The following is a 71,733-nucleotide window of genomic DNA, read 5'->3' as shown; positions in this document are numbered from 1 at the left end:
CTCACCTACTGCTATGACCGTATGATCTTTCTTCTTTAATCTGTTGGTGCGATGGAGTACACTAATTGATTTTCAGGTATTAAATGAGCCCTGCATACCTGGGATAAATCCCAGTTGGTCGTGCTGTATCATTCTTTTTATATATTGCTAGATTCAGTTTGCTGGCATTTTGCTGAGGAGTTTTGCATCCATGTTCACGAAAGATACTAGCTTGTAGTTTTCTTATAATGTATCTGGTTTTGGTGGTAGGATACTGCTGGCCTCATAGAATGAGCTAGGATGCATCCTCTCTGCTTCTATCTTCTGGAAGAGATTGAAGAGAATTTGGTATAATTTCATTTAGTGTTTGGTAGAACTCACTAGTGAACCAGTGTGGGCCCAGTGCTTCCTGTTTTGGAAGGTTATTTGATTCTATTTCTTTAACAGCCACAGAGCTGTTCAGATTTTCTATTCCTTTCGTGTGAGTTTCAACAGATTGTACAATCTCTTTCAAGAAACTGGTTCATTCCACCTAGGTTATCAAGTCTGGAGGCAGAAAGCTGTTAATATTCCTCTACTATCCCTTTAATGTCCATGGGAAGTGTAGCGATACCTTCTCTTTCATTTCTGATATCAGTAATTCCTGTCCTCTTTTTTTCTTAGCCTTGCAAAATGGCACATAAAATTGGTATTTTATTTATCTTTCCCAAAACCAGCTTTTGGTTTTGTTGATTCTGGTTTCCTGCTTTCAATTTCTTTGGTTTCCGGTCTAATTTCTTTTCTTGTGCTTTGCTTTTTCTAGTTTCTTAAGGTAGAGTCTTATTGATTTCAGATCTTTCTTCTTTTCTAATACATGCATTCAATGCCATAAATTTTCCTGTAAACACAGCTTTTGCTGAATCCCACAAATTTTGGTGAGTTGTACCTTTTTTTCATTTAGTTCAAAATATTTTTTAACTTCTCTAAAATTTCTTCTTTAATTTGTGTGTTATTTAGGAGCGTGTTGTTTAATTTCCAAGTCATTTTAGACTTTCCTGTGATCTTTCTATTATTGATTTCCAATTTAATTCAATTAGAATCTCCAAACATACACAGTAGGATTTCTATTTCTTGCCATGTATTTTATATTTGAAATAAAACCTGTTCCCTATTGATTATTAGTGAGGTTTGAAAAGCCGGAATTGGGGAAGGGTTAGCTCATCTCTCTAATTGTTCAATAGCTGTGTGATCTTAGGGAAGTTCGTTGACCTCTCTGGACTCATTTACTTATTGGCAAAATAAAGGGGTTGGGAATTACTGATGAAGTCTTCTGGCTCTTTATTGTATTCAAGTGGAGGACAGCGGGACCAGAAAAGAACCAAGTATACACGAGAACTATCGCACGATAAAAACAGCATCACATACAGCTGGAGAAAGGTAGATTATTCAATAAGTGGACAAAACATATGCTCATGGAAAAATGGCACATAAATAGGTTTCCATCAAACTAAGAGAAGCTCACCCTCAGACATAAAGAAACCCAAAATAAAGCTACCAAGTGTGTTTCTTCACCAGTCACACATACACCTGCCACATGACTCAGCCACTCCACTGGGAGGTATTTACTCAAGAGAAAAGAAAGCACATGTCCTGGTAGAGACCTGGACACGAATATTCAGGGGAGCTTTGTTTGTAAAGCTCAAAACTGGGGGGGCGGTGCAGACAAATACCCATCAGTGGGTGAATGGAGAACCACATTGGCGTACATCCATACAACGGAAGACTGCTCCACCATAGACAGAAACAGACTGTTGGTGCCCACAGTGACATGGATGAGCCTCAAGATGTTTGTTCTGAAAGAGGCAGGGCAGAAAAGCATATTCTGCACATCTCCATTTATGTAAAAGTCTAGAAACTAAAAATTCTAGAAAGCAGATCCGCGGTTGCTTAGGTACAAAATAGAGAATCTACATTACAAAGGGGAATAAGGAAACTTTCTCAGCGTGTTCTTTATCTTGATTGTGGTGATGGTTTCACAAGCACAAATACGTCAAATGTATCACATTGTATTCTTTAAATAGATAAATATATGTGGTTTGCTGTTTCTCAATTTCCCTCAACAGAACTGTTTTTTTTTTTAACTTACCATGTGATATATCCTGTTCGTCTACCAGATTGACATAGATAAAAACCTCGTGAGAAAACAGTCTTCTGGCTATACATACACTTATGGTGAGGCAAACATTCACACAAGCTCTGCAGAGAAAATTTAGCAGTGGAGAAAATTTACTGTGCACTTAACCTTGTGACCCATTTCTAGAAGAGATGCCACTTTTAGGATTTGCCTACATTGGTTTTCTATGGCTGTCATGACACATTACCATGAGCTGAGCCGCTTAAAACAACACTCATTTATTATCTCACATTTCTGGAGGGCAGGCCAGTGCAGCAGGACCCAGCTGGGTCCTCTGCCCCGGGGCCTCACAGGCTGAGATCAGGCTGCTACTGGTTCCTGGGAGATCCCTCCAGAGAGTTCTACCCAATAACAAAAAATGTATGTATTCTCTCTCGTCCTCTTGTCTATTCTTTTAACATGTCTCACAACATTCTAGATCCCCTTTTCTTCACTTAATAATCTGCGTATCTGGCCTGTCCTTCTCCAGCTGCACATGATGCCACTGTGTGGCTATGTGGGTCCTTTACGTAGCCCGCCAAGGCTGCGTTTCTTTCTGGAGGCTCTGAGAAGGAATCTGCTTCCAAGCTCATTCAAGTTGTTGGCTGAACTCAGTTCCTGGTGAGTGTAGAAATGAGGCCCCTGTTTCCAGCTGGGAACTTGGCTCTGTCCCTAGAGGCTGCCCATGTTCTTCCTTACCCTTTCCTCCCGGCCCCTCTTAGGCTTCAAATATTTCCTCTTGTCTTGTCTCTCTGCCTCCAGCCAGTGAAAGTTCTCTGCTTAAAGGGCTCACGTAATAGATTGGGAGTATTCATTTCCTGTTGATGCTGTTGCAAATTACCTCAAACTTTGTGACTTAAAATGACACAGATTGGCTGCTGTGACTCAATGGATTGACCACCAGCCTGCAAACCAAAGTGTCACTGGTTGGATTCCCAGTCAGGGCACACACCTGGGTTGCAGGCCAGGTTCCCGGTTGGGGGTGCATGAGAGAATCTGATGTTTCTCTTCTTCTGTCTCTCCCTCCCTTCCCTTCTCGCTAAATAAAGTCCCGGATAAAATCCAGGTGTTGGGAGAGCTGACTCCTTCTAGAGGTTCTGGGTGGAGAGAATCTGTTTCTCACCCTTCTGGTTTCTACAGGCTCCCTGCTCTCATTGGCTAGTGGTCCCTTCCTCCACCTTAATGTCAATTGCTCTGATCTCTGCTTCTGTCCTCACATCACCTTCTCCTCTGGTTTGGACTCTGCCTCCTTCTCGTACGAACCGCTGTGATGGCACTGGCTCCACCTGGACAACCCAAGGGGCTCTCTCCATCTAGGGTCCTTACTTATCACACCTGCTAAGTCCCTTTTACCAGGTAAGGAAACAGTCACAGGTTCTGGGAAGGAGCATGAATGTTTGCAGGGGAGTGCATTACTCAGCTCACCATATTGGGTTTACCACCCAATTAATCCAGGATAATCTGCCTATTTTAAGGTCCATATACTTAGTCACATCTGCAACATTCCTCTGGCATTGTGTCATAAGACAGTCAGAGGTTCCAGGGACGAGTGTGTAGGTGTTTTCAGGGACCATTCTGCCCACCACATCATCCTACAGTTACACTTGTAGGTTGTGTATGAAGCACTGAACCCACAGGATTACTCACGTCATTGCCTGTAACAGCCAAGGACTGGAGACCACCATCATGTCCTTCAACACAAGGGCTGGTGGGTCACGTAAAGGACACACAGACTCACACAGTGAAGTAGTGCACAGCTGCAGAAAGACATAAGTCGGATCTGTGCTATCTTAAACGAAAAAAGGAAGCTGCAGAGTGCTGCATGTTTTACACCAACATTGTATTAAAAGACAGCAGCAAGAGAGAAAATACATGTATTTGCTTGTTAATAAAGAACCTTGTGGAAAGACCTACCAGGAAGTGGTAGGAGCAGTTTTGTCTGGGGCTGGGGGTGGGCGGCGGGGGGGCAGCAGAGGTATGAGGGAGAGTCCACTTTCACTGTAGCATTTGGGGCATGTGATGCTTATTCGAAGGTACAGTGTTCATAAGAGAAAGGGCCGAGAACTCTGGCTGTCATAGTAGCAGCTAGAGAAGGGTGAGGACACAGCGCTCTCAGGGAAAAGAAACGTACACAGGTGTCTGGACATTTTGCAGGGGAGGATGGAAGGCAGATAAAGGCTCTGGACATGAGACTCTTGACAAGAGAAAGTGTGACATCATCAGCGGCAAAGGCCCCCCCACCTTCCTACATTCCCCATCACAGGGCCAACTGTGATGCCGAAAGGACTGTCTGGGGTCGTGGCCCAGGCATTTTACAGGACGACCACCCTGCTCACACCCAGAGTCTGCGCAGTCAGGGAAGAACCTGAGCTCCCAATGCCCAACTCACTTTGCCCAGAGGACCTTTAACCACAACCACGTGGAGTTGAACCTGAGGAAAGGTAGTGACCTCTGCCCCAACCACCTTATAGGTAACATAACACAATATGTAATCGCTCCCCTGCTGTCTTCTCCTTGCTGGTGACCTGGGATGGTAGCTGCCCTTCTCCCAACTCATTGTGCCCTGTACCACACCCCCACTTCTCCAAGTATTGTATGTTGTGGCTTTGCTTCTTCTTCATGAGTGTATTGAAACTGTACTTTCAAGCAAAACAGTGAAATGGATGTAATATTTTATACCAACTATAATTTTTTTTACAAAAATGACCTGGGGTTTTCACTGCCCTAACATGGGAGCTCAGATGCTGAGGGAGTGACCCTCAGACCCTGTGTGTGGGGGGGCCTGAGCCTCTTCATTTAGCAGGTCATAATCTGCAGATTCTTTATCTTTTTAAATTATTTTTTATTTTTGAATTACAGTCGACATACATGTTATCAGTCTCAGGTGTACAATGCAGTGACTAGACACTTACATAACCTATAAAGTGACCACCCAGTAAGTCCAGTGCTCGCCCGACACTGTATGTAGAACATATTTTTAGTTGAATGCCTCAGCTACAGGCCCCCAACACAGACCCATTTCACAACCAAAGCTGTTGTCAGGGGCTCCGCTTCCCCAGCTGGGAGAGCAGGGGCTGAGCTGCTAGGTAAGAGCAGCTGAGGAAAGCAACAAGGACAGGGTGGCGGTGGGCGGGGACAGCTTTCTCACTGTTGAGGCAACCCGGAAACAAAAGGCTCTGGCAGCTGTATGGATTCTAAGCGAAAGGTGATGAGGGTAGGAAAAGCTCTGAGTTCTCAGTGGGAAGAGTGTCTTCAAGGTTCCCCCTGTCCCCATCCCCCATAAGGAGGCCTCAGCAGATGCCCCTGAAGGCCGCCTCCCCCACCCAAGGCCTCAGACAGAGAGACCTGGGCATATAGGTCTGCAAGAGCGAGGAGGGGCGGGGGTGGGGGAGTGTTGAGCCCTTGACTGCAATGCACTTGGCTGTCACCGATCCTGCTGGGAGAGACCAGCTTTTGCCCAGGGGGCTGCTAAGCAGCACCTTGCCTTTGTAGGCCTAGGGTTCAGGCCTGAAAAATCACACCCAGTTTTTCACTAGGAGCTGGACTTCTCAGCTCTCCTACCCAGGGCCTGCTGGGACCAGACAGTTCATTGATCTCACCTGGCCCAGATGTGGGGCATCCACACCTCGGGTCTGCCCAGGACAGCCACGCTTCCTGTCTGGTGTCATCCTAAATGGCAGCCCCTTTCATTCTCAAAAGTTCCTACCTTTGTTTGCAAATAAAAGATTTTAGATGACTACAGAAGAAAAGGAGCAATATTTTTAACGAAATGGCACACAACTCATTCTTTTCTGAATAGTCAACACAATGAGTAGCTTTTTTAGAACCATAAATTTCTTAGAAAAAGGTTGCCATTCACGGATGAATGGATAAACAAATTGTGGTCTTTCTGCACAATGGATAGACTCTCTGACCATAAAAACGAATGAACTCTCTACAACAAGGATGAACCTTGAAAATATTATACTAAGTGAAGAAAACCAGACATGAAAAACCACATACAATATGATTCTATTTATATGAAAGGACCAGAGCAGCAAATCCAGAGACACAGAAAGTAGATCAGTGGTGGCTGGGGGGGGGGGGGGGGGGGGTGGTAGGGCCGGTGGAGAAGACTGGGGAAGGCCTAAAGGTATAGGGTTTCTCTTTGGATTGTTGAAACTTGTCATTTTGATTGTGGTGATAGTCACAAGATTCTGTGAATATGCTAAAAAAACATTGTTACACACTTCAAACAAGTGGATGTCTAGTATGTTAATTGTATCTAAATAAAGCCATTACAAAAACGGCAACAACAATTCTTACCTAAAAGTCCTTAGTCTGTGGCTGTTTTCTGAGGAGATTCTGTGTGGAGTCTGAATACATCTTGCGTAGTCGGAGGCCTGCCTGTTCTGGCACGTTCTCCCCAGTATCTTTGCTACGCAGAGACCCAGCAGCCACCTCCCTGCCCTCAGCTCTATAACTAACACCTGCTTCCAACTCCACCTCCTCCAAACCGAAATACACCTGTCTGACATTCCATTCACACCACAGGGAATGAGCTCACGTGAGGACGACAACCCGGGCCTGAGCAGTTAGCTGCACCTGCTTTCAGCGAATGGCGCGTTCATCGTGACCCAGGGAGGAACTTCCTCTGCCTAGGTCAGCAAACGCAAGAATCGCTCTGTTGGTGGCATCCCCAGGCCAGGCAGGGAGGCAGGCGGCACCCTGTGGCCCACCTGTGAAAGGAATGTGGAGGCTTCCAAATGGCCTGATGAGAGACTTGCTCTTAGGTGCCAAGCCTGCCTCTTGAGAGGTTTCCTAGCTCACACAGGAGCTTGCCTCTAGAAGTTCAAGAGCCAGCCCCTGAATGTTCCAGCTTGTTTCAGAGCCTTCCCCTGCATCTGCCCATTTCCCAGCACAGACTCTTGTGGGGGGTACTCCTCACCCAAGGACATGCTTATTGATTTGAGAGAGGGCAAGGGAGGGAGGGAGGGAGAGAGGGAGAGAGGGAGAGAGAGAGAGAGAGAGAGAAACATCGATCAGTTGCCTCCCATACCCTTCCTCACTGGGGACCAAACCCACAACCTAGGCTTAGTGCCATGACCTGGAATCGAACCTCCAACCTTTCAGTTCACAAGATGAAACTCCAACCAACTGAGCCACACAGGCCAAGACCCAGCACAGACTTTTAGAACCGGAAGGATCAGCCCGCCTCTTTTGAGAGAGATGAGGCACTCAGCCCAGGAAGTTTCAATGACTCATCAGAGCCACACAACAGGTCTCAGGTGGCTCAAGTCACCATTCTCCGAGGAACTGCTTTCAGGTCTTTCCCCTCTCAATCCAACAGCACAACTGCACACTTGCTTAAACCCAGCACCGTACTAGTTCCAGAACAGCAGCACTGAGGTCCAGTTCACAAACTCTACCCCTGATTTTAAAATAGTGTCTAATTAGATGTTACATTCTTTTTTAAAGTGTATTTTATTGATTATGCGTTTACAGTTGCCCCATTTTCCCTTTATTCCCCTCTGCCCTGCACACCCACCCCCACCCAGCATTTCACCCCCTTAGTTCACATCTATGGGTCGTACATGTAAGTTCTTTGGCTTCTCCATTTCCTATACTGTTCTTAATCTCTCCCCAACTATTTTGTACCTACCAGTTATGCTTCTTATTCCCTGTACTCTCCCCCCATTCTTCCCCTGCCCCCTCCCCACTGATAACCCTCCATGTGATCTCCATTTCTGTGATTCTGTTCTTGTTCTAGTTGTTTGCTTAGTCTGTTTTTGTTTTTGGTATTTTTAGGTTGGGTTGTTAATAGCTGTGAGTTTGTTGCCATTTTACTGTTCATATATTTTATCATCTTCTTTTTCTTAGCTAAGTCCCTTTAACATTTCATATAATAAAGGCTTGGTGATGATGAACTCCTTGAATATGACCTTATCTGAGAAGCACTTTATCTGTCCTTCCATTCTAAATGAAAACTTTGCTGGATAGAGCAGTCTTGGATGTAGGTCTTTGGATTTCCTGACTTGGAATACTTCTTTCCAGCCCCTTCTTGTCTGTAAGGTCTCTTTTGAGGAATCAATCAGCTGACAGTCTTATGGAAACTCCTTTGTAGGTAACTGTCTCCTTATCTCTTGCTTTTTAAAAAGATTCTCTCCTTATCTTTAATCTCAGGTGATGTAATTATGATGTGCCTTGGTGTGTTTCTCTTTGGGTCCAACTTCTCTGGGCGTCTCTGAGCTCCCTGGACTTGTATGTTTATTTCCTTTGCCATATTGTGGAAGCTTTCCTTCATTATTTTTTCAAATAAGTTTTCAATGTGTTATTCTTCCTCTTCTCCTTCTGGCACCCCTATAAGTTGGTTGTTGGAATGTTTAAAGTTGTCCCAGACATTCCTTAGCCTCTCTTCATTTTTTAGAATTCTTGTTTCTTCTTTCTGTTCTGGTCGAATGTTTATTTCTTCCTTCTGCTCTAAACCATTGATTTGAGTCCCTGTTTCCTTCCCTTCACTGGTGGTCCCCTCTCTATTTTGCTTTATTTCACTTTCCATAGCCTTCACTTCTTTCTTTATTTTATGGTTGTGCTCAGTCATTTCTGTGAGCCTCCTGACTACCAGTGTTTTGAAGTCTGCACCTGATAGGCTATATCCTCATTGTTTAGTTCTTTTTCTGGAGTTTTGATCTGTTCTTTCTTTTGGGCCATATTCTTTTGTTTCAGTGCACCTGTTACCTTGTAAGGGGTGGAGCCTTAGGTATCTGCCAGCATGGGGCAACCCAGGTCTCCGAGTCATGGTGCTGTATGTGGTGCTGTATGTGGGGGAGAGGTCCAAAAGGGAACAATGCCACTTGCTGGGCTCTTAACCCACTTTCAGTCACTTTCCTGCTACCCACAAGTCAATTGTGCCTTTCTAGTGCTGATTCCAAGGTGGGTGTGTTTGTGTACATTTTAGAACCCCATGGGCTCTGCTGTGAGAATGGTAGTTTCTCCCACCACCGTGACCCCCACAGGTTTTTACAGCCAGATTATTTGAGGATTTGTTTCCCCACACTGGAACTCTGAGTTGCACAGTCTGCCTTGCTCCCCAGTTGTTCCTCCTGGTTTATCTGCATGCAAATGCGGGACCACCCCGGCTGCCCATCTCCACCCCTCCTACCAGTCTGGATGAGTGTTTCTTCTTTAACTTCTCAGTTGTTGAACTTCCATACAGTTTGATTTTCTAGCAGTGTTGGTTGTTTTTTGTTTTTGTTTTTAAATTGGTTGTTATCCTTCTTTTGGTTCTGTGAGGAAGTGAAGCGTATCTACCTATGCCTCCATCTTGGCCGGATAGATGTTACATTTGTATTGTGCTTGTTAATGGTTATAACCTTGACTGAATATCCACTCAGATGTACACTGCATGCACAATTTAGTCTGCCTCCACTTTACTATCACAGTATAAATCATAGAAATTGGCACATATTCGTATTGAGGTGAAACTCGCCTGAAACATAAAAATTAACCATTTCAAAGTACACTATTCAGCAGCATTTAGTACATCCACAGTGTTGTGTGACCTCCTTCGCCTAGATCTGAAACATTTTAATCTCCCCCAAAAGAGGCGCCGTGCGGAGTAAGCAATCACTCCCTATTCCCTCCTCCCCCCAGCACCTGGCTACCACCAATCTGCTTTCTGTCTCTGTGGAGTTATCTATTCTGGATAAATGGAATCTTACAACATGTAGCCTTTGTGTCGGGCTCCCTCACTTAGCACCATGCTTTCAAGGTTCATCCACGCTGCAGTATAAATATCAGTGCTTCATTCCTTTTCACAGAAAGTAGCATATTTTACATTTTAACCACATGAGAAATGTTTGCTTCAACCCATGTATTTAGCCCAGGGGTTCTCAGACATGGTGACCTTGACCCCTGAGCATATTTAGCAATGTCTGAAGACATTTTTCATTGTCACAGCTGAGGCGTGTGTTTATGGCATCTGGTGAGTAGAGGCCAAGGACGCCGCTCAGCAGTGCACAGCACAGCCCTCAGCACAGCAGCGACCTGGCCCAGGTGCCACTAGTGCGAGGTCGGAGTTCCACTCGGCCCAGCCCCACCTCCCTTCACTGCAGCTGCTCTAGCCCAGACCACGAGGAGCAGCGTTTCTTAGCCTCGCCTTCCCCTAGGAATCACCTGGGTGCTTTCAAAAACAAACAAACAAAAGCGTATTTCTGGGTTCCCTCTCAGGCCTTCTGAATGTGAATCTCTGTGAGGGGAATGCCCTAAATCTGTATTGTAATGAGCCCCAGGTGTATTTTAGAACCAAAAGGAGTCATTCTGCTATGGACTGCTCAGTAGGCCCAGGCAAACCACACTTACTCGGTGTCTCTGTGACTTCATCTATAAAGTGGTGATGTTTTTCTTCTCCATCTGGAAAAGTTCTTGGCAGGATTGGTGAAGACAGTACTCAAGGAAGTGTTTTTTCACAAGATAACCTTATCATAACATGCAAAGCAATCCTAAATTGATAAAGTTCTTGCTCACATTTCCCAAGAGCAAAGGGCCTAATTCTATCTGCTGCTCTGTCCCCAGAACATGTTACACACCCAAAAAAGCAATTACTGAATGCATAGAGGCATGATTGATTCTATTGCCTCAACAGAGCCCAGCAACTAAAACCAGACACCAGGGTCTGCAGTCTGGGGACAAGCTGGAGCCACATGCTGACGTCCCTGGGTGACCCCCTCCACAAAAACGTTTTCAAAAGTGTATTTTAAGACCACATTGGTAGAAAGAAGAATGTACTCCAGATTGAATTTATTATTATAAGTTCATTATTATTTTACACAGGCTTTCCCCTTCTGATCAAAAAGTGAAATAAAAGCATTTCCCTGGGCCCCTAAGAGTATCATGGGCTCGAGGCACTTTGCCAGCTGTGCCCAACAGAGAGGCCGCCCAGGGCAGATGGTTCCCTAGGCAATTCTGACTCATTGCTCTGAGGTGTGGCCCAGCCCGATGTTCCTAAATGCTCCCCCAGGGGATTCTGAGCTCGGCTCAGGCTGAGAGCAATCACCTGCCCCAGTCCTACTGCGGGGAGTTCAACTAGAACTGGAATTTCCCGACTGAAATCACCTGCCTGAAGCCTACCACAGGTAGTAATTGACACGGTGGTGAGGCCAAGCATGTCTTCATCCAAACCCCCCAAGGGAACTCCAAACAGCTTGAGTACTGGGACTGTGAGGAGCAATCACTTGTGTCCTTCAGTCCCCTAGATCAGCCAGGTGACAGTCATTCCCCTGCTGGCATGGTTGGCTTGACAGTCCTTGCAGGGTTCCCAAGCCAGAGGTTTGAAGGTACATTTAGTGGGCTGGGGGGGAGTGTGTGGGGGATGGCACCCCCCAGACACACAAAGATGCAGAGCCCGATGCTCATGACGGCTAAGACACCCAGAGCTCCCCCAACACCCAGACCCCTGCCCCCTCACAGGTGCACACCCTCACACATGCATGCACACAGGCAAGGCAGTCACTGATAAAGGCTGAGTCCATCTAAGATGGCAAGACAGAGGGTGGCTGAAGATAAAACAAGGAGGGAATTAGAAAAACAACAAGGCAGCCCTGACCTGTGTCGCTCAGTTGGTTGGGTGTCACCCAAATGTCAAAGGTCGCTGGTTCGATTGCTGTTCAGGGCACAAGCCTGGGTTGCAGGTTAGGTCTAAAGACTGGGCGAGAGACAACTTATCTAATTGTGCCTCTCTCAAATTGTTGTCTCTCTCCCTCTCTTCCCCTCTTTCTAAAAATAAACAAAATCTTTTAAAAGAAAAACGACACGACAGGGCAAGTTAACTGATACAACACAGAGAAAAGCTCTCGGCAAAGATGCCAGCTGGTGGAATACTAACGGAGGACCCGTGAACAGAGGACCCCTGGCAGCTGGGAGCACTACTGTGCTAAGATTTCAGGTTTGAGCACGTGGACAGGGCTGGGCCCCCACCCCCCGACCTCCCCACCAGCCTCATAATAAGCATTTTTTCTACCACTTTCATTTCAGACATGACAAGAAATGCAAATTACAGCTTAGAAAACTCTCCTAAAGGACTGTCTGTGCTCTTGCCATATGCTCCCTTCCTGCTCTGACAGCCTAGGACTCCTGAGAACATAGTGGGAACCAACCCACTGGGAGTGGAGAGTGATTGTCACGTGTTTCCCACTTTTGCCCAGGCCGGGTGGCTCACCTGGTCGGAGCATGATCAGTACACCAAAAGGCTGCCTGTTCCATGCCTGGTTGGGGTGTGTGCGGGAGGCAGCCGATCAATGTGTCTCTTTCACAGCCATGTTTCTCTCTCTCCCCCTCCCTTCCTCTCTCTCTCAAGTCAGTAACTACATATATTCTATAAGACGTTTCCCACTTTCCCTTTTTCCACTTTCCTTCCTGAGGATGGCAAGATCTCTCAGGTGAGCCGTTTCGAGAGGAGCTCCCATGCTCAGGGGCAGGCATGCAGTCACACCCTGCAGAAATCCCCTGCTTACTGGAAGCCAGCCTGGCCCTCCCTGCTTATTAAGAGGAAATCAGAAGGCCTCAAGCCAGAGAAAAGGACTGTTTCAAGCGCTGCCACTCCTCCCAAGAAAATGGGACTTGCGTGATTCCCCCTAGGGAGGGAGAAACTGCCAACGAAATCACATGATGAACAGAACAGAAACGAACTTCCCACATACGTCCTTCAGACCCGTCTGGCACTGAATCCTAAGAGCTGCCTCCTCTGCAGGAGCAAAGGGCAGAATGATGATAATTTTAAAGGACGAGGGTACCTCATCCAATCTGTACAATATGCTGTTTTCCTGTACATTGCCTCCCTGGTTTGCACCAGTTTATGTTAGATTTTCTTACTGAATGTCTCCCACTCCCCCCTGCCACCAATTCCATAGTGGGATACAGCGTCCCCTCTTTGTTCTCTATCCCAAGCGGGGTGTACAAGTCAACAGGGCTGGTGGTCAGAAACCTGAGAACTCTATTTTCGAGCTCATAGCATTTTCTCAAAAAAGGGTCCACACACAGAAGCTGAGATGCAGCAACCACCCTCCTGGTTTTTCAGGCTCAGTGGGAGCCCCAGGAGGACTGAACAGGGGTCAGATGAGTTGAGGCATCAAGGCAGGCCAACCCGAGGGGCAGGTCGTGCTCTGAGTCCGGCTTTGTTACCACCAGGCTGCTCCAAATGTTTCTCGCAGTAGAAGACGAAACATTTCTATATAGCAGGGCAGCTCCAAGTGGGTAGCCCTTGCTGGACATGGATTTGCAGTAGGAAATGTTTAGGAGCCACCAGGTGGTTCCTCAAGAAGTGAAACTAAATTACCACATGACTCAGCAATTCCATCCACGCCCCCCCACCCCAAGAATGAAAACACACATTCACAAAAAAAGAAAACAAGAAGTGGTAAGACCATGGTCACAGCAGCATTTTTTGCAGAAGCCAAAAGGTGAAAGCAACGTCAACACTCACCAGTGCGGCCGTAAACAAAACGTGGTGTAGACATACGATGGAACACTATTCCACCACAAAGAGAAATCAAGTGCTGACACCCGCCATGTGGATGGGCCCAGAAACACGATACTCAGTGAAAGACGCCAGAACAAAAGGTCACGTATCACACAATTCCTTTATGTGAAATATCCAGAATAGGCAAATCCAAAGAAACACGGCAGATTGGTGGCTGCCAGGTGCTGGGGGGCAGGGAAGGGGTGTGACTATATAATGGGTATGGGGTTTTAGGTGGGCTGAGGAAAATGTTTTGGAATTTGAAATAGGTGATGGTTGCACAACACTGTGAATGTACTAAATGTTATTGAATCACACACTTTAACATGAGGCAAATTTTAGCTTAAAAAGGAAAAAAAAACAGAAGCCACCAGAAATGTTGGCAGGGCGGGGCTGAGATTGGCGCCCTCACTCTCCCCAGGCTGGGCTGGGATTGGCGCCCAGGCTGCAGACACCTCAGACTCAGCCGGAGCCAGTCAATGAGCAGCAACGTGAAAACCACAGCTGGCTGGTGCGCCAGACCAGATGTTGCCCTCGGCGCCCTCTCTGCACTGTGACCCCCAACACATGCACAACTAGAAAACTACAGGTTTCAAAACTCTACTGTGCGCTGTCTGTGATGACCCCAGAGGACTGGACACACACGCTGACTTGATTTTGCCTATTTGTATGAGATCACGTGAGACAACATGGTGCTATGAGCTTTGCAAGTCCTCAAACGTGTTTATCCAGACAATGGAATATCATTCAGCACTAAAAAGAAATGCGTTATCAAGCCATGAGGAGACCTAAGTGTATATGGCTAGGTGAAACAAGGCAGTCTGAAAGGCTCCGTACTGTAGGATCCCCAGGGCACGACACTCTGGAAAAGGTCAGAGGTTGCGGCTCGGGGGGAGGGGGGATGAGTAGACGCAGCAGACACCTTTGAGGGCTGGGAAACTGCTCTGAACGACACTATCATGGTGGACACACGTCATTATACGCTTGTCCAAGCCCACAGAGTATCCGACACCAAGAGTGAGCCCCAATGGGAACTATGGACTCTGGGTGACGATGGCACACCAGTGTCGGCTCCTCAACGGTGCCCACTCTGGGCACACAAATGAGTCACTCTGGGAGGATGCTGATAATGGGATATCTGGGCCTGGGGGAGTATATGGGAACTTTCTTCTCAATTTTGCTGTAAACCTAAAACTGCTCTAAAAACATTCATTCTTAGAGAAAAAAAGGATACTTAAGTGTGTGAACATTTTCCTCATACTACAGAGAACAATCACAAGACAGGTAAATGCACCAGACTGTATACTTGGCCATGAAGTGTCTTGTTTTTTAAAATATTTCTGAGGCTGAGAATCTTGTTTCTTTAAAATTCCTAGACTAAAAATATCCCGTCTCTTTCCTCACTCTCACTGGGCCTACTGGAAATTTACTCTTGCGCCTAGGAAAAACAGACGACTCATTGTAAACATGTGAGTCATAAATGCAGGGGATAACTTTAATAGATAACTCCAAAATGCAAACTGGAATTTGTAAGTAAAATTCCAATGTCCACACTTAACTCCTAACAGAGATCTTTGGGCCCAGGAAGTCACAGAAGGACTTGAACACCCCAAACACAGAGGCTGTCACTGCGGAGAAGCCCAAGGCCAGACTGTGTGTGTGCTCGTCTGCAGCCACACTGATAGGGTTTAGCGCCTGTTGGAGTTGGTCTCGATAGCCACCGGGAAGCTAGTGGTCCCAGAGAAAACATTTTCACAGGTAGTGTTGGGTCAGCCAGGAACCAGTCATGTGCTTAAAGCTGGCTTAACAGATACAATAATGGAATAGTTTTTGTTAACAAGACACAAACCAACACTTGCATATAAGGTTACCTCACCTAGATGGACTAACAACGTATAAGAAACACAGACATTTGTGGTTTGAAATTGGTGGAAATCTTCTCTGAGGTCCGAGCAGACATAAGGTACTTTCATTAATTGAACGTGATTCAGTGTTTGCAACAAACCAACTCTAAAACCCCCGACAGACAGTGCGAGAACAAAAGAGCCTTTAATTCATACAAACCTGTACGGAAGCCTGTACTTGGAACAATAAAATTAAATGTCCAATAAATGCTCAGGTGAGCCCAGGTTCAGTGGGGTCTCCAGGCATCTGACATTATCATTTCCACAGCATACTCGACGGTCCTGGAAACAGAGCTCATTTTGAAGACTCTGCACAGGTAATTACTAACAACCTGAGAACCCTTGCATACCGCCATCTGAACAAAACTGCTGCCTGTGCATGGCCTTCGGTTTTGTCAAATGAAAGAAAAACACGTGGTCGAAACGGAGGAGAAATTTCTCAAGCCTGCAAGACAGGGCTTACATGACAACGTGAGCCAGAGCAAGACGTTATTCTCCCGCGCTTTCCCAAATGAAGTTTTATCACCAGGTAGCAAAGGGGAGGATGACACTCATATTCCTGGTGGGGTTACAACGCTCTCCTTCGAGCATCTCACAACCACCCTGATCAATTAACAAAGCGTGTTTTGTTTGGAGAATGAATGGGGACGGCTTTCCTCTGTTCGTTTTATTAAAACCTGAAAGCTATGGCTGGCTGCCATCGATGACGCCTGTTGAGCTCCCATGGCCTCATGTTCCAATCTGACTCACCAGCAACCTACCTGACTCAACGTCGGTCAGCTTGACATTGGGGGACATTCAGTAAGTGACGTTTTTATCAGGAAGGATTTCCTACTGTTATGGAGCAAATAAAAGTCCTTTGTAACGACGGCTAGAAACACATGAAGCTTTTCTTCACACTGTAAGAACTGATAAGTAGTTCACCAAATGAACCAAAGACTTTATTTTTTAAAAGCAGATAAACACCAAAGTGCGATGTAGTATCCATATTTGTTGCAAAAAATAATTACTGAAACTTTCAAAATATCAAGTGAATAAGCTGAATCAACGGTTATGACTCTAACTTTCAGCCAATATACAGATTTTTGTTCAAGGCCTAGGCTTGACTTCTACATAATATTATTCACATGCATTCCCTGTGCCTATTTATCATCAAAGTGGGGACTCCCAGGAGGCGAGTCCAGCTATGTCTTGATTTCAAAGATGACACAGCGGCAACCCAAGAACTCAGGCTTGCTGCTTGAGTCCTAGAAATCATGTCTTCCGATGTCGTACAACAAAAGAGATTTCTGAGAAATGAAGTCAGGCTTCAGGTTCCTTTGACACAGTTCCGGTCCCCACGCTTTTCAGCACCATGGTGCCCGGAAGTGCTCGCTCCCACATGCCCTGCAGTGTCTTTCCACACAAGCCACCAGGAGCCCAAAGGGGCCCCATGTCCCCAGTTCCGTCATGAAGGTTTTCCAGAGCCACAGTAACCCGAGTAAAGGCTCTGGGTGCAACTGCCTATGACTGTTTTTGTTAACGGGAATATATATATTTATGAGAGTGCCCTGGCAAATGGGGAAATGATACCAATTACAAGGTTTCAGAAAACAGTTCTATAAATCCCTTCTTTCAAAATTGTGTTCAACGGTGTTTAAGACCAAAAGGCCATAAAAACTGTTAATACAAATAATTTCTCCACAAGAAAAAGCCCTTCATGGAAATTGGCTGAAGGCCTGGTACAGAAGCCGGGGGCACACGGAGCAGTGATGTGATCCAGCCCCGTGTTTCTAGAATCGTTCATGACACTATGGATACATGTCTGGGGGGTGTGAGTAGTCCCTCCATGTACGTAAAAATGAGTTAAAAAATTGAAGTGAATGTTTATGCTAGTGAAAAGCCTGCAGTTACAGAACCTGAGGGCCAAGGCCTAAGGCAAGTCTTTTGTCATCAGACGTGAGGACAGACGGACACAATGGTAACCCTAAAGGCTGGCTTGGCCACATTCAGGCCAGAACAGTCTTGAACATAAGGCAACCTGTGGCTTCTCATTTGGAGCCCACCACCGGAAAGGCCCACTGAGGCAAGAAAAGAAGCTGGCAAGGCAAATCACTGGAAGATACTCACACAGGGCAACAGTCACAGTTAGACGGGACGGCCTGGGGTGGCAGGCAGGTGGGACACCCTTGACCCAGCACTCAAGGTAAATGTCTCTGCATGTCCTGTGCACGACTCCAAGCAGCAATTTCTGGGGTTTGGAAGTGTGTTACTTTTGCAATATTTCCCCCCAAAAGAAGACACAAAGGTGGAACCCCTGGAGAGAAGAGACCACCAAGGTGGAACCCCCAGCAGGGGTGGGGCTGGCTGAGGGCCGAAGCGGACACCCTGCCACACGCGGCTCCCATCAGGCCTGGTCAAGTCCTACAAGCGCTTGTAGGTACCCAGGAGAGCTTTGCAGTTAGGACAGTAATGGTCCACGTCCTGCAGGGCATCCACACAGAAAGGGATGAAGCAGCAGCCTGCTATGCACCTGAGAACAAAAACAGCCACATGAAGACTATGTTAGTGATTGGAGTAGTCTGGATGGCGGTCACCCAAAGGATACATCAGGTGTCCCAACCCCCCAGAACCTGCAAAAGAGACCTTATTTGGAGAAAGGGTCTTTGCAGATATAATTAAGGATCTCAAGATGGGGTCCTGCTGGATTAGGCAGGTGGGCTCCCCAAACCCAATGACTGGTATCCTTATAAGAAGAGGGGAGGACACACAGAAACACAGGGGGATGAAAGCCATGTGAAGACAGAAGCAGTGATGTGGCCACAGGCTAAGAACATCTGGACAACCGGAAGGTAGAGGAGGCACAGAGGGTTCTCCCATTAGAGCCTTCAGAGGGACTGTGGCACCTGGGTTTTGGAATGCTTGGCTTCAGAACTGTGAGAACACTTCTCACAATTTGCTTAAAAAGCAAGTTCTATTGCTTTTAACCAACAGGTTTGTGGTCATTTGTTATGGCAGCCAATGGAAACGAATACGCCAACCAATGCCAAGCTTGCTCTCACAGATGGACCATACCAAGTACATTCCCAAATCTTGGGCTATATGGGCACCTTTCAAAGCCTTAGACTGAGGTTAGTGAACTTCTTTTATAAAGGGCCGGACAGTACACAGTTCAGCTGCCACTGTAGTGTGTGAGCAGACAACGGAGTGATGTGTTCTGGTAACACTTCAGTGGGCTAGATCTGGCCCTTGGGCTGTAGTTTGGTGACCTGCCTCAGACTGATCACTCTTGCATATGGAGAGGTTGCTTCTTACAGCAACAACCAAATAAAGTTCCCCCAAATAGTGTCCCTTAACCTATGTAATCAGCAAATACAGGAAGGACCTTCACAAGGCCTGTGGCATAATAAGAAATAGCCAGTTGTACAAGAGGCAAGGGACCCTGAAAAGAAATGCACAAACATCATTTCCTTCGAGGAAGAAAACAGGGTCCCATGGTTTTCTACAATTCCCACGGCCAGGAATAAGGTGGCTGGCTGCCTTTATCTGTTTGGGAAAAAAATTTAAACTGTGTTTCTTCAAATTTCTCCCAGAACAGAAAGTTATTATCTCTTTCAACATAATACCCTTGGCACAGACATAAATATTTACACAATCCCCTTGTGCATGCAATGGGAAAAATACTTGGGCTCATAAAAGGACAAGAAGTTCTGAACAGATGACTATCAAGTATTTTAATGTACGGATCATTTAAAGCTTCCCTCAGAGTGAGGCAAACAGGTATTTAGATCATGAAATTCTGTGAGAAAAAGAAATCCCTAGGGTATCACCCTACACTGATGCAAGTGGCCACTGCGCTTGTCCCTACACACAGGGCGTAGTTTGAGCAGATGAGCAAGAAGAACTGACGGCACAGCAGCTCCTGGGCCTTGATATGCCTAAGAGCAGTGCTGCTCCACAAGAGACGATTCCTCGTTATTACGATGGGGAGAGCAGCTACTGGTGTAGAGTGGGCAGAGGCTGGGGGTGCCGCTCCACATCCCACGCGCACACGACGGCACCCCACAAGGCAGAAGTATGTGCTACAGGTGAGAAAGCCTGTGAGAGGAATGCGGGAGAGCCGGGGGGTCTGAGTGGACCCCAGACTTACCCGAGCAGGCACAGGCTCCCACAGGAGAGCCAGGTGAGGGCTCCAGCATTATAGGACAGCTGGGTCACAATCATCTTGTTGCAGGAAGGGCAACACATCTGGACTGGGCGATCGAAGAAGGAGACGGGCTGCTGCACGTAGACTGTCTGCACGGCAACTGATGGAAGGGAAAAAGACAGAGCCCGATTGGTAACAAGGAAAATGTTTGGTAGGTGACAGAAAGGTACCAGCAGGGTCTTGACAGTGATTGGCACACCCATGTTCACAGCAGCACATTCACAAGAGCTAAATGTCCGTCAGTGGATGAATGGAGCAGCACAATGTGGTCCATCCATACAGTGGAAAAATCATTCAGCCTTTAAAAGAAATGCAGCCCTGATGCATACGACATGGGTGACATCATGCTAAGTGAATTAAGCCAGCCAAGCACTGTATGATTCCTGTCTATCAGCACCTAGAGTAGTTCAATTCATAGAGACAGAGAGTAGGTGGTGGTTGCCAGGGGCTGCAGGGAGGGGGCCGGGAGGTGTTTAATGGAGACAGAGTTTCAGTTTTGCAGGATGGAAAAGTTCTGGAAATGGGTGGTGGTGGTGGTGGTTGCACGACAATGTAAGTGTAATTGATGCCACTGAACTTACACTTGGAAATGCTTAAGACACTGTTATTTAAAACACGGATGTAACAGAGTTGTTTTCAGGATTAAACAAGAGAATGCTGGTAAAGAAAGAACCTCACACCATGCCTGGTACAGAGTGGCCCCTCGATAAAACAATTCCCTCTTTCCACAAAGAGGCTCCTTTATGAGGTCCAGTGCCCAGTGCAAAGGCTGGAGCACGCCGAGCCAGGGAACGCTGGGCCAGCTCTTTGGGCCGAGGCGGGGAGCTGTGCCGACAACGGAAGGAGCACACGACATCGCGCTGAGAGAGAGTCGGTGGCAGGCGGGCACAGACACTCACAATCATCACAAGAGCAGCTAGGGTCACGTCAGTCCCGAAGCCCTTTGAGTTTTACATGGTCTTTTTGGTATTTGGTAAAGTTGTTTAAGCTTGTATTTCTGTCAAAGTGACTTCCTCCAGTTCCTTTCTAGGCTGCCGGAATGCNCCGACAACGGAAGGAGCACACGACATCGCGCTGAGAGAGAGACTCGGTGGCAGGCGGGCACAGACACTCACAATCATCACAAGAGCAGCTAGGGTCACGTCAGTCCCGAAGCCCTTTGAGTTTTACATGGTCTTTTTGGTATTTGGTAAAGTTGTTTAAGCTTGTATTTCTGTCAAAGTGACTTCCTCCAGTTCCTTTCTAGGCTGCCGGAATGCCATTGCTGACACCTGCGTAGTAGAGGCAAGAAACGACTTCCCACACTATCTGAGCCTAGCACTCCTCCCAGAAAACACCACTGAAGAAGCCTACTCTAGTACTCATGTGTAAACTTTATTGACTTTTTTTTGGTACAAGAATGAGTTATTTATTGAGCAGAGAGCGAACTAAAAGTCAAAAGTCATCTTGTCCTCTCCCTTCTCCAGGGGTCAAAGTTAACTTGAGCACTTTTATCAAATGATTACTGATTAAACTTGATTTCATTTTAATTTTGACAACTCACTGATGTAGGTACTTGATTAGCCCTAATTCACAGATGGGAAAACTGGGGCACACGGGGGTTAGGGGAGCCCAGGCAGACTCACAAGGCCACTCTCTCTCTCTTTTTTTTGCAAGGCCACTCTCTGACCTGGCATTTCCTCCTGAGCTGCTGGTGACACTGAATCAGCTGGTGACACAGAAGCAGCAGGAAGTACTCAAGGGCAAGGCTGTGAGGAAGCCACTGGAGGAGGGATGTGATACATGAGAGGGGCCTGGGGGGCTGCTGCGGCTGCAGAGCTGCGGGAAGAGGGCCACGAGCCACGAAGCTGGGAAAGGCAAGGACATGGAGCCTAAAGAAAGGAAGGCAGCCCTGCCGAGACCTTGAGTTAGCCCCATGAGATCTGTCAGGCTTCTAATCTATAGAGTGGAATAACAAAAGGAGGAGGAAAGACTTTTTATAAAGGAGGAAGACAGGAAGAGAAGAAAGCAAAAAGGAGGAAGATACAGGAATATCACATCTGTGGATGTTGGGCAGTTTCTGAACCATGCCAACAGGCCAGCATATTGCTCATTCCCAGCCCAAGCATTTAACAGCAAAACTCGATGAAGTCTGGGAAACTGCAGCCAATGCTGGAGATAGAGACCACCTTCAACTCCTTCTCCTTTATTTCTAGAAGGTTGAATACTTGGGGTAAAATCTAGCTCTTCCCCTTTGGTCCTTCAAGGACCACTATGAAAACAAATGCATGAANAGGAATATCACATCTGTGGATGTTGTGCAGTTTCTGAGCCATGCCAACAGGCCAGCATATTGCTCATTCCCAGCCCAAGCATTTAACAGCAAAACTCGATGAAGTCTGGGAAACTGCAGCCAATGCTGGAGATAGAGACCACCTTCAACTCCTTCTCCTTTATTTCTAGAAGGTTGAATACTTGGGGTAAAATCTAGCTCTTCCCCTTTGGTCCTTCAAGGACCACTATGAAAACAAATGCATGAAGAAGCACTCTGGCTTCTAGGAGAAAGGGGTGTAGGACAGGGCAACCACACACATCCATGGGAGCCAGCTTTACCTCGTTCCAGCAGAAAGGGGAGTTACTATGGGGAAATGCGAATGGGCTTCAACAAATGAAAAGATGGAAAACTTCCCTCATTATAAGATAAATGAAATTTAAAACTGCACTCGGATAAAATTGTTTACCAGTTACACTGGCCAAATATCAAAAGCTGGACAATATACTCTCTTGGTAAAGGGGAAATAGGCACTCTCAGACATTATGTGAAATAATAAACCTCTATGGAGGGCAATTTGGCAATATTTATCAAAATTACAGCCCTGCCTGGTGTGGCTCAGTGGACTGAATGCTGGCCTGTGAACCAGGAGGTCACTGGTTCCATCCCCTGTCAGGGCACATGCCTGGGTTGCAGGCCAGGTCCCCAGATAGGGGCATACAAGAGACAACCTATCAATGTATCTTTCCTACATTGATGTTTCTATCCCCTCTCCTTCTCCCTCCCTTCCCCTCTCTCTAAAAAGTAAAATAAATAAAATCTTCAAAGGAATTATAAATGCACTTCTTATCCTTTGACCCAGTAATTCTGTTTCTGGGGACATACGTAAGAAATGACATACACAGTGCTGTTTACAAGCAAAAAACTGGGAACAGGCCAAATAAACATTAATAGATACTGGTTAAAATAAAGGGAGGCACAACCACATGGGACACATCTATGCTGTTGTAAGAGAATGAGAAAGCTGTCAAGGTACCCACATGGGTACTTGGTTAAATAGGGAAAAAAAGAAGGTGAAAAGAATGCACATATCCACACACACCATGGGCCTAGAATGCTACCATTTCTGTAAGAAAAGGGACAACATTTATTTGTGTTCATTATGTCTGCAAAAAGAAATGCCGAAAGGATACGTAAGCCTTAAGAGTGGCCGCCTAAAAGTCGTGAGGGTCCGTGGGGCCCGATGGGAAAGGGAGTGAAACTTCTTTGTGCATACCCAATTGTATCGCTTCAAATTTAGAATAATGCAAGTGAATTTAGAACATTAAATAAAAAGCTGCTGCGATTTCCTAGAGAGCCTGGATAACCAGGCTTGGCGGCCACTCATGGAAACATTAGGCCAAATCGCTCTGCCTGTTCTGTGAATAAGCCTCGCACAGTGCATTCTGAGAAGGCAGCAGCGGCAGCCACGGGGCTTCCAGTTTCCAGGGGCGTGGAGGCATGGTTCCCAGGAGGCACGGCAGCCTCCTGTGTCCAGTGATCAGGGTCAGGGACAGCACACGCCATGTGTCTGCATGGTGTCCACACCGCTGTCTTCACCGTGCTGCACTAACGAACGACAGAGTGCCGAGATACCGAGCACCGCAGCATTCAGTGCTACGGATGGCAACGGGGCAGGGGCCCTAAGCTTGTTGCCTGCAGCAGCAAACAGCCTCCACGGTGCACCCTACTGTGCACTACACATGGTATGCTTTTTTATGGAGGCTTGCTTTTGAATACATTTGGGAAGCAATGGATTAGAGAACAAGCTTTAAAAGAAAGGGCCCCCCATTCTGACGATTGTGAGCTGATTATTTCACTGTGGTTTTAATTTGCATTTCTCTGATGATTAGTGATGTTGAGCATCTTTTCATACGTCAATTGGCCATCTGCATGTCCTCTTTGGAGAACTGTCTATTCAGGTGCTCTGCCCATTTCTTAATTAGATTGTTTATCTTTTTGGTGTTAAGTTGTATGAGTTCTCTATATATTTTAGATAATAAACCCTTATTGGATGTTAAAAAAAAGTTGCTGGAAGGCAGGGGAGCAACGTTTGCAAATGGTGCCGCTGGGCTGGGGCAGCTTTCCGCTCACCCTTTCCTCACTCAGGGCTGTTTCTTGCCCCTCTCCTGCTCCAGCCCTCAACTCGGGGTGCAGGGCTTCTATCAAACCTCAGCAGGAAGGCTGGGGGCCCTGAAAAGTAAACTGTAATAGCCAAATTTCTCTGGCATGGTTGGTTGTGCCTCTGTGTAAGGGCCAAAGGATCGATTTATGGCAGACTAGGGAAAGCTCATAAACTTTACTTTACTATGGAAAAGCCACGAGACTCACCGATGCAGAGCCTAATGGACTGTATGCAACATTTCACACAAATGAAACCTGGACCAACTGGCACTTGGCTTAGGCTTAGAGTCACTTGGGTGGCTCTCTTGATTCCCACAGAGCCCCCAAGGCCAGGGCGGTAAGGGGCCCAGGGAGGCCCCACGTACTTGCGTTGGCGTTGGGGACGGGCACTGGCTGGGTGTAGTATGCAGGAGGGTTCATGCCCTTCCCGTCAGGGCCGGTCACGAGCCCCGTGGTCAGCCCGGGCATGGGCGCGGGAGGCGTGGGGAAGTAATTGTTAATGGCCACCGTCTCTTCATAGGATGGAGGTGCGGTGGGCACCGACGAAGGCCCGGCAGTCGCCTGGTACAATCCCGGAGCAGACATTTCACCTACAGTGAAAACAAGATACCAGATCAGAAAGTCAACTGACACCTCTTCCTCCTCTCCACCCTCATCTTGAATTTTCTACCTGACAAAAAAAAAATCTGAGGAAATGACTCATGTCCAAGAATCCTCCCCTTAGCAAGGATTCCCTAAATAAAGACAAAATATAAGTAATGACAACGGAAAACTGCCCAAACCTGTAAAAATCCCCAAAACCTAGAAAACCCCACGGGCAAACATCAACCAAATTTAAGTAGAAGGTTCTTCACACTTCACACCACCAATCTTTCACATCTAGAGTTTTCTTCTTTTTAACTGCTGTGGTTTTTTACAAATAGTTTCAGGTGCCAGAAAAGATAATGGCATCCAAAAACCAACCACAAGCTATCACAACTAGAGTGCCGGGCAAAAGAAGCCAGATGCCGAAAATGCATGTAGAAATGTACGTGAAGTTCGGAAATGGGCAGAATGAATCATGTGGCTAGAAGTCGGGAAAGCGGTGACTCTGGGGAGGCAGCGAAGAGTGTGGAGGTGCGGGAGGGAGGCCATTCTGGAGGGCTGGTCATGCTCTCTCTCTTCCTCTGGGGCTGGTTACATGGCTACATCAGCTTTGTGAAAACTCAAGTTGTGCACTTTTCTGTATGTATGTCATAGTTTTTCAAAGTGAACACACACACACCCACACACACACACACACACAGTTCCCATTTTGAAAAATGAGTATCAGCACAGCCAGGCACATATTTCCTTTTATGAGGGCAAAGAAAGGACTTTTTTCTCCTAGAGCCAATGTCTGCCTAGAATTACATGGCCTATGCCCAGGGCGTGTCCCTGTCTGAAGGCCCACACTCACAGCCCTGGGCCACCATGGCACGCACACAGTGCCGTCCTTTGTGTGGCTCTGTTTTCCAACAGGGCAGGGCCCGGGCTGCTGTGTGTTAGGAGATCCATTCAAACCTGTCTCAGGAGAAATGGGGATATGAGCTCCCGGGACAGCAAGCCACGGTCTGGGAGCTCCGATGGGCCTGTAGCCCCTTCCCACACATTCTGCTTCATCTTCTGGAACTAGTGGGAAGCAGAGGTAGCAATTAATTCTGCTGCAGGGAGAAGGGGAGAACCCTTCGAGGAAGTTCTGCCATTAAGCCAGCATGAAAAGAGAGACTTCTCTGGGGGAAGAGAAGAAAGGGCTTACATTTCACAATGGAAAGTGAACATGGGCAAAACAAAGTCAATAAATAAAGCTAGAGAGGTTGGAAGTGGGTTCTAGAAAATTTTGAAAGTCCTTTTGAGGTGTTCGGACTTTATAAGACTGTGTTGTCCAGTGGAACTTTCTGGAAGGATGGAAATGTTCTCTATTGGGGCTGTCTAATCCAGTCGCCACCAGCCACAGGAGGCTGTGAACACTTGAAATGGCCACTAGTGTGACTGAGGAACTCAATCTTAAATCGCATTTAAATATATGCAATTTAAATTTAAAATAAAATACAGTATTCAGTTACCAGAAAACTTTTTGTAAGTCTGGAACACCTCAGGTATATGAATCTACTTTAGCAACAGCTTATTTAATAAACTGTAGTATCCAATTTGGGATATGTCAATGTGAAATACATCCTGAGTTTCAAAAACTTAAAAATGTGAATGTAAAATATCTCGTTCATAATTTTTTGATATGATCTGTATGTTAAAACGATACTATGTCAGACAGATGGAGTAAAATGTGTTGCTAAAATTCATTTCACCTACTTCTTTTAAACTTTTTAAAATGTGGCTTCTAAACGATGTAAAATTGCCCATGTGGCTCATTTCCTGGTTCTATGGGACAGCAATGCTACGGCGCAATGGGAGCCATGGAAGTTTATAGAGAAGAGGAAGGTCCAATCCCAGAAAGGGTAGATGACACAGAAGCAAGAAGAAAACTGCAAAAGGCCTCCATGTGGATGGAGAGGACAGGAGGGCAGAGGGGGTTAACAAGATCACCAGATATCTTTGTGAAAACAGGCTCAGGGTCAAACATGAGAACACTGTGAAAAGTGCGTAAGGACTGTTGCCAGGTTCCTCTGACACTCAGACACAAAAATGCAGAGGGACAAGACCACAAAGATCAACCCCAGAACACACATCTACCAAGCTCACCTCCTAAGTCCGCTGACGTTCCCTCAGGCTGGCCCCAGGATCTCCCCCAGCTGCTTCTCCCAGGGACTGGGCTCCCCGAGTCTTCAGCTGGGGGAATGGGCCAGGGTGCTCTGTAGTAACTTACGTCCCCATTCTGCATCAAGGACATGCTGTCCCTTCCTGTCTCAGGAAAGGCAGACCCTAGCTGTCTACGTGATTTATTATGAAAACTGAGTCATATTTAAAAAAAAAAAACACAGAGCAAAAAACACGATGCATACAGCAAGCCTAAAATAGCCCTGTTTGCTGTGGTTGCAATCGGAGTGCTTTGGGAGGGAAAAATAAGCTGTGGGGTGCCCTAAATTGTGCAAATAGTTTGGGTCAAACCACTGGAAATCTGTGCCTCAACTCAGAAGCAGGATTCCTCTATTTCAAAACCACTGCCTCTCTCCTCCGCAAGTAAGGAAATTGCCAAGACACAACATACAAGTGTCAGGAGGTGGGAGCCTTCAGTCCACGAACAGTAAAGACTCACTGTTCTGGAAATTAAGGCCAGGGTCCCCTATTCATTGACCAGGCAGCATCTTCCTTGTAATCACATTCTATTTTCTGGAATTTCAGGAAGATGTGTGTTGGGAATGTTGCTTTTCATCGTTGAGCCACAGAAACATGCTTATAATTTTGAAAGGAACAAGAGCAACAAACTAGAATAGTAAAAAATAAAAATAACGAAAAGAAAGAGAAAGAAAAGCAACAGCCTATAACTAGCTGGTTTAAAAGCTTTTAAATAAATTCCAGAGCATTCCTTCTCCAGGCCTCAGGCCAGGAAATGCCTCTTCACTCAGTCCCAATTCTCTCCCCTCCCCATTTCTTTTCATTTGGCTTCCCCAAGGGCAGGAAGCCCACCCAGCCACCCACCTACTCACCCTTCCAGAAAGGATTTGCTCCACCGGCCTCCACCGCCCCCTCCCTCTAACTCCAACGAGATGACACTCTTAAGAGTAGCAGTCTCTCACCACACACACACACACACACACACACACATGCACACACATGCACATCACACATACCCACACTCCACTGTCACCAGAGAACACTGTCACTCCAATCAGGATGCCTGTGTGATGTGGCACTAGCACAATCACATCTAATACTTGTGTCTCTTTTTCTGGAAGAAACTGCAAACCCTAGAAAAGCATCTCTGAGTTTAACAGAACTCAAAGCCATGGTTTTTGCACATAAAAACACAGCCTTCCGAATCCTGGGTGATTGGGGCAGCCCTGCAGAGCCCTGGTTACCATAGTTACAGGGAGCTGGGGGGAATAAAAGAAAAAACAAGGGGGTCTCCTTCTTCCCTTCTGTTGTTTAACTTTGTTTTTAAGCTCCCCAGAGAGTGGCTTTTCTCCATTGTCAATTTAAGAGAACACATTGAAGATAGGTCTCCATTCACCTTCCACCAGCCCCCATTTGAAATAAGAAAACGCTAAAGGCTGGAGATTTCTGTTTTCACCATTTCAGAATGACTGTTTTATTAGCTACGTCCAAATCTAGGGATACATTCCAAACCCATATTTTAAATATGGAAAATGTGGCCAGGCCGGCCTGCCGGGCGGTGTCCCGCACTGCCCCACGGGGCCTTTGCTGGGAAACACAAAGCCACCATCCTGAAGTTCCGACTCCACTGAAGGAGGCCGCGGGCTCCACTGCGCCACTCTGGGCCCAGGTTGGTCCCCCATGTGACTGCCAGTCACAGGAAAGGAACTTCCGATCCACGGAGCTTCATTTCTCACGTGGGAAGCACTGGGCTTGGCCTTGGAAATTGGCTCGTGACCAGCTGCATGATCCTGGCCCCACTCTCTCATCTGTATAAATATGCCACTTGGAATTTTGGGGTCCCTCACTGAAAATTTCCCTTGTTCCAAGTCTCAACGGTTTGCCTAGCAAGTGACATTCTCTTACACGGGGAGCGAGGGGACACTCCTGGACCCAGAGCATGTCTGGGGCAGCTCTGTCACCCACCAGGGCAGAGGACAGGCGTTCTCGACCTGTTTTCATCACAGCTGCTTCCCCCCCTACCCTCCTGCCCCGGCCCCAAGGAGACAAATTAAATTACCTCTAAATTCAATTAATTAATTTAAAGATAATTTAATTTCTGCCTAACCAGAGAAATTAAATACTAAGAATTAAGATTTTGTTCAGTAGGGTTGTGTTTTGGAGGGCCACACACAACTATAATATCTAAGACATTTTTCACCTCTCCTCCCCACCGAAGAACCAGTTTTCGCTCCCCTGGGTCACCACCGAGAATCCACTGTGCGGTCCCAACAAATTTTCCAAATCACCAACATCCATTGGTCTGATATTTCTAAAACATGCCTCCTTTTTCTTGCTGTCATCAATGCAATCATTCAACCACATTTTAACCTTTTACTGACCAAGTCCTAATGTCCCTTACATCTGTACATTCTTTTTTTAAACTAAGATTTGATTTTTTATGGTAAAATACCTTTTTGTTATTTTAAAAAATTAATTACATTTTATTGATTATGCTATACAGTTGTCCTGGCTTTTCCCCCTTTGCCCTCCTCCAGCCAGCACCCCCACTCCCTCAGGCAGTCCTCACGCCATGATCCTGTCCATGGTCATGAGTAAGTTCTTCGGCTGCTCCACTTCCTGTACTGTCATTTACATCCCCATGGCTGTTCTGTAACTACCTATTTGTACTTCTTAATCCCCATTCATCTCTTCACCCAGCCCCCACAACCCCCTCCCATCTGGCAACCATCAAAATGCTCTCTGTATTCATGAATCTTTGTTCTTCTTCTTTGTTTAGTTTATTTTTTAGATTCAATTGTTGATAGATGTGTATTTACAGTTCACAGTTTTGATCTTTTTTAACTTTTTAAAAAGATATTATTTATTTTAGAGAGACAGGAAGGAGGGGAGAGAAACACCCATGTGTGAGAGATATATGGATTGGTTGCCTCTCACATGCCCCCAACAGGCATGTGCCCTGACCAGGAAACCAAACTGGGGTTTCGGTCCACAGGCTGGCACTCAATCCACTTGGGACACACCAGCCAGGGCTTCTTCTTTTTCTTAAGTAAGTCCCTTTAACATTTCATAAAATAATGGTTTGGTGATGATGATCTCGTTTAGGTTTTTCTTGTCTGAGAAGCTCTTTATCTGCCCTTCAATTCTAAATGATAGTTTTGCTGGGTAGAGCAGTCTTAGCTGTAGGTCCCTGCTTCTCATCACTTTCAGTATTTTTTGTCAGTCCCTTCTCGTCTGCAAAGTTTCTTTTGAAAAATCAGCTGACAGTCTTATGGGAACTCCCCTGTAGGTAACTAACTTCTTTTCTCTTGCTGCTTTTAAGATTCTCTCTCTATCTTTAAACTTTGGCATTTTAACTATGATGGGTCTTAGAGTGGGCCTCTTTGTATCCATCTTGCATGGGATTCTCTGTGCTTCCTGGACTTGCATGTCTATTTCCTTCACCAAATTAGAGAAGTTACATTATTTTTTCAAAGAGATTTCCAATTTCTTGTTCTTTCTCTTCTCCTCCTGGTACCCGTATGAGTTGAATGTTGGACCTCTTGAACCCGCCCCAATGGTTGCTTGTAGTATCCTCTTTCTTTTGGACTCTTTTTTCTTCTTGTTGTTCTTTTTTTTTTTAAATATAGTTTATTGATTATACCATTACAGTTGTTCTATTCCCCCCCTTCATTCCCCTCCACCCGCACACTCCCTCCCCCACCATTCTCCCCCCTTAGTTTATAACCACGTGTCTCAAGTTCTTTAGATTCTATATTTCCCCCACTATTCTCGCCCTCCCCCCTATCTATTTTCTACCTACCATCTATGCTATTTTCTGTGCCTTCTCCCCCCTTCTCTTCCTCCCACCCCCCTGTTTCTAACCCTCCATGTGTTATTCATTTCTATGGTTCCACTCCTGATCTAGCTGTCCTCTTGGTTTGCTTTTGTTTTAGGTGTGGTTGTTAATAATTGTGTGTTTGCTGTCCTTTCACTGTTCATATTTTTCATCATCTCTTTCTTATATAAGTCCCTTTAGCATTTCATATAATAAGGGCTTGTTGATGATGAACTCCTTGAACTTGACCTTGTCTGAGAAGCACTTTATCTGTCCTTCCATTCTAAATGAAAGTTTTGCTGGATAAAGCAATCTTGGCTGTAGGTCTTTGGATTTCATGACTTGGAATACTTCTTTCCAGCCCCTTCTTGCCTGTAAGGTCTCTTTTGAGAAATCCGCTGACAGTCTGATGGGTACTCCTTTGTAGGTGACTGTCCCCTTATCCCTTGCTGCTTCTAGGATTCTCTCCTTCATTTTAGTCTTGGCTAATGTAATTATGATGTGCCTTGGTGTGTTCCTTCTTGGGTCCAACTTCTTTGGGACTCTCTGAGCTTCCTGGATTTCCTGGAAGTCTATTTCCTTTGCCAGACTGGGGAAGTTCTCCTTTATTATTTGTTCAAATAAGTTTTCCACTCGTGGCTGTTTCTTTCCCCCTTCTGGTACCCCTATAATCCAGATGTTGGAACGTTTAAAGATGTCCTGGAGGTTTCTAAGCCTCTCCTCATTTTTTTGAATTCTTGTTTCTTTACTATTTTCTGGTTGGATGTTTCATTCTTCCTTCTGGTCCACTCCCTTGATTTGAGTCCCATTTTCCTTTCCATCGCTATTGGTTTCCTGGACATCTCCCTTCATTTCAATTAGTTTAGCCTTCATATGTTCCTTTAATTTGTGACTAAGTTCCTCTAATTTGTACTCTACCAATTCTGTGAGCATCCTGATAAATAGTGTTTTAAATTGGGCTTCTGAGAGGCTGGCAATCTGTTGGTCGCTTAGAGTTATTGGCTCTGGGACTTTGAGTTCTTGCACCATCTTTTGGGCTGTTCGTGCCTGTTAAGTAGCAGGAACAGAGCCCTAGGTTTTCACCAGAGCAGAGCAACTCAGTCGCTGGGTTGTGACGTTGTATGTGGGGGCGGGGTCAAAGAGGGACAATGGTTTCCCTCTGCCGCCCACCTCCTCGACCCCCACCAGCACCGCAGCCACCATCGTCACCAGGACCACTCGCCCCGCGCCACTGCACACGAGTGTTCCACCGCTGTCAGCCCTCCACCACTGGGTTGGCCCCCTGGGGCCTGCGTGGTCCATCTCACTGCGCGCGAATGTGCAACCTTGGTCAGTCTGCCCCGCACCCCAACTAGGTCCGGGCTGCCTGCACTCCTAGGTCTGTCCTTCCCGACCCTGCTCCGCTGCTGGCCTACCTCTCTTACCATCCCCGTTGAATGGTTCGTAGCTGTCGGACTTCTGTATAATTCGGTTTTCTGGTCTCTGGGTGTGTCTTAGTTCTCCAAAACTTTTGTTGTATCCAAACTTGGTTGTGGGAGAAGGCACAGTGTTTCCACCTATGCCTCTATCTTGGCGGAAGTCCTCTCTTCTTGTTGTTCTGATTGGTTGGTTTTTGCTTCCTTAGGTTCCAAATCATTGATTTGAATCTCATCTTCATCCACTCTACTGTTGTTTCCCTGTAAATTGTTCTTTATGTCAGTTCGGTGTACCCTTCATTTCTGACTGGATCTTTTTATGCTATGGAGGTTCTCACTAAGTTCCCTCCCTGAGCATCCTCCTAACCAGTGTTTGGAACTCTGCACCTGATAGATTGCTTACCTCCATTTCATATAGCTCTTTTTCTGGAATTTTGATCTGTTCTTTCATTTGGGCCATGTTTCTTTGTCTCTTCATTTTGGCAGCCTCCCTGTGGTTATTTCTGTGTATTAGGTAGAGCTGCTTTACCCCATGTCTTGGTAGCGTGGCCTAATGTAGTAGGCCCTGTAGGGTCCAGTGGCACAGCCTACCCATAACTCAAATTGGGTACTTGAGGTGCACCCTTCTTGTAGGCTGAGTACACCCTCCTCTTGTAGTTGAGCTTTGATCGCTGTTGGCAGACCAATGGGAGGGATTTGCCCAGGCCAGTGAGCTGCAGGGATTGGCTGTGACCACTTAATCACCAACCTCTGCCCTCTGTGGAGGATCAGTTGTGTGGGGGCAGGGTGGTGGTGCCCCAACATGGTCTACAGCTGTCCACTGGGCATGCTGACCCTGGGGTTTCCCAGGTGGTGCAGACCAAAATCAGTCCCCACCTGATTTTGTCCGGGGCCGCCCTGCCTGAGCTCTAAAGCAATCTGAGATTGCTTGTAGATTCTCAGGCTTGTAGATTCTCAGGCTTGTAGATTCTCAGGCTTGTAGATTCTCAGGCAAAGCCAAGCTGTGAAGCCAGGCTGGCTACTGCTAGTGCAGTCCTGGGGCTCACTGAGGCCAGCTGTTGCTTGTTTGAGAAAATTTGGGAAGTTGGGAAGCATGCGCCAAGACCAGCCATTCATATGGAAAAGCAGCTTGGCTGGGCCTGTTAGGTGGGTGGGGCAGAGTCTCTGGGGATCTCCAAGGTAGGTCAGACAGTGTTAGTCAAGTTGGTGGAGTCTCAAATATGGCTCCAGTTTGCTGGCTCTGTTTGGGGAGGGTTTAGAAAAGGGACAATGGCCTCTGCTCACCTTGATACCAGACACTTCAGTTTCTCCCTGGATACCACTGGTGCCTTTCAAGCTGCTAGCCCAGTGCCGGAGCTCAGTCGGAATGAGTCTGAGTAGGTGAGTCTGTGGTTTGTGGGTTCTTTAACCAAGAAACTGCTTGGAGCTCCAGAATTTTCTTCCACTGACTGAATCCCTGCTGGGGTTTTGCAGCCATGAGTTGTGGGGACTTATCTTCCTGGCACTGGAACCCTGGGCTCGGAGGAGTGATATGGAGCTGGGACTCCTCGCTTCCAAGATGTCCCTCCCAAACTTTTATCCATCACATGTGGGTGAGAGGCCAACCTGTTCTGCATCTGAGTCCCTCTTACCAGTCTGGATGAATGCGGTTTCTTTTAATTCTTTAGTTGTCAGACTTCCACTTAACTTGATTTCTGATGGTTCTAAGTGATGGTGTACATTTTAGTTGTAATTTTGATGTGCTTGTGCGAAGAGGCAAGCCATGTCTGCCTATGCCACCATCTTGACCAGAAGTCTCACATCCACACACTCTTTTGCAGGTATGTCCAGCCTCCTTGCACCTTAATCTCATTAGCCACAACTCAGGGAGGTGGGCAGGACAGGGTGACCAGCCTGGGGATATTCCCCTTTGCTGCACTGGGACCAAGCAGGGCTGGGCTGTCTGGGCTGACCAACTCCTCCTGTCCCTAGTCACTTGTCTGTCTGGGTCTTGAATCTGCTGAGTCCTCATCCCTCAACAAAACTGAAGACTGCTAAGTGGTACCAAATAAGGAGGCTATTAAAACTTTACTTTGGCATCTTTGAGTCTAGATATTCTGGCCTAAGCAAAATCTACTGCTCTTCACACACCACCTCCCCACCCCCCGCCACCACCAGATTCACAACTGTGTTAACAGGAAAAGCATATCAGGCTCTTACTTTATTGTAATGGGCCCTGTAATTCATGCCCTTACATGTGCCATCCCATGAAGTTCTCACCACTGAGTCAGGAATTACTATGACCATCATCAACCAAACAAAAAAACTGGGGCCTAGGGCAGTTAAGGTGTTTGTGCAAAGTCACACAGATGGAGTGGCAGGCCTGGTGTTTGAACCCATGCCCATCAGGCTCCGGAGTTCCTTACCTCATCAAAACACATCCCAGGCTCAGAGATCCAGACGCAATCAGCAGCCTGGTTTTGCATACTTTGCCTCCAAGGGAAACAAATCGAAAATGAATTCTTCCCTAGCCCAGGTAAAAAGGTGCATTTCCTACAGACTTTCATACCACACAACGGAGACAAAAGAAAAAAGACTTGTCTGTCATGGATTCAAGTAATTTTGTCACTGCAGACTCTGCAATTCAAAACAATCCACTTATTTAGTAATGATGGGGCCAGGATCTCAATGATCAACTAACAGTAGATGTCCACAAAGTGTCCCTTCCTCATTCTGGGGAGACAAACAATAAAGGGGGGATTTCAATTTCTAAGATGCAACTTTTGTGCAAAGCTGACTACTTAAAGTGTTGGTGTAGGCTGGGATATCTCAGCCACGTGCAGCAACACCAGGGGAGAAAAAGGCAAAAGCTTCCAGCCAACTGCATCTCAGAGCAGCTCAGTCCCAGCTTCCTAACGTCACTCCGCTGAAAGAGAAGGGACAGGCCCTGGAAGTCCTAGCAAGAAGCCACACCTCTGGGCCCAGTGATCTTCACACCCTGAGCTGATACTGATGAACTGATCCTGACACCCTGGAAAGTGGGAATAAACTCACAAGGAACCTCACTTTTATCAATCTATCTGCTCAGCAACTTGGCCTAAACAGCTTTAGTGTTCCCTAAAACACACCAGGGGGATCTGCTGTTTCAGGCGCTCACCTAGAGCTTGAAAGTCATCTCACACACCCGTGCCTGCGCCACATTCTTCGATGTTTTGGGAGCCAAGACTGGCAGCAGTCTGCCTAGAATCCCAAATCCTAAGGGGAGAATCTCAGTTCCAGGTAGCCTAGAGATGGCTGGTGAGCAGCTTTATCGCTGCCAACTCAGCTCAAAGGCACCACCGGAATCAGCCTTGAAAACATGAGGCTAAGTGACAGAAGCCAGACACAAAAGCCCCCATCTTGTATGATTCCATTTCTATGAAAGGTCCACAACAGGTAAATCCACAGTGACAGAAAGCAAATTAGTGGCGGCCAGGGGCTGGGGGAAGGGGGTTAGGAGGAAATGGGGAATGAGTGTTAATGGGTACGGTTTCTTCCTGGAGAGATGAAAATGTTCTAGAACTAGACAGAGGTGATGTCTGCATAACACTGTGAATGTACTAAATGTCACTGAACTGTACACTTCACAATGGTGTATTTTATGTCCTGTGAACTTTACCTCAATAGAAAGATAAAACAAGGCATTGCCAGAACTATCTGGTCTCCATGTCAGAAGCCAAGGCCTGCAACCTGAGCCTCCAAATTCACTACTTGTCTGAGTTCAGCCCATACACTGACTCCTGTTTACCTAAAACCAAGACCACTGGACTCTTTCTGACCCCCGCAACATGCCCCACCACAGTGACCAAAGGTCCTGGGATGCTCAGGATGGAGGGGGTTCCCAGGACTCAGTGGACCCCTTCTTCCCACCTCTCTCTCACTTCACTCCCTCCCATCACTGCAAGTGCCGATCTTTCATGAATCTTCAGCCTTGCTTACACATTTCCTACATGCCAGGCCCGCTCTTTCCTGTCTATCCTCCTTTTCCTTCCTTCCTTCCTTCTTTCCTTCCTTGCTTCCTTCCTTCCTTCCTTCCGTGCCTACAAATCCCTCTAACCTATCATATCCCAGCATGCATGTCACTCCCTCCAAAAAACAACCTCTGGCATTCCCAGGGTAAAATTCCTCCCCAAACCTCTCTCTACACAGTGCAGAAATCAAGGCTGCAGGGTCTGGAGCCAAACCGCCTATGGTCACATCCAGGTTCCCTCACACCCCACAGCATGATGCTGGTGCCTCAGTTCTCCCACCTGTAGAATGGGCACAATGGTAGTGTCTTAAGGTTCTTAGGATGAAATGAATCCTTATGAAAGGCACCCAGAACAGACGGGACAGCTAAGGACTCAGTGTGCGCTAGCTGTTGTGCAGTGAGCGTTCCTCTGCCGTTCTCGTCAGAGCACTTTCACTTGTCTGTCTTCTTGACCAGTCTGTGGGCCCTATAAAAGCAAGGATTCAAATTTATTCAAATCTGCAACTCCAGCTCCCAGAACTAGGCTCCAAACATGGCAGGTGCTTCGTAGGATGGCCCACCATTCCAGTTTGCCCAGGAGTTTCCCGGATAAGGGACTTTTGGTGCGAAAGCTGGGAAAGTCCCAGGCAAACCAGGACAAGTTGGTCTCATTGATGTGTCAACAAATGTTTGTAAAAAATACCTGGATAAAAAAAGGACACCAGGTGCCACCTTGGACGGCTTCAAGATCTGGAAGCTGACACAAATGAGAAGGTCTTACCCTGAATAGCCTCAACTTGGAATCTGAGAAAACAGCTTTTAAAGGAAAGCGTTCAGTGGCAACAGCCTCCATCCTGGATGGTCTCACAGTTCGGCTCAAGGCAACATGAGGGTGTGGCCAAAGCCTCGTCAAACACGCCCCAGAACTAGGATCACTTAAAGGGGACTGGAATCCTTTATTTCCTCCAGGATTCCTGGGGGAGCGGTATTTCTCATCAGAGCACCCTGGGGTGTGAAGGAGGGGGTCAAGTCCAGATGTGGGTGGAGAGAACTTGAAAGGGGAAGTGTGGAGGCCTGCAAACACCCACAAGATAAGCTCAGAAAGAAAAAAAAAGCCCCAGGCTCCGAACCTCACTTTTATCCCCTGACGAAAGTTGGTGACATTGCTAGCCTAGCATCCTGGCTCTGCAGAGGCACCTGGTTTCTGAGACAACCATTCCCACTTTTGGTTGGGGTTACGACAGTGGCGCTTCCTGGCACTGGCTGTATCAGACATTTGGGGTCTGGACTCGAGATCACTGCCACCACCTTCAGCTCAGAAAGACCTGCCACCACATGTTCATTGTCTGGTCCTGGGCGTGGCTCCAGAGCCATGGACTTGACATGGATGATGTGTCACCCATTCTCCAGAAATAACCACCTGCCAAGAAAATCTGGAGACTCTAAGTTGCTTGAACCCTGAGATGCTATAACGTCAGCAACCCTCATGGACTTGTGTGGACAGGAAGGGAAAACGAGGTTCACACCTTTGCAACTACCTCCATCCTCAGTGCTTGTAGGCACCTGGTGAGGACTGAAGGCACACCAGTGGTAGATTAGGGAGCAACAAGATTCTGGGTCATTTTTCCTTCCCAATACCATCCCTTTCTGGTGAAATGACCAACAGGCAGTCAGGGCCCAAAAGCAAAGGAGGAAGAGGGCAGAGAGATAATGTCCACCAATGAGGATTTTCCTTGGCTGCTCTTGCTGACGTAGCTCAGTGGATTGAGCATGGGCCTGCAAACCAAAGTGTTGCCAGTTTGATTCCCAGTCAAGGCTCATGTCTGGGTTGCAGGCCAGGTCCCCAGGGTGGGGGCGTGTGAGAGGCAACCACACATTGATGTTTCACTCCCTTTCTTTCTCCCTCCCTTCCCCTCTCTCTAAAAAAAAAAAAAAAAGAGCAGACGGGTACCATCTACTAAATACCCAACAGTCACTCTGAGAACACAGAAGAAATATGAGCAGACAAGAGTATGGAAAGGGGAATGAAAAATGCTGAATGTTTAGGAGCAGACTGGCACCAAGCTCCCTCAGTTCAAATTGCAGCACTGCCAACTTAGTGAGTTGCTTCATTTCTTTGTGCCTCGGTTCCACCATCTGGAAAATGGACTGAAAAAGTATCTACACCTCAGAGGGCAGCTGTACAAACGAAGTTAGCGGATGTACTCAGAACACCGGGCAGTCGGGTTACTAGAAACACGTTAGTTCTAACTATTTACAGGGAAGCTGAGTGAAGCCTCGAGAGGAGATCGCTTGCCCACAGTGACACAGAGATTTCACAGCGAGGAGTTGGGAAGACCCAGATACAGATACAGACCCCATCACACCGTGTGCATCCCATTCTCTCTGACAGTGCAAATTCGGCTCCCTGCCTCTCTCCTACATCCATGGATTCACCTCCCACCACCGGCCTCCTTCCTCCCTCAGCCTCAACCCACACAAGCCCAATGTTTCCTGTCCTTCTCCCCTGAAGCTGCCAGGCCCCTCCTCTGCGGACTTCCTCATTTGGCTTGGCCTTGAACCTTGTTCTCTCTCAGGGGCTGCTCCTTCCCCATCAGCCCTTCTGTAACCAGGCCCCAGGGACTCAGGGGTCTGCATACAGTACTTATGGTCTCCCCATTCCTCAATCCCTCACCCATCTAGCTGACCATGACCCATGCCTGGATAACTTCATCTTCACACACAAAAAAATGCTCCTTTCTCTCTAAAGCAAGGAGGTGCAGTCAAGACAACACAGAGACAGAGGCTGAGGCTTAACACCATCAGTGAGAAGTCGTGTGGACATCACATGCCTGCACGTCAGCAATGAGGTCTTCCTCCCACAAACCCCTGACCCCAGGCTCATCATGAGAAAATACCAGACAAACCCCAGACTGGACAACTTTTTACAAGAGACCAGGCCAGTACTCCTCACAACTGCCAAGGTCAAAGAAAACAAAGAAAGCCTGGGAAACTGCCACAAACCGGAGTTGGAGACATGACAACTACATACAACGTAGGACCTGGGAACAGAATCCAGAAGTGAAGTCTGGAGTTTGGTTAATCGCAGGTAAGGCAGCCACATCAGGTTCTCAGTTGTGCCAAACGTGCCTGGTGATGTTAACAATGGGGGGAGCCAGATGGAGAATAAGGACCTTCTATGCTAATTGTTCTGCAAATCTAAAACTACTCTAAAACAAAATGTTTGTGTTTTTAAAAAACTCACAGTTGATAACAGGACATTGTCCACCCAACATTACATGTCATTTTCATCCTGGCAAAGAGCAAAATGTTTGGTTACATATGGAGATGGCCTGGTTGTAGATGTCACTCACACAGGACTGGTGGGAAGGTAAACTGAGGCTCACACACTGGAAGCATCTACCAAAACTTAACATGCACGAGTCCTTTGACCCAGCAAGTCCCCCTCTAGGAATACACATTAGCAATAACCCCATGCGTGGGTGAAGTGAAGTGACAAAACAACGAGGACACGGAGGTATTCGCTGCAATGCTGCTAGAAACCACCTACTTGTGCATCGGCAGGAAGCCGGGCAGGTTGCTGGTGGTCCACCCACCCCAGGCGATGGTAAGCAACCACCACAACAGAACGAGGAAGTTTTAGATGCAGAAACACAGCAATCCCCAAGATAAACCAGTGCATGAAAAAAGCCCAAACAGCACTTACAGCAAGCCACCACTTGTGTATGAGAAGGACATACGTATTTCTTTATATACTATGCATGAAACACCACCAAAAGGCTACACAAGAAACTGTAGCAGTGGCTGCCTGTACGCAGTGGCTGCCTGTCCAGCAGGCAGGATGGACGCTCTTCACATTTACACCCTTATTGGTCTTCTGTATGGTGAACCAGAGCAATACTACACAATCAAAATTTAATTAAGGAAAATTTGCCCTGGCTGGTGTAGCTCAGTGGGTTGAGCGCGGGCCTGAGAATCACACGGTCGCGGTTCGATTCCCAGTCAGGGCACATGCCTGGGTTGCAGGCCAGCTCCCGGCCCCTGGCAGGGGACACACAAGAGGCAACCATACATTGATATTTCTCTCTCTCTCTCTCTCTCCTTCCCTTCCACCCTAAGATAAATAAATAAAATCTTTAAAAAATTAAAAAAAAAAACATCCTTCCATATACAAAATTTAAAAAAAAATTTAATTAAGGAAAATTAAATAAATTACATCTATTTATTAAGTATAACTCAGTGTATTTAAAATTTATTGATATAACTGAATATATTTATAACTAAATAAAATAAATTCGTTTTAAAATGGGGGGAAAAGCCTCCTTTGTAAACCCTCATCTGCCTCCCCCAAGCCGGCCTCCTATATACCCCCGCTCTGGGTGAAATGACATCACCACAGCCCTCAGTCCCAAGAACTGTATCTAATGTCCGTGCCCCGCACCTCGCCCCTTGGCCCCACCCTGAGTGTTTGTGGCGTGACTAAGGCTTCTGATCACTTCTGTTTCGTGAGAAGATGTGCACTCTACCATCTCTACTATATAATTCCCAAGTCTGTACTACCTACATCCTCTTTACCAAAATAAAGTTCTTCTCTTTGCATTTTGTGCTATTGTCCATTTTTTGTGCAGGAGGCGCCGCAGGCAAATGGCAGACGAGGGACTGGGGAAACATGGACCCTCCCTCAACAGCCCTAAGGAGCCCACCTGGGGAGGCAGAGTTAACCCACACGGGAGGCATGGGGCAGACACAAAGGGAAAACTGAGTCCAGGTTCTCCAGCAAGGAGCGGGTCTGGCGGGCAGTGTGGCGGAGCACGCAGAAGCAGGCACACCTGCGTCCAGGGAGGAGGCCAGGAGGGTGGGGTTGGGCGATGGGAACACTCACACCGTCGGGAGCCTGGCCTGGATGAGGTGGGCACCAGGCTAGACCTTCCAGGAGATGCTTCACACAACGGTTCTGTTTCATTAACCAGTAGCTCAAGAGCAATTTCAACACCCCCCCCCCCAGAAGTAGTCAACTCCTGACAAAGAGAGTTCAGATTCTAAAAATAAGCCTCAAAACCTGTAATAGTGGAAGAAACCAACCACAGCAGCAGCCACCCAACACCCCCACCCCCATCATTTCACAAACTTCAAAGGCCCCTCGGCCCACAGCCAACAGGGTCCTCCCTCCAGATGATGTCTACACGCAACGAAAGCGCCAATCTCATAACTTCTGGTGTTGCTTCACTCTGACTGACAGCCTCTTTCAACATCCCTCCCCAGCAAGAATCTTAACCATGTTCTAAAATCAATCCCATATTTCCCTCTGCTTTCTTAGAATGCACAAACATGAACAAATAAGAAAAGGCTTGTGTTGGCTGTGCTACCCCAGGCTGCCCATCGTCCAGCCTGGGCAGATGGTCGCCCCCAGCCTACCGCTCCACCTGCTGACTCAAAGGCTCCAAGGACGAGGCAGCCAGACCCCAGGGGTGTAAGGACTCCAGGTAAGTAAGTTACTGGTTTGCTTGGGTGCCTCCTACAAGTAAGGAAAACAACCTTGAGCATCTGGTTCAATGCAAACATCTGCGATACCAGGGAGTCTTACATTTGCTTTAAAAAAGCAAATATTGGCTCAATTTTGGTTCTCTTCCAGATGACAGCAAGTATTGTAACTGTCATATCTTTGAAAACTATGGAAAACAATGGTCTCGCCTTTAGCAAGACTTTGGAATCAAGTGAGACAGGGTGGTAAACGTTAACCTTTGCACTGTTTCCAAGTCATCCCACTTCCCCTAACCGAGCCCACACCATCCAGCCCTCAATGACCCATGCCTTCCTCATGCATCTTAATTACTTCCTGTCCGCAAGTCAGACTCTGAGTCCAAACTGGACCACATTACACTCCTCCAGGGCAAGCACGGGCTCTGTTCTATGTTTCTCTGGATTCTCCACAGGGCTTTGGGAAAGCAGCACACAGCCCACCTCCTTGCAGAGCTGAGATTTTGTGAGCACGGGTCTGACCTACATACCCCACAGACTATGGGTATTTACAGCAAGAGCCAGGTCTTTTGAAGTGTGTATTTTTTAAAAGAAGAAGAAACGAAAAATCTCCCTTAAAGAAGAATTCCAAATAATATTGTGTAGGTACCCGCCCCTCCAGGAAATTAATCTCTACTGGGTGTGAGCTGGACGTAGTATCTTGACTTTAAAGAATAATAAATGAAAAGAGAAAGAGTAACTTGCAGTGGAGAAAGCTGGCAAAGCCCCCCTTCACCTAGAGATGAAGGCTAATGTTATTAGCAATGTCACATGGCTGTCACAGGCCTCCTGAGGTGACATGTGGCGACATGATGGGAAGGGCCCTCACCTCCGTGGCACTCTTCCATCGACCATAACCCTGTGTAATCAGGAGAAAAACATCAGACAAATCCAACTGGAGGCAAGTTCTACAAAATCCCTGCCTGGTACCTCTCAACAACAGTCGTGAAAAAACAAGGAGAGACTGAGAAGCTGTAACAGACCAGAGGAGACTGGGAGAAGAGGGTTAAATGCAAGGCAGAACCCTGGGTGGGAGCTGGGCAGGAAAATGAACAGCAGCGAACAGCTGGTGAACTCCGATAAGGTCTGGGGTTCGGTGGCTAGTGAGGCACCAACGTCAGCGTCTTCGTTCGACACTTGTACTGTGGCGATGATGTAAGATGCCAACTACAGGGGAACTGGGTGAGGGTTATATGGAACCCCCACGTCAACTGCAACTTTCCTGCAAATCTAAAATTAAACTATAAGGTGAACTGAGGCGGGCAGGCCTCACCCAAAGGCATTCGTGTTCAATTTTTAAAATATATGTATTAAAAAGGTTTTTAAAGTATTTTTAAGTGTATTTTGATTAGGCATGAAAGATTAAGTGGAGGCAGGGTATCTAATATTTCTAATTGGGGAGGTTTAAAAAGAAAGAAAAACATATCCTCAAATTTAAGTGAATGATCAGGCCTTAATGTTAAAAAATCTCCAAAACTCCTCCTAGCTGAATGCACACTGATACTCCACAAAGCTGTACCCTCTTTCTTAAAATGTATACTTCAAAACTCTAAAAAAGTTGTCTTAACCACATGTGAGTAATAAACTTCTAAAAATACATCTCCGTGCTGTGTATAGGACGGTTTTCCAGATTCAGGGATGGACTGGTACACCAAAGGGCAAGGCCTTCGGAGGGGAGAGAAAGCAGTGTTTTCAACACCGACTTAATCCTCCAAAATCAGTTGTTTCAGGAAGAAAAAAGGAAGATTATTCAATTCCATTCACCGCCTCCCCCCTCCAACCCCAGAAAAGAAACCAAGGAGACATCCTGGAATACGCACATAACAGAAATGACCCCAGAAGACCCCAGGAAAAAAAAGGGATTCCTTCAGCGAAAGGGCACACATGCGGATTGTCAGGTCTCTGGAAAAAAACAGCCTCGTTTGTACACAAGGTGGAGGACCAGCTGGGAATGGCCCAAAATGTCTGGTCTTCTACAGTCTCTGGAGAAAAATGTTCTTCACAGTAACACGAGCATAAGTGAAACCTGATTACAAAAGCCCTAAGGAAGTCTTTGACTCATACATTTATTATATCGAACGTAGCTCAAAGTTCTTCAAGGAAGGGCCATTGGCCAGCCGTCTTTAAAACACAAGGATGGGCAGTGCTGCTTTTGCCGTGATGGAATTTAACCTGCATGGAGCTCCAGAAAATGCCCAGCATAAATGGCATTTCTTAAACTCTAAGTTAGTAAGGAAGAAGAATTCAGACAAATGAGGAAACCGGAGTCTCCAGTTATCTTGGGGAAGGAAGTGAGAAACTGCCGCACAGTTGTTAGGCTCCTTGACCCCCCAACAAATTCAAATTCAGTATACTTCCATACAAATACAGAGGCCAGCAATGAAATGTTTCAGAGAAACGCTGTCAAATTCCACCTTCTGAATTCCGTCTGTTTCTGCAGGGCGATATATTCCACAAGTCAAAGATAAAGTTTCCACAATCTGAAAGCCAGGTTCAAACATGGCACAAGTACAAATTACTGTGAATTGTGGAGTGGAAAATGCTCCGACTGGGGAACTGGGCCTCTCCCCCAAAATCAGAGAGGGCAATTTCCCTGTGGATTCCTGGGGAAACCACATCCCCAGTTTCCACGGGAATGATGGTTTTTGAAGAAACGGTGCAATGAGAACATTAATGGGACAGTGTCAAGAGACAAAACTGTGTGTGCTCTGATTGCAGCTTCATAAAAAAACAGGCACCATGACAAAAGACAAAACCGCTGAACTAAAAACATATATGCTAACTGTTCATTCACACAGTTGAGATTATGCCTCCTTTTCTTCTTTATCGTCCACATTTTCTGTAATAGTTATTCTTTATATAACTTTAAAAAAGAAATATCAATGCACCATCTATGAATAACCTCCCTGGACTCAGAGTTCAGGCAAGTCAATGCTAAGCTCTTAAATTTTCCCCAGGAACAGTCAATTCTACAGCTCCCTATGAACTAAGTGGCTTAAATTCTCCACCACTATGTTGTCTGAAGTGAACAATACCATTAAAGAAAGTGATAGAGAACAAAGTGCCTCAGGCTTTCAGGATCATGGTGAATTAATTTCTGCCTACTAGGAGGGGGCAGGAAATCACTACAGACACCTCTGATTCTGTCCAAGCCTTAAACCTATGAATACACACAGTTCTTCCACTGAAATAAGTTGAAGGGACAACTTCATTAGCTGCTGAAGTGTTCTCACGGCTGCCCAGAATGCCAAGGCAGATTCAAACAGGATGAAATTTCGAGGACTCGGGAAAGTACCACTTTAAGCTCAAATAACAACTTTGTGTAAGTAAACACCAATCAAGTCCAGAACAGGCCATGGGCAGCCAAAGAAGCAGCAAAGACATCACAAACACGTCTGTGCTAAAGAAAGACAGAGTTAAGGAGGTCTATTTGCCGGATGAGATGGATTACCTCGCCCACAGGGCTATTTTCATGGCAGCAAAACCAAAAACAAAAGACAAGTCGTAGTACCAAGACTCCAGGATTACCTCATGTGTACCTCCTTTTTTTCTACTGTCACCCCTGCTTTGGGGAGAGTCATTTTGGGTGGAAGAATTTTAAGTCCTGACAGGCACCAGCCTATTCTCAGAATGGCCTCACATACACCTCTGGTCAGTGGGGATACTCAACGGCAGAAGTGCACCCACTGTTTATGTCCTTGAAAATCAACTTAAGCTGGAAATACCTCTGGCTCCCTTTCTCAGCGGTCCCCCTTTCACTGTCCTCAACCCTGGGGATGTCTGTGCCTCCTCCAAAGCTCTGCTGAGACTCTTCTGTAAACAGTGGAATGCTGCCCACCATGTCCACATGTCCCTCTGCCGAATGTGCCCAGGCCTCAGGTTGGCTACTAAACTTCCCTTGGTTACCCTGGAGCCCCGTGCTCATAGCAACCTCCCTTTCATTCCTCCCAACCCCCTGCCAGGCCTTGGAGAGTGATGGCTCTTTCCTCCGTGTGTGTGTTTTCACTTTCCACCCACTGCATCAACCCCTCAGGACCAGGAGCCATTTCTTCTGTGTCCTTCCCAGGGGGAGGGTATAGCACTTGATTTCCCCACAGCCAGCCTATAAAAGGGACTAAAGGAACAGAGGGAAACTTACTCACCAAGGAGAGTGAATTACTTCAGTCTAGTATTTTAGAGACTTAACAAATTGATCCTCCATTTCAGATCAACCACCATGTCACTTAATCCACAGAAACATTACACAAGGATACTTTTTCAAATGTGAATAAAAGCATCTATTATTAATGCCTTAAAGTAACAGGAAAGAGGGAAGACGGGCATCTCTCGTAGTTTCTCCCATAGGAGAAACACTCTCCTAAGTGTTTCTTAGTCTGGTAACATTAGATCCCAAAGCAAGGGCTGGCTGAGAGGAGCGCTGAGTGCAACGTAGGTGTTATTCTAGGCCTTGTGGAGCCAGATTCAGAACCAACTATGATAAAAACCAAACACAGTGGGAGAATCCCAGATACTAGCTCTCTTTACAGGTACCCAGGTTAGCCTTATTTTAAAAGAGCCACCTCCCCAGAAGGCTCAAGGTGGGGGGAAGGAAAGTGAGGCACAATTTCATGCAAACCATAAGTTTTCCTTAAAAGCCTCCCACCCCATCCCCAGAACTGCAGGGCCAACCTTCCTTCCAGGCAGCCCCTGAACCAGCACCACGGCTAGGGGAGGGATTTATCTCCCAAGGGAAGAATGGTAGGCGAGTCTAACCCGATGAGTTACACAGGAAGGGCCTGTAACTTCCAGAAACTGGATTTCCCAATAACCAAAAAATAATCCAACAGTGAATGACATCAGCCCACTATCCCAAAGCACAAAAGCGACCAGAAAACTAACCAAGGTCCAACTGGCCTGATCCCTGGATATTACCCTTCCAAGATTCACCATTTCCCCAACACCTCCCCTTCCTAACCTGATCAGGAGCTCCTGGTATAACACCCAACCCAATGCTCAGACCCACGCTGACTGGAAAGCTGAAGGGAGGTCACGTGCCAGCTTGGCAGGAGGGGCATTGTCCACCCCTGCCACAGGTTCCCCTGCCTGTGACACCAGCCCCGAGCCGGCACCGGCAGCTGGATAGACTCCTGTGCTCATCGGGTGCCAACCTTCCCCGGGCTCCGGAGGTTGGGACCTAGCCCGGACAAGGCTCCCTCCCATTTGTGTCCCGATTTTCATCTTCGAGTGCTCTCCCCCAGGCCCTGAAGTGTCCATATAGGCGCCCACTGAGGGTGGTCCTCAATTCTGCGTGGATTCCCCTGGGGCAGAGGCAAAAACACAGATGCTCTGGACCCGACAAGCTGAATTTTGGGACTTACGTCCGAAAATTCGTTGGGTTTGTTGTTTGCTTTGGTTTTGTTTCTGAACTCCCGGGTGATCGTTCTGGAAAACTCAACTTTTAGATCGCAGTAACCACAGGGAATCGCAACATTCCTGAAAAAGCTCGGGACGTCCTTTCCAGGAAGGGGACAACGCGGACCCGCGGGGGAGGGGGGGCCCTTTCAGATAGGGGGGGTTGGCCCTTTCAGATTGGGGCCGGGAGACCCATTCCCGCGCGACCCGCGGACGACCAGCTCGCTCAGGGGCGCAGGATCGGAACTCAGCCTGTCCCACGGCCTAGACAAGCGCTGGGAGGCTGGAAACCGGCCTGCGCCGGCCCCACGAGAAAGTTCTCGGCCAGACCCCAGCCCCCTCCACCCCGTGTTGAACGCCGGGACCCGCCAGGGTCATCGGCCGCCACCACCGGCGCGATGCCCCGGGTCTCCCGGCCTCGGCTGCTCCCGAGCCCCAGGCAGGTGCCCTCGCCGCAAAGTCCCGGCTCGCGGCCCAGGACACCCCTCGGGTTGCACCCTCGCCACCGCGCCCCCCGCTAGTGCCCCGGCTGCCTCCACGCAGCACTCACCGCCGCCGCTTGCGCCGCCACTCCAGCCGGTAGGTCTGAGCCGGCAGCGCAGGCGGGCGGGACCGCTCCGGGGGCGGGGATGGGGGCGGCACCCACACGGGCGGAGCATGCGGCCCCGGCTTCCGGCTTCTCCCCGCCTCCGCGGGCTGCCGGGACTCGCGTCTGGGCACCTATGGTGCCACCACCTCCGGCCTACGCTGGGCCGGCCGGCCTGGCCTGTGACCCCACGAGAGACCACCTACCCTCCCGACTCTGCCGTCCCCCTTCACTTCTTTGGTTTCCCACTGTCCAGACTACACCCCAGCCTTAGTCTCTCCTGAAATCCGTACTTTCAGCCCAGGCTCCTGTGCTGACCTCGGAGCATCCTCCCCTGACCCACTCCTCCATCCCCTTTTCTCCCCTCTCGAATTCTGCTGCAGCACCTCTGTCCCTGCCTCCTGTCCCTCCTGATTTGGCCCCCGCCCCCCACTCCATCCCACTCCCCTAGATCCCCCCTCTCTGACATTCTTTGGGAGTGCTAGAGGAACTAGATGGCACAAGAATGAAGTTGGAGCCCTGTCTCACACCATATACAAAATTTAACGAAAGGGAAAAACTATAAAACTCTTAGAAGAAGACAAAAGTGTAAATCTTCATGATCTTGGATTAGATAATGGTTTCTTAAATATGACACCAAAAGCACAAAATAAAAAAAATAAAAAAAACAATAAAAAATTGTTAAACTGAGCTGTATCAAAATTTAAAACCTTTGTGCATCTAAGGACACCATCAAGAGTGTGTAAAGACAACCCACAAAAAGAGGAAAATACTTGCAAATAATATATTTGATTACAATCAAATTGATTGCTCAATCCGTATTTTATAAAGAACTCTTACAACTCAACAACAAAAACACAAGCAACCCAATTTTTTAAATGGGCATGGGATGATCAAAATATTCTGGAAAGGAGCTCTGGCTGGTGTGGCTCAGTGGGTTGAGCACCAGACTGCAAAGCAAAGTGTCACTGGTTCGATTCCCAGTCAGGGCACATGCCTGGGTTGCAAGCCAGGTCCCCAGTGGGGGATACACAAGAGGCAACCACACATTGATGTGTCTCTCCCTCTCTTTCTCCCTCCCTTCCCCTCTGTCTAAAAATTACTTAATTTTTAAAAAACAAAAAGAAAAAATGTTCTGGAAAACTATGGAGACAATAAAAAGATCAGTGGTTGTCGACACTGGGGAAGGAGGGTGGGAATCAGAGACAGACAAATAGGCAGAACCAAGAAGAATTTTAGGACAGTGAAAATACAGTCGGGTACTTGTCATTGCGTATTTGTCCGAACCCCTATAATGTGTAATACCAAGACTGCACTCTAACGTGGACTGTCAGCTGTGTGGGACAGTGGTGTGCCAACGTCAATCAGGGTCCTCGGCTGTACCCCGTGTGCCACTCTGGTGGGGGTGTTGGTGATAGGGGAGGCTGTGGCATGGCGGAGAGGGTATGAGAAATTTCTGTGCCTTCCTCTTACGTTTTCTGTGAACCTAAAACTTTCTTTTTAATTGTCTTTTTTAGAAAAAAAAAGTTCTGCAGATAGCTGGTGGGGTAGTTTCACAACATTGTGAAAGCACTTAATACCATTGAAATGTACACTTAAAAATAGTTAAAGTGGTAAATTTTATGTTGTGTATATTTTTACCACAAAACAATAAAATTAAGTTAAACTAAAAATGGGCCAAAGATTTGAATAAACATTTCTGCAAATAAATTATACAAATGGCCAACAACCACATGAAAAAGATGCTCACCATCCTTAATCACCAGGAAAATGCAAACAAAAACTACAATGACATAAACGCTCATACCCACTATGGTGGTCATAAAAACTTTTTTTAACAGAAATAACAAGCGTTGGGAAGGATGTGAAGAAACTGAAACCCTCATACATTGCTGGGGGAAATATAAAATGGTGTGGTTTCTGTTTCACCCTTAGGCATATACACAGAAGAACTGAGAACAGGTACTCAAACAAAAATTTGTACAGGAATATATACATCAGCATTATTCACAATAGTCAAAAGGTGGAAATAACCCAAATGTCCATCAACGATCAATGGGCACAAGAAATGTGGTATATCCATATGGCAAAATATTATTTGGTCATAAAAAGGAAGTACTGATACATGTTATGACACGGTCAACCTTAAACAGTCTGCTCAGTGAAAGATGCCAGACACAAAAGGTCACAAGTCATGTGGTTCCACCTACACGACATCTGGAGAATAGGCAACCCCACAGACAGAAAGGGGTGAGTGGCTGCCGGGGCCGGGAGGGGCGAAGGGGGGCTGCTAACGAGCCCGGGCTCTCTTTTGGGGGGTGTTAACAATGTTCTGGAAATTGATAGCAGTGGTGGTTGCACAATATTCTGAATGTAGAATGGTAGAGTTTAAAATGCTAATTTGTGTATTATGTGAATTTTATCTCAGTTTTAAAAAAACTAAGCCGGACATCTCATGGATGCCCTGTTAGGACACAGAAGAAGGGGGTGCTGCACAGTTTTACATGACGTCTGTGACTATTTTCTCTTCCCACGGCGGACTTGGCAGCTGTGTTCCAACCTGAAAGGGCCCAGAACAAGATCTGGGAAGGAGACACACATATGCCTATACCACTGGAATAACAGGGGCCAGGCAGAAAGGGAGAGATTTCCTCTGCGTGAGACTTCCTCCTTCTGTGTACTTAAAAAATGACAGCAGCTAGGGGAGAAAAATAGACTACCTAAAAAAATACAGATTATGATACATTTTTGTTACAAAGAAAAACATACACACACACACTTGGAAAAACGTCTTCGTACTTTTTCAAGGATAAAGAACCTATAAAAGGTTGTTGCTGAGTGATGAAAGTTAGAAATCTTTTCCTCCTATAGCCACTCTCCATTTTCAAAAACAAACACAAATTGCTTTCAAAAAAACTAATTTTCAACAACAACAAAAAACCTCAGTTGCCAGAAATAGCCTCCACTGACTGGTGTGTGTTATTCATAACAACAAATTCTGGTAACTCATGTTTCCATAACACCTTTTCCATTTCCAAAACACTTTCCCACACACACTTCATCCTCACAAAATCCCTGTGCAGCAGAGATTCTGCCTGCTGAGCTATACAGGTGGGGAAACTGAGGCTGGGGGACGAGAGACTTGCCCAAGTTTGTACTCCCGCCCCGTGCCTGATCCCAGCTCACTGTCCCTGCTGGGGCTGGGGCTCTGTATGTGGTCAGGGGCAGAGAAAGGCCTTGGTGGAGTCGCCAGATGTGGCAAATAAAAACACATATGCCCAGTTACATGTGAATTTTATATAAATAGCAAGTGATTGTTTAGTATAAGCATGTTCCAAATATTGCAGACCTGTAATACATTTCCAGTATTGAACGGGACATACTGAAACTTAAAAGAAATCACTCATTGTTTGTTTAAGATTTATATTTAACTGGGTGTTCTCTATTCTGTCTGGGAATGTCACCTGTCTGGTCTGCTTCTGGCCAGGGCAGGAGACCCAAGTCAGCCCCCCGTCTCTGTGGGCTAAGGCACTGACAGCCGGTGCCCAGGTGGAGGCCCAGGTGAGCTTCCTGGGGCCCATAATGACTTGGTCAGCCGTCCCCCTGGAGGTGTGGGAGACAGGCCTGGGACTCGTGACACCTCTGTCTTCACCAGGCCCACTGAGGAGCAGGTGGAGCCTTTTCTGGCCTGCTCAGAGAGTGGACAGGGTTACCGGCTTTGGGTGCACTAGAGCCAACAGGGAAAAGGTGACCTCGGGCTGAGGGGCCTGGCTTCCCTAACAGCAGCACCGAGATGTTGTGCTGCAATCCTCTGCTTCTACTAAACAATTCACACACCGGCCACAGCAGTCCGCAAGGGCCACGGGATGGACACCCAGACCGATGAGGATGACAATAACAGCAATGACAGTGACGGGAAACAGTAGGTGGGTCTCCAGCTGGGTGCCAAACCCTGAGTAAAGTGCGTTTACATTCGTTGCTCATGTTCATCCTCCCCAGGAGCCTGCTTTCCTGTGGATGAGGAAACTGAGGTCGAACAGCAAGAGGGACACTGAAGACGCATTTGCACTGGGTCTGGCTGACTCCTGTGGAGGTCCAACAGTCTCTCCATGCCCTCAGTGGCTCTGTCCTGGGTGCCAGGACTGTTCCAGAGGTGAGGACCAGGGCACTGAAGTAAAGGGCAAGGTCCTGACTCCCCTGGAGTTTATGTTCAGATTGGGAGCATGGGGGACAGATAAGAAATCCATAATAAGATTGCCCTATGACTGTGCAATCATTGCTGGCTCCTTCTCATAGCCTCCAAGAAACACATGTCTTCGTAGCACAGAAGAGCTTCATTCTCTGGGATCCATTCCACAGCCCGGGGCAAGGACGGGTGGTGGTGGGGGTGGAGCACACATCCCAGAATCCTATTTATTTTACAAGCAATCCCATGGTGCACCGGTCTGCCAACAACTCCATGATGAAAGTAGTATAGCTTCATTTCACAGATGTAGCAACTGAGGCCCAGAGAGGGTAAACAAGTTGCCAAAGGTCACATAGCTAGTAATGGTAGCAGCGGCATGTGAGCACAGGCTGCCTGGCTCCAAGTCTGTGTTTAGTCACTATGCCATGGAGAGCTTCTTGGAGGAGCTTGGAGCCTTCTAGATCACCCAGACCTGTGTCTTTCAGGCTGTTGGACCTCTGAGCATTTCCCTTCAATGCAGCCTCTACAGAGCCCCCACCCACAAAACAGAACTAAGCAGTTCGGTGTGAGTTGAAGCAAACTCCAGTCCGAGAGGAAATGGTCTGCCAACTTCCCCCAGTCCAGCCCAGGTCTCCACACAGACTCCACCTCTCATTTAGGGCACCCACGAAGGCCCTCTGTCCCTTGCACCACTGTCTCTCCAGGTGCCCCAGAGAGACACCTTCCCATCCAGCTTTCAAAGGGACTTCCTCATGTGCAATTTTCTCCCAGACACACCACTGCTGGGCTCTTTCTGTGTTTCCTGGAATTTGAACCTGAACACCAGTGTTTGTCCATAAGTTCTAGGTTACCTGGCACCAGCTGCTAACCTTGATTCAAGGTGGGTTTCTCTTCTAGCCAAAAGGACAAGTGCAGGCCAGGGGCAAGCCTGGGGAAGCCTGGGATTGTGCAATATCCAGAGAGTCTGACCAGGGCTTGGGAGTGGGAAGTGGGCAGCCAGTTCCCTTCAGTTTGAAGAAATGGTCAGAGCACTGGTGATGACTTTGTATTTGGCACGAGGCCTGGAACAAAGTCACCTCAGTTCCTTCCTGGTGGCAGGATCTTGGCCAAGCCCTCCTGCCAGACTCCCTGTTTCTCAGTTGTCCTGCCGTCTGCCAATGTAACCATGACAGTGAGGTGAACTGCTAAAGGGAGGCAGCCTGGCACCATGCAAGGCACATAGTAACGCTTCAGTCATTCACAGCTCTTGTTGTATTGTTTATAAGCTCCCCTTCCACCAAAAACAAAACCACAAGGCCTATGAATATGCCCCAGGTGTTTCTAGAATCACAGTTTTGATCTGCTAGCAGCAGCCACAGTTCCCTGATAAGAAAATAGTCCCACCCAAGCAAATGTACTCAGGACAGAAACCACCAACCACCCCCAGCCTGAGCTCCTGACTCAGTTTCCTCACTGTCTAGAGAGGCGCCAGGACCTTCCCTAAGGCCTCCTAAGCCCTATACGACCTAAGCCGCATTTCTTCTCTGCCTTCATCTCCAAACACCCTTGACCTTGCTCACTGTACTTTAGCCATGCAGGTCCCCCTGTTTCGGCACAGTCCTGCCTCAAGGCCTTTGTGCTGGCTATTCCCCCGTCTGGACCACTGGCACCTTGGGTATCCACGTGGTTCGCTCCCTTCTGTAGGCCTTTGCTTAAATGCCGCCTTCTCACCCAGGCCTACAGTGACCACCCTACCTGAAATTACAGCCCCTCCCCCACCCTCTTGACACCTCTCCTGCTCTCCTGACCACTTGCCACCTACTAAATAACGGCATTACATTTATTACCCGACGTCTGTCTCCCCAACTAGACTGTCCGCTCTGGGAGGACAGGGATCATTGAGTGTTGCTCCTGGATGTCTCCCACCGGCCCAGCACTGGCCTGGCAAACGAACAAGGAGAAGGTGGTGTGGAGGGAAGGGGGAGAGCCCTGACACCCTCCACATGCTTTGTTCCCCCTTCCGCATCCTGCTCCTACACAGGTAGCCCCAAGGCCCCTGCCTGGGAGCTTTGTCATGGGTCCTTGTTATCCTTCGAATTTCCACAAGAAAAAAAAAAAAAAGGAAATTATGCTGCTTCCCCTGCCGCCTACCCACTTTCTGAGATGAAGTCGTCTCCCTCCTTACCCATCTCCCTGCCCCCTCCCCGCCTTCTTGGGGGACCTGATTGAGACACTGAAATGTGGAAAAAATGCTATGGGAAAACTGCTGGGGAAGGGACCCTAATGTTGGTTTTCTCTGCTTGGCTAGACACCGTTTGGACTAAACGCTCGTTACTAGACCTCCTGCCTTCTGAACCACCAACATTCTTTCTAAAACCATAATTTTTAAAGTGATTTTATTTATTTATTTTTAAAGAAAGGGGAAGGAGGGAGAGAAACATCCATGTGTGAAAGAAACATCAACTGGTTGCCTCTCACATGCCCCCAACTGGGAGCCCGCCCTGCAACCCAGGCATGTGCCCTGACTGGGAATTGAACTGGTGACTTGTTGGTTCACAGGCACTCAGTGAACTGAGCCACACCAGCCAGGGCTAAAGCCATAATAATAAAAAAAATGTCATTGTTTTACTACATGCCAAATGCAGTAATATCATTCTTAATCATTCTTAATAATGACAATAGTAATAATTAATGCATAGCCTAGCATTTATCTAGCATGATATTAACTCACTTAATCCTCACAAGAACACTATGAGGTAGACACTACAATTCTCCCCATTTTATAGATAAAGAAACTGAGACACAGAAAAGTTAAGTATCTTGCCCAAATTCACACAGCTAGTTAGTGTGAAGCCAGCATCAGAATTCAAATAGGCTCTCTCTAAAGTCTATGTGCTTACCCATTATTCTACTCTTTTTTTTGGCTAAGAATTATAATCCCCATTTTATAAATTATGATGAGACCAAGACACAAGATTTTGCCACTGTAATTGTCAGCGGCAGGATTTGAACCCAAGGACTAAAACCAAAGGGCCCTTTCTAGCTACTTCACTGCAGCGGTGGGTCCCATTCCGATTTGTGCGCGTGCGCACACAGAGGCAGCGCTTACCACCTGGAAACATACTGGGCCCCAGACAACGCAAAAGCCCTGAGGCCTCTGAATGGAAAGACCAGGGATGTGGAAAGGCTTTGGAATTAGGTTTCGGGACAAAATCTAATTCCTTAGGTTTTGAAATTAGGTTTAGTCCCCTCCTCTGATGCACTTGAAGGACGAAAGAGGAAGCAGAGTAGGGAACAGGAGACGTGAACTGGGGACCAGCTCATTTCTAAAACACACATAGATACTTCGCAGCGTCGTAAACGGGTTGAGCAATGAAGTCCTGTGTGATCACGGGATGGGTGTAGGGATCCCGGCAGGGGAGCAAAGAGTCCTTCACCACCCCGGAAGCGTACCTCCACAATCCCCTCACTGGGTCATTCCCATCCCAGCGACAATCAAGATATTTGAGGGGCTTGCTTCACTGCTTGGATGTCCTAGGACCAGTGCGTGGAGGGCAGATCCCTCAGAACCTTGTTGATGAGAGCCCGTAGTGGGGGAAAAACAAATCACTATTAAAGAAGAAGCTGACAAATACATCGTGCAATAGCACTCAGCAAGTTCCTCTGTTGCTTAAGGAGGAAGAAATAGCCCCACATGTCCACTTACGGAAAGCAGGCTGTGAAATCCTCAAGAGCAAAGAGACTAAGAAGTACAAATCGCCAGTTACAAAAACCGTCAGGGGATGTTAAACACAGCATCGGAAACAGAGTAGATAATACTGTGATCACTATGTACGGTGTTAGGAAAGGTACTAGCCTTATCTGGGTGATCCCTTCGTGAGTCATATAAACATCTGATCACTGTGTTGTACACCAGAAGCTAAAATAACACTGAATGTCACCTGGAATTGAAAAATAACTTTTTAAAAGTGGCAGCTGCGAGCAGTCGACTTTGTGTGTTAGCGTCTACAGCGGTAGTTTCACCGCCAGTCACAACGAGCAGCCGGATAGACTGGGCTCTGACCAGCCACCTTTGTTTTGGAACGGAATGGGATGGATCAAAGCAGAAGAGAACAGAACAGACAGCCCCAGAGAGCGATACTTATCATAAGGATTATTGCATAAAACTTCTGTTTCAGTAATATGCCAGTATCTGCATCCTGGGTTACAACACAAAATCTATTTTTTTCACTGTTGCTTGGAGCTAAAAAATAAAGTTTGAAAACCCTTGATATGGAAAATATCTAAAAGAACAAAAGGCCCCGGTCAGTCGGGGAGGTTCCCTCCAAAGAAAAGGGAGCAAGAGCTTTATTTTATACAATTTGGTACTATTTGGGCCTTTTCTTTTAAACAATGAGCATGTATTGCTTTTACAATAAAATAAAGACCTTTTTAAACCTTTTAGAAGAAATAAACACCCCTGCCTCAGGCTCCAGGAAAGAGGCTGTGGTGTGCAAGCTGTCAACAAGTTTTTGATGTGAAAAAGACCAAATCCTTGCCCTGAGGGACTCTGCCTGGGGCGGGGGGCGGGGTGGGCTTCCAGGGCCTCCCTGGTTTGTTTCTGAGTCCTTCCCATCCCCTCCAGAAAGCCACAGGATCATCCAGAAAGGAAATATGCCTTAGGACGTCAGTCTTCGTTTTTGAAAGTGGAACAGACGCCCTGGATTTCAATGTTGGATCTGCGGCAGAGCCCTGGGGATGCGGCTGTCAGCTTGGAAACGGGCTGGGACCCCCACCCCACCCCCCACCTCACCACACACAGGTTGCTTTTCCTACCACGCAGAGAAATGTGACATCGCAGGCCATCAAAAAAGCTGATGGACCACCCCCGCACCCACCCCCCGCCCCCGCCAGCCCAGCCAGGCCACGTCTGCAATGGGTGTTGTGTTTTCAGTGCAGCGTTATGTCATATTTTCCATGTTGATAAGAATTCTCGTAACTGCCCTGACCAATTCGGTTCACTGGGCTGCACGTCGTTAGCAAAGCAAAGAGTCCCAGGTTCGATTTCTGGTCAGGGCATATGCCTGGGTTGTGGGTTCAGTTCCCTGGTAGGACTTGTGCAAGAGGCAACCAATCTATGTTTCTCCCTCCCTTCCCACCTCTCTAAAAATAAATAAATATCTTAAATAAATAAAAATAAATAAATAAATTCCCATAATTCCTCTTTATAAAAACTTACTTACGGCTCCTCCAAGCAGTTACAACATACATACCTGCCGCACGATGATCTCAAATGTCTGCTGCAGGAGATAATGCTGGGCACCGGTCCTTTCTTTTCTTTATTTAGGATTAGTTCCTTCGGGCAAATCCCCAGAAGTGTGACTGCTGGAAAGGAAAGTGAAGGCCTTTCCAGGCCCCTGAAGCCCTGCCAACACTGCTTTTGGAAAGGGCAGGGACCTGAGCCTTTTTAAGGAAAGGCCAGCTGGAGCGATTCAGTCACCACCACCTCCCTCACTGGACAGGAACTGTCTCCGACCCCGGGGCCCCACCCAAGTTAGGAAGCAGGAGCAAGGCAGGAAGGAGAGACTTCCTCTGCTCCTCCGGGCACCAACCAGGGCCTGAGACACAGCAGTGCAGCCTCGGCTTAAGGGCTCTGCGGGGCAGTGAGGGCACCCTTCCTCTCCTTCCTCTTTGGAAGATGACATTTTCTCTGAATTACACAATGTAGACTTCATCCTTAGTCTGTGACGGTGAAGAATGCACGTCTGTGACGGTGCAGCGCTGCACGTCAGAGTCCATTCAGGCTGCTCTAACAGAATGTGACAGACTATGACTCACAAACAATAGAAACCTATTTCTCACAGTTCTGGAGGCTCAAAAGTCCAAGATCAAGGCCCATCAGATTCAGTGTCTGATGAGCACCCACTTTCTGCTCCCTAGAGAGCTGTTTTCTCACTGTGTCCTCACGTGACAGAAGGGGCGAGGGAGCTCTGTGGGGTCTCTTTTGTAAGAACACTAATCCCTTTTATGGGGATGATACAGGGTGCAGCCAGGAGGGGGCCCAGAAAAGATTTGGAATGGTGTCCAGAATTCAAAGTGTATAGGAATATTGGAGAGACGTATAAGATGTCCTCCCCCCTCCCCGCACAGGTGCGAGTTGAGGGAAGGGACACATAGACCAGGAACATGCAGGGCTGTTTTGTACATCCACAGCCCTGCAGCTAATCCATGGCCTGGTCATTTAACATATCTATAGCCTTTGGCGGGTCACTTGGATATGTTAAATGGCTGTGGCCATGCTTGGAGCTAGGGGAATGAAGTCACTTCCCCCCAAGATGTGACTGGGGGGCAGATCCCCTGAGTTACAGCACCTGCGTGGGGGCTTGGAGGAGATTGGCTCTAGGACATGCGACCATACCTGCCCAGACTAACAATGGCAGCCCAGTAAACTTGTAATAATACAGAAATACTGGTAGGTGTAACTGATCATGGGAGGAGTCAGAAATAGGGGTACAGAGGAAGATGGGCACAGGGGAGATTTCAACCCAGACACGGCAGCCATTGGGGAGAGAGACACGCAGTTTCAGCAGAGTTAGGACCCCCTCTTCTAGCCATGAAAGAGAGGGCCATGTGGTTTTGCCAGAGTTAGGACCCCCCTCTTTCCTGGACAGAAAAGGGAAAACCACGCAGCTTTGCCAGAATGGAGATCCCTGCGGCCAGGTGAAGAAGAAAGACACGCGCTTTTGGTGGAGTGCAGACCCCTGCAGCTTTGGTAGAAGAGGCCCATGTGGCTTTGGGGCGCTCCCTTTGGCCAAGTGGCCTGGAAAGCAGGAGAGACTTTGACTGGAACTTGGTACAAAGAACTCTTGCCAGTGGAAGGTGCCGCATGACTTTGGATTAATTGGAGATCCTGCCTGGACAGGCGACACAGCCCATGTGCCAGCGACCTGAAAAACAGACGTGTGCTCTTTTCCTGATTTACGGTACCTGGAGTTGGGACAGTGGGAGAAGGGAGCTCTGCGTGTGTGTGTGTGTGTGTGTGTGTGTGCGTGTGTGCGTGTGTAGGTGTATACCCTGAAGGACTTTGATATTTTAAGGAAGGCACTAGGCCTGAATAGCATTAAATAAACATTTCGTTTCCTTTTCACAAATTTCTGGCATTGAGAGATATCTTTCCAATTGGCGGCGGACAGAAGAGCCCAATAGATATTAGTATACTGTCCTTGGGAGGGGCCCCTGTTTTCTGAAGCAGTTTTTGGCATCCCTGGGTGGGCCAAGTATTGCCCCCGCTTTGGACCCCCTTGTTCGGTAACAGGGACTCCCTCCTTGTGATCTAATCCCCTCCCAAAGGCCCCACCTCCTAATGCCATCATATCGAGGGTTAGGTTTCAACAAGTGAATTTGGGGTGAGAGGGATGCAGACATACCACTGGGCATATGTTGTGCAGAGAAGACAGGGACATCATGCGTCCCGACAGGGCCGATGGATGGGTGGGGACACAGCTCAGGGTCAGCTCTATCTTTGGAGGCCCTCATGGACCCCCACAAAACCTTAGTTCCTCATATCTGAAAAGCTGCTGCTTCCTGCTTCCAGACAAGACCCTCGCTTCTTTGAGGTTTGGCAAGCGCTTTCCCTGGGCCGCCCGCTGCCCGCCTCCCAGTGTGTGGTCCCCTTCCCGGCCCTGTCTCTGCAGCCCAGAGCCAGCCGGGAGGAGCGTTCCAGAGGGAGACAGTAAGAGTGTGGGTGACAAAGAAAGAAGGAAAAGAGGGAGAGGAGGAAAAGAAAAGGAATTGCAGTGACATGAGGAGTGATAAAGCAGGGAGGAACTGGGGGGAGAAAGGAGAGGGCCCTGAATGGTGAGCTCGCCTGTTCTGACGTCTCACACACACGACTCCCCTCTTCTCACAGCTGCACCCAGCCAGCACCAGTGCCACCGTCTCTGCAGAAAAGCTGCCACTGACCGTCCGCTTAGAACGAAGACACAGCCCACCAAAGCCTTTCTCTTCCACCTGCGCATCCCCATTTCCTCTTAGAGCAGAGCTCGCACTGGGTGCATAATCATCCATTTAACTAAGGGGTCACTTTTTTGTTACACTCATCACGGTCTCCTACAAATGCCAGTCCCATCTCTGTGTGGTCCACCTGATGTCACCTATGGCCCTCACACTTACTTCCACCACTGGCTACTTTTTAATAAACTCTTTGGGGATTGCATCACACTGGAGCAAATCACTGCCGTCACATCGTTTCATCTGTACATACCTCAGTTTGAGTCCCTCAGAGACGAGGCCTCTTTTTACAACTAGAACCACAGAGCTATGACATCCCAGGAAAAAACGAACAACTACTGAATTTTGTCCATGTCATCCAGCTTGGGTTTACATCTATTGATGATCTCACAAACATTTCAAAAAGAATCTGGTTTGTTCAAAACAGGATCCTGTTCACTATGTCTCCAGCGCCTGGCAACCAGCTCTTCTGGCAAACAGTGATACTTCACGCATGCGTGCTGGGGGAACTGCTAAGGGTAAAGAATGATTTAAAAAACCCTCACATTTACAGAGAACTTCTCCAGCTGGACACCACGGACGTTCTCATCTCACCCTGCTGGCCATGCTGAGAGGTAGCACCTGTTATTGTCCCTATTTGAGGAGGATGCAGCTGAGGCCCAGAGAGGCAAAGTGACCTGCCCAAGGTCATCCATTGAGGAAGTGACTTCTGCAAGAACAGGTGGAGAGGGTGTGGGGAACCAGCGCCCTATGCCAGGTGCCACACTTCTGTTGACAACAGCCCTCAGCCTGCAGGTGAGGAAACAGGCACACACACCACGGGGCCATGCGAGGCCGGCCTCACCCACTCCCACTCTACCCAGCAGCCTGGGGACAGACGGGCATGTGGCACAGTTTCCAGGGCTGGGAGTCACTCCCCTCTCTACCAACACCCACACGGGCACCCTGGGCCTCCCCTCGTGGGTGCCCCAGGGAGGAATCCCTGCCCTGCTTCCCCTCCTCCGGGAGGAATACAGGAATGTCTTCCACTGGGTCCCAGAGGGGGCAGCACACGCACCTCAGCCTTCCCTGTCCTCGTTAGGCCGCACAGCAAATATTTATTGACTATTATTAGATGTCAGCTACTGGGACAGGCCATGGAGAACAAGTAATGGCCAAGACCCAATTTGACAGTGGGGACACAGGCCTTATGTGAGACTCTCAGACACATTCATAACAGTCAATGGGAAAAGGAGGGCGACAGAGGCTCTGGGTACACCTGGGTGGGGTGGTCAGGGAGGGCTTCCTGCACTAGGTGAGACCAAGGCTGAGGAATGTAAACTGAAGCTAGCGGCTCTGTCCCCTTGTTTATTTTGAACAATTTTAATTAAAATAAAGCACTATTAAAATAATAATTATGAACAATAATCACAATGACTAACAATTACTGCATCATGTTATTTTGTTTTGCTTTTTCACATGTGGCATATCCTTTAATCTTTATAATAATCCAAAGAGACTATTGCCAATCCCACTTTATAGATGAGGAAACCGAGACTCGGAAAAGTGAAATAATTTAGCAGTCACAGAACAGGCTAGGTATGGAAGCTGGGATTTGAACGTAGGCCAGCTGGATCTCAGGGTGCAGTCTGATTACGGCTTTTCCTTTCTATTAAGAGGACCTACCACTCCAATGGAGTGCTCGCTGGACCCTGGTCTGGGCTTCATGGCACAATTCTAGGCCATCTCCCTTCTCTGGCCATGGACCCTAGGCCTGATACAAGGGGTTAGGAATATGACCATCCTTCAGAGCCACAGGCCCTGCATAAACAGCACCCAGAGACCAGCTGCCGGCCCGCACGGGCTCTGCAGTCGGAAGGGCCTGAGCTCGGCAATGGCTCTGAGATTCTGAGGCTATGTGACCTGAGGCAGGCTCTGCAGCCTCCTGAAAAGTGGGGATGATGATGGAGCCAACTTTGTGAGACATTCCAGGCAGAAGGAACAGCAAGAGCAAGGAGATGGGAGCCTGCGGGACGTTTGGAGGACTAGACAGCAGTGTCCCTGGGACATGGGGCATGGGGCTGGGGAAGCCAAAGATGGAGTCAAATGAGTGATTGAACCAGTAAGTGACTGAGTGACTGAGTGAATTAATGAATGAGTATAAGAATCAATGACTGAGTAATGAATATGCGTTCTGACAGCAGTCTTAGTGAAATAACTAGGGAGGGAGCTGATACAAAGAAACTACTGTTCCCTAGGGGGCAGGGTATCCAATGAAGGCTTTGTAAAGGGCCTGATGCTCAAGTTAAGTCTTAATATATAAGCAAAGCAAATAGGGAGGGAGAGCATTCCAAGCAGAGGGTACTGTGTAGGCAACAGCCTGGTAGGTTGATAATTTTCTGGGGTTTGGAATTACTGGGGCATAGAATAGAGGTGGGTGTAGAGAAGAAAGGTTTGCGGCAAGTCAGGAATGGGGCCCAAGGGTCTGGGATAAAAAGTATTTGACTGTTGCCCTTATGCAATAAGGAGTCAGAGAAGGTTTTATGCAGGAACCCAGCAGCATCGGATCTGACCCCTTCTGGCTGCAGGTTGTCCCCTAGCCAAAAATCTTCACCCCCTCACTGACTTGCAGAGCAGGACTGGATCCCAAACACATTCCCCTACTCCAAAGGCTGAATCTGAAATGCAGGTGTCCCAAAAGTATTTACTCACACCCTCCAGGGCACAGAAATAATAGCGGATACGGATTAAGCATTTATTTCTGCGAGCCCTGGGGTCAGCCCTGGGCACATACTATCTCAGCTCTGTGAGGTTAGTACATTTCTGCCCTATTTTATGGATGAGGAAAGTGAACTCAGAGAGGTTCAGAGGATGGCCCAAGGTCACACAGCTACTGGGGAGTAAATCCAGGTCTTGACCCCAGGCAGGCTGGCTCCACAGCCACTATCCCTGTCACTACTCTGAACTGTCTGTCTGGGCTCCGTTTTCTGCCATCGAGTTGGGAAAGTGAACCACCACGCTCAGGGCAGTAGCTGGCAGAAGGACTGCCTGTTTCAGGCCGCCCTCAGCCTTACGTCACAGGCCTGCTTTGGAGAATGTGACTCTCACTGTTGTGTTCCCTGTAGGGCTGTTGTTGAGGACGGTGCTGTTGTCCTCAGCACTTCTCTGTGGCGCCTGTAGAAGGGCCTGTAAGAGAAAAGCCTTGAGTTCATCTGGCCCAGGAAACCCAGGCTTCCCTGGAACTCTTACTTTGTTTTCAGCATTAGAAAGGTGAGACTCTTGAAACTGTTTCTGTTTTTGCTCTGGCCACGAGGAAGCTCAGACCAACTGTACAGCCCAGCTCTGCAAACAGTACTGTGTTAACATAGGTGTTGTTTTCTTTTCCTTGTCATTTATTAACTTTTTTTACTACAGTTTCCCCATTTTAAAAAAATCCCAGTGTTGCCCTGGCTGGTGCGGCTCAGTGAATTGAGTACCGGCCTGGGAACCAAAAGGTCCCTGGTTCGATTCCCAGTCAGGGCACATGCCTGGGTTGCAGGCCAGGTCCCCAGCAGGGGCATGTGAGAGGCAGCCACATGCTGATGTTTCTCTCCCTCTCTTTCTCCTCTCCGAAAATAAGTAAATAAAATGTTTAGAAATAATAGAATAGAATAGAAGGAAATAAAAATATCAGTGTTTTGTTGCTATCTTTGTTAGTTACTTCTGATTCATTTCGGCAAGAGGCAAGATTACGAATAAGCATATACACACATGAAAAATTAACAAGTAACAATAATATCATTAGATCAGGGTTTCTCCACCTTGGCACTGTTGGTATTTGGAGCTGGATCATTCCTTGTCATGGGGACTGCCTGTGCATCGTAGGGTGCTTCACGGCCTCCCTGGCCTCTGCCCACCAGATACCAGTACCACCTACTTCCATTGTGACAACCAAAGAGGTCTGTTGTCCATTGTCCCCAGGGGGGCAAACTCGCCCCTGGTTAAGAACCCCTGTTCCAGCCTGAGCTCCTTAAAGGCAGGATGAGAGTGATTTAACAGCAGCCAGGGACTGATTAACTGGGGATGGGACTTGGCAGGGTGAGAATGGCTAGCTGATGAAAGATGAACAAACACCCACACAACACCGCCACATCGCCCCTCCCCAGGCTTCCAGTCCGCAGAGCTCTTGCCATCTCAATCCTCCCAGCAGCCTCATGGGGTCAGAATTAGAGCCTCCCCTCACAGATAAAGGGTCCAGAGAGGCTAAGCAAGTGGCCTAAGATCACACAGCAAAGGCAACAGGCAAAGGCAACAGTGCAGAGCAAGCTCCCTGCCTCTTGCCACATGGCTGAGAGGACAGAGAGTAGTTGCTGTAAATCAAGAATGAAGCTGAGACCTGAGGAGTGAATTGGATTTGACTGGGCAGGGAAGTCCCAGAATGCACAGGTTTATAGGGGAGCATCTGAATGGCTTGCTTAAGACCAAGGGACTTCTGAGAAAAGTACAATGTGTATGTGAATGTTCATAAAAGCATTAATCACAATAATCAAAGGTGGAGACAACTCAAATGTCTATCAACTGATGAATGGAAAACAATGTGATCTATTCATAGAATGGAAGATTATTAGTCAGTCATAAGAGGAATGAAGTTTGATACATGACACATACTATGACGTGAACGAGCCCTGAAAACATACTAATGAGAAGTGCAAAAAGCCAGATGCAAAAGGTCACCTAGGGTAGGGTTCCCTTTACATGAAATACTCTGAAGAGGCAAATCCACAGAGACAGAGAGTAGATTAGTGGTTGCTGAAGGCCGGGAGAACAGGTGGTTGGGAGGTAATAGCTAAAGGGTGCAGTTTCTTTTAAAGATGACGAAAGTGTCCTGAAACTAACCATGACATTTACGCAGCTTCCTTTATGCTAAAACCCACTGATTGAACTGTACACTCTCAATGGGCAAATTGTATGGTCTGCCAATGATAGCTCAATAAAGTAGTTTTAAAAAAGAGAGAGAGAGGGAGCTGGTACTCCCTAGGAAGACAGAGGATTCAGGCTTCAGTGCTGGCTGCGTGACCATGGGCAAGTCGTCTCCCAGAGCCTCAGTTTTCTTATCTGTAAGTGGGTATATCGCTGGCCCCCTGCCTGCTACTGAAGAGAAGAGAAGGAGATGAAGCACACAGCCCAGCATCCGTCACACGAGTGCTCCATAGACGTCAGTCCCTGGACCTTAGGCTCTGAAAGTGGCTCTTTCTACCTGCTTCTCCCTCAGACTCCAGAATCCCTGAGAATGCCCATTCCAGGAACGGGGCAATTCCTTGAAATCTGAAAAGACTGTGCAGGCTTTCCTGGTCTGGGAAGGAAACAAAAGCCTTGACTGTTGTCCAAGCTCCTGGTCCTAAAATCCTGCCAGCCTTCTCTCCCCAGGCCCAGAGGGCCCAGCCTCTCATTTACAGTTTAAGACACCAAATGACCTCAGTGACCTGCAAAGGGATCCTTGTGGCCACCAGCACCACCTGGGGCCCTCGAATCTGTAGACCCCACTGCTCCTGGTGGCTTTGGGGACCTCAAAAAGGCTAAGAGAAGCTGGCACTGACCCTGCAAAACCATGCAGTCCGGGTGGGATGGGGTGAGGGGGACCCCACAAAGAAGTGAGTGTGAGAGGAGCTCATCGGTGTACAATGGTCCCTCAGAAACCTGTCCCCGGGGAAAACAGAGGATCTCTATTGACAGGGCCTCAGAAAGAAATGTCTGTGTTCTGTTAGGACCCGCCCCCCAGGCTCCAGGCCAAGAATGTGCAGTGCAGCAACTATTACGTTTCTAAAATTATGCCTGGGGGTGGGCGGCAGGGAGGGTGGCCAGGGTGAGGAGCAGAAAAGCCTGCCGTGGGCAGGGGGCAGGAAATCTTTAATCCCGGCCCGTGCACCCCAGGCGGCACGCCGGGGAATGGGAAGGGAGTGCCCCCTCCAGCAGATGTCAGGTCAACCCCAGGAATCAAAGGCCCTTTTGTGCCCAGCCAGGGCGCGCCACCGTTTTTTAAACAGTGCTGGGGTGCCTTCCGAATTGCTCAAATTTTCTTGGGGTCCAGGGAAATGGGGGTAATGAGACCATGTCTGGTCAGCCCAGTCTGAGGAGTAAATGAGAGAAAGGAAAGCCCTGGTAATCAAAATCTAGCTGTGAGAACAAGGTTGCTGTAGGCAGGGGTGTCCAAGCCACCGCTCACAGGACACGCGCAGCCCACACAAAACCATAAATTTACTTTAAAACATTATGAGATGTTTTGTGATTACATGTCACAATGTATTTAATGTGTGGCCCCAAACAACTCTTCTTCCAGTGTGGCCCAGAGACGCCACAAGGTTGGACACCCCTGCTAGAGAGCGGTGCAGGTGCGCGCCGCGCAACAACAGAGGGCGCTCTTCTCAAATACGAAGTCGCCCTGCGCACAACCTGTACAACCACTCAAGGCGGCCCGTGATGGCCTGAGGGGAGGCCCACCTGGCTCCTGTGGCCAGGGCCTCACTTTTGGCTGGAGCTGGGGGTGTGAGTGAGTAGCCGGCTTACAACACCTTGGCACAGACGTCAGTCCTGACTGAAGTGTTTAGATGCTGCCCCCACAGGTAACTGCATCTACAAGGGAAGGCAGAGAAGGAACAGGCAAGGGGGTAGGAGCCTCCAAATCTGGGGCTGTCCTACCACACAGATTCGGTTGTCAGAAAATATAAGGGCTCCTGATTAAATTTGAATGTCACATCAACAATGAATAATATCATAGCATATGTATGTCCCAAATACTGCATGGGATATGCTTACACTAAAGAATTATCTCTTGTTTACCTGACATTCAAATTCAGGTAGGTATTCTCCATTTTTATTTGCTAAATCTATCAACCCAATCCCCAGAGGACATGCCCCATAAAAGCTCCTTCCCACCCACCATTGCCTGGAAGTAGCTATTAAACCAGCAGTTAATTGGGAGCATGTCCCCCAAGTCTCTCGGCTGCAGCACAGTAGGCAGAGTGGGAGGTATGACAGCACCCTCCAACCACACGCCTGTCATTGCAGGGCCTCCTTCCTCCCCTGGGGGCTCTGAAACCACCACAGGTCTAAGAGTTTTATCCGCATGTGGGAGCCCAGCAGGGCCACGTGTTCCTGGGGGAGGCTGAAGACACCGCCGTTGAGCCTCAGGATCTCACAGCCCTGCCCACGCCCCGAAACTGGAGAATCTTGTGCAAGGCCTGTTTGCTCAACCCAGATCTACGGTCAGGCCTCCTCAGTAAGTAAGACCAGGTGGTTTACTGAGACAGTGGTACTGTGGCTCCTGGTAACCTTGGTGGCCTTAGGCTCCAGTGTCCTCTCATTCATCTGAGGTGGGATGGGGGGTTTGGCCTGGGAGGGTGGTGCTCTGGCCCCTCCTGGGCTGTCCTGGGCTTTAGGCGAGGCAGGTAAAGAATGAGGAAGGAAGGGCCTTAGGCAACTCCCAGGTAATTTCCATGAGAACAACTTGCTGACCTTTTGTGGGGCCACCTGCAGCCAGAGCAAACTGCATGTGGCCTGTGGGCGTGCAGCCAGCCCTGCTGGCAGGACACGCACATGCACAGGGAACCTGGGTGGAAAGTTACCCAAGACTCAGGCAGGCCAGGCCTGCATCCTGAGCCCCCCACCCTGCTCAGAACTGGCCACCATCCCCCCACTCCTGCTCCCCACTTCTCCATTTGTCTGTGCCCCTGGGAAGGGCAGGTGGGCAGGCAAGGAGAGGCTGGAGTGACACGCTTAAGGGATTAGTCAGCCCTTTATACACAATTCCATTCTTCTAGAGTAGAGGGGATTTGGGTTCCTGAAGACTTGTGGGTCTCCTCCCCATCACAGGAACAGATTCCTGTTCCCTGGAGAGGGATGCGGGCGCTTGGTCCCTGCAAAAGCTGCCCCATGTGGGACACAGCTGGAGGTGCCTTCTTCTCACCAGAGGACCAGCCGGCTGAGTTGATAACTCTAGTTGTTTGTTGGCACTTTCCATGCCTGTGGTCTAGAGAGAGGGAAGGACACCACGGAGGACAAAGAGACCAGAACTGCTGCATCACTTGGGGACACACAAACGTAGCCAGATGTCAGGTCCCTGGTCTGCTTTTTCCTAATTATCTGGATAATTTGGTCACAATCAGGCTTCAGCCATCAGATCCTTCTGTTCTGCCTCTTCGGACAGACCACCCCACTATGAGCATAAGTGATTCACATTCTCCCCGGTGACTGGCAACTCCTGGAAGGCAGCGACCCTGCTGACTTAGGCTGGGCTCCTGGGAAAGATCCCAGAGAGAGAAGGCAGTCAGGGAAGGCTTCCAGGAAGAAGCAGCTCTGATTGAAGCCAGGGTTTGTTGAAGGAGCAGGAAGGGCATTGTCACAGGGGGAATGGTAGATCAAAGGTGGGGGGCATTCTCAGACTCAACAGGCAGGTAACCCCTGGGCAGTTCAGGCTGGTGGAATTCAGAAAACAGTGGGTGGGAGTGGGGTGAGGGGCAGAGAAAAGGCTGAACAGAAAGGGCATCTTGGAAACCAAGGCCTGGACTCAAAGAGCAGACCTCGCCTTGACACATGCTGCCTGATGGTGGATGACTCCAGGCAAAGCCACTTCACTCACTGAACCGCAGTTTCCCCGTCCCTAGGATGGGAATAATGATAGAGATGAACATCACCACTCTGCGGGGCCCTTGCCAGGCCCTGGGATTGCATGTTCACCCATTCACCCGTACATCTCACTCATTCCCACAGCACCACTGGTAAGCAGGTGGCACTGTTATCCCATTGTACAGACAGGGCGGTCAAGGCCCACACAGGTTCAAAAAGACGGCCCGGGTTCCAAGGTGAACAAGCTTTGACCCCTGGTCCAGCAATGCAAGGCCCAGGTTCTAATTGCTCCACAGAGTTGGTGGGGGAGAGTGGTACCCATCTGGAGCACGGATGCAGTTCACTTTTGCTCTCCTTTCCTTCCTGGGGCGGCCATAACAAAGTACCATATAGCGGATGGCTTGAAGTGGCTTGAGACAACAGAAATGTATTTTCTCTCAATTCTGGAGACCAGAAGCCTGCAATGAAGGGATCAGTGGGGTTGGTTCCTTCTGAAGGCTCTGAGGAAGAAGCTGATCCATGACTTCCTCCCAGCTTCTAGAGTTCAGGACGTGGTACCCCCAAACATGGCACCTGGATGTAATGAATACCTCAGGCTGAAGGAGCCTGAGAATACAGCAGAAACAGGAAGGTGCTCTGACTTCGACCTCTTGCCCTTCTTCCCTGAAACTGGTGAATAAAACCCCCATGTGACCGGTTCCTTTCCTGTACCAAGAGGAAATGAGACATTCTCATCACCAGGGATCCAGAGTTGGGGGCCAACCAATCCGAACAGCCTTGTTGGAGTCACCCTTACCTTCCTAGTTACTTCCTCACCGCCTACCACCCCAAGCACCTTGCCGTGTCATTCCTCACAAACGTATTGCTCCTTTGTCTCAAAGGCATAAAAGCTCCCTGCCCCGGTCACTCTTCAGATCCGCATTCCCTGTGAAGGCCCCTGCGAACATGTAAAAGTTCGATCAGATGTATGTCCTTTCCGCCCGTCAACCTGTTTTTGCCAGTTCCATTTCCAGGGAAAATCAAGGAGAACTTTCCTCCCCTACAGGGCGAGCCTGGGAGTTCTGTGGCCTGTGGCTCACCTCCCTCTGCCAACACACGGCCTTCTCTGGGTCTGTGTCCGCTCCTCGTCTTCTAAGGACACCTGTCATCAGATTTAGGGTTTACCTGCATAATCCAAGGTGATCTCATATTGGGATCCTTAGACTAACTACATCTGCAACAATCCTTTTTCCAAATAGGGTCCCATTCACAGGTTCTGGGTAGACACATCTCTGAGGGGGCTTCGTTCAACCCACTGCACTCACCTCTGGGAAGGAGGACTGGTCAGAGAGGACAAGGCCCCACAGGTACTATAAACAGATCAAGACCAGGGAGTTATGCTGAGGGAGGGTCTCTCAGGAAAAGGTTTTCTTCCTGGTGGCTCCTCTGAAGATGCCAGAGGCCCTGCCCTCTGCCTAGGCTGTGCAGAACCGGGCGGGCATTGCCAACCACGCGTGGCTGCTGAGAACCTGAACTGTACCGGGTCCGAATGCAGCTGTGGTGCCGTGTCCAACACACTCTGCTTTCAAAGACTTGGCCCAGAAAAAGAATGGAGAATCCCTCCTTCACAACTTCTTGTGTCGATTACATGCTGCAATAATGACATTTTGGATAGGTCAGTTTAAAAAGGACTATTCAAATGAAGTTTACCCATTTAGTTGTATGTTTTTCATTGCAGCGAGAGTCATATAACGTAAAATGAACTATTTTAAAGTGAACAATTTGGTGGCATTTAGTGCCTTCACTAGGTTGTGCCGCATCACCTTGACCTAGTCCCAAGGCACTGCCGTGGCCCAGATGGAAACCTGTACCTGCCGGCAGCCGCTCCCCTCTCTCCCAGCCCCTGGCCTCCACTAAGCTGCCTTCAGTCACTATGGACTTATTTATTCTGGATATTTTATATATCCAGAATAAACAAGTACAACCACACAGTAGTTATCCTTCCACATCGGGCTTCTTTTACTTAGCATAGGGCTCATCTGTGTTGTAGCATGTATTAGAAATTCAGTCCTCATTAAGGCTCTATAATATTTCACTGTATGAATAGACCACATTTTGTTTATCCATTCACATACATTGATGGCCATTCGAGTTGTTTCACCTTTTGGTTATTGTATTTTCGTTTTAAAATGTGCTCACTAGAAAATTTTAAGTTGCCCATGTGGCATGCACCCCATTTCAGGTGGATCGGCTCTATCCTCAACAGACGGCAAGGGGCTCAGTGACCACCAGGTGCCGGAAAACCCGGCTTCCACGACCTCACGGAGTGCTGCTGGAGGGGCCGGCCCACACCCACCTGAGCCAGAGCCATGTGCCTCCCACGTAGCTGTTTCTCCAGCACCAGCTCAGCCTCCAGCACAGAGTGGATGCTCAGTAAGCACGCACAATGAGAGAAGGAAGGAAAGGAGGGAAGGAGGAAAGAAGGAAGGCTTACACTGGGACTCTGAGGGAAATCGAGGCAGAGAGTCCATGGGGGTGGGATGGTGGGGAAGCAGAGAAAGGGAATTCTGGAAAGAAAAGTGAATCTTGGAGCCCATCATGGCTTTGGTCTGAATGGCCTGGGTGGCAGCGCAGTGGAAAAGTAAAGATGTAGGTGAATGAAAAAGTACACTTGGTCTTTGTTCCAGGTATGCTTTTGTTCCTGGCACAGAGCCCCCAAAACCTTTGTAATTTCCTGAGTGATAAGAGTGTCTTCCGTATGCTGGCTGACACGCCTCAAGGAGGGTGCAGGCTCGGGGCTGGGCACCAGAAAGACCAACCAAGGGATCAGGGTAGGAAATTTCAGCCCTATCCCCCGACCTCCAGGGACGGGAGAGGAGCCAGAGTTCAATCACCGACAGTCAATGATGTAATCAATTGCGCCTGTGTAATAAATAACCTCAACAAAAAGAAAACCTAAATGATGGAGTTCAGGGGGGCTTCCAGATTGACAAATACATCCACATGCCTAGAGGGTGTCACACTTCAACCCCACAGGGGCAGAGACCCCTGTGTTTAGGACCCTTCCAGATTTGGCCCTATGTTGCTCTTCACCTATATCTTTTCATTTATTTATTTTTAGAAAGGGGGAGAGGGAGGGAGAAAGAAAGTAAGAGAAACATCAGGGCATGAGAGATGTTGCCTCTTGTGTATCCCAGCTGGGGCCCTGGTCCACAACCAGGCATGTGCCCTGACCAGGACTTGAACTGGTGACCTTTTGGTTCATAGGCTGGCGCTCAATCCACTGAGCCACACCATCCAGGGCTCTTCACCTGTATCTTTTATAAGTAAAAGAAAGTAAAGATGGCACTTTCCAGTGTTCTGTAAGCTCTTCTAGTACATTTTCAAACGTGTTCTTGGGTGGACAGAAGTGCAGGAAGCCTGGGGACACCATTCACAGCTGGCGTC

At 47.9% G+C, this 71,733-nt stretch overlaps 1 protein-coding gene across 2 annotated transcripts; it reads right to left on the bottom strand.

Annotated features, from left to right (window-relative positions):
* Positions 1–16,438: 16,438 nt before the first annotated feature.
* On the bottom strand, positions 16,439–47,627 carry LITAF (lipopolysaccharide induced TNF factor). Of its 2 annotated transcripts, none has more exons than XM_037068992.1 (4): positions 47,541–47,627; positions 24,495–24,719; positions 19,659–19,815; positions 16,439–18,041 (listed from the first exon to the last, which is right to left on the bottom strand). In XM_037068992.1, the coding sequence occupies exons 2-4, from the start codon at positions 24,712–24,714 to the stop codon at positions 17,933–17,935; spliced, it is 486 nt and encodes a 161-aa protein (XP_036924887.1). In that variant the 5' UTR covers positions 24,715–24,719; positions 47,541–47,627; the 3' UTR covers positions 16,439–17,932. The 2 variants fall into 2 exon arrangements, with proteins under 2 accessions (XP_036924887.1, XP_036924886.1); XM_037068991.1 differs by having other exon boundaries at positions 47,538–47,577.
* Positions 47,628–71,733: the final 24,106 nt, after the last annotated feature.

Source organism: Sturnira hondurensis, unplaced genomic scaffold, assembly GCF_014824575.4.
Source record: "Sturnira hondurensis isolate 20B ecotype Veracruz unplaced genomic scaffold, ASM1482457v3 Scaffold0018337, whole genome shotgun sequence".
Classification (NCBI taxonomy): domain Eukaryota; kingdom Metazoa; phylum Chordata; class Mammalia; order Chiroptera; family Phyllostomidae; genus Sturnira; species Sturnira hondurensis.
Note: the sequence above shows the minus strand (reverse complement) of the source record. Positions and strands in the feature narration are given on the sequence as shown.

What these genes read in the sequence shown, in the direction of transcription:
- LITAF (XM_037068992.1), bottom strand. Translation starts at nt 24,714, where the DNA reads ATGTCTGCTCCGGGATTGTACCAGGCGACTGCCGGGCCTTCGTCGGTG. An exon ending in CGTCCCCAACGCCAACGCAA is followed by an intron (nt 19,816 to 24,494) that starts GTACGTGGGGCC and finishes CCCTTCCATCAG; the next exon opens with TTGCCGTGCAGACAGTCTAC. An exon ending in GGGAGCCTGTGCCTGCTCGG is followed by an intron (nt 18,042 to 19,658) that starts GTAAGTCTGGGG and finishes TTTTGTTCTCAG; the next exon opens with GTGCATAGCAGGCTGCTGCT.